Here is a 69,256-nt window from a genome sequence, read left to right as displayed (position 1 = left end):
ATACAAATACGAATTCAGATTCTTACTATCCTTTTACATCCTAGTTTTGAATTTAAAAGATATGAAGCTATCCCTTTTTTTTTTTTTTTTTTTTTTTTTTTGGGTCTTACAGGCTACTGCAGCCATGTCCTCTTTGTTAAGCATGGCCCCCCAGAAAGCTGTCCTAGCTGATAGTGGACTTGTTTTTGATGCCAAAGATGTGAAGGTGAATACAATTCTTGCAGTCAAGCCTGGGGAAGTAATTCCAATTGATGGTATTGTTGCTGAAGGAATGTGTGAAGTGGACGAGAAGACTTTGACAGGAGAATCTTTTCCTGTTACCAAGCAAAAACAATCTAGTGTTTTGGCTGGTAGCATAAACCTAAATGGTAACCTCTTTTATATACTTTTCTTAGCTTATTTCATATGTTTTTTGAGTTTTTTTGCAAGTTTATACTAAGCGATGAAGTGTGAGATTAACTTACAAAATTTCTGAACCTTCTTAGGTTATATAACTGTGAGAACCACTGCATTAGCTGAAGATTGTGTTGTATCTAAAATGGCAAAGCTAGTAGAAGAGGCCCAAACTAACAAATCTAAAACAGAGAGGCTTGTAGATGACATTGCCAAGTACTACACACCAGGTTAGTCAGTTCTGACAGTAATTTACTGTATCATTCTTCAGCTAATTGCATCCTATTGAGTATTACATGAATTCACACCATTAGGATCCATAGGTCCTTGTTAAGTCTGTTTCCTTGGTTCATGTTACAGCCGTTGTGTTGATAGCGATCATTATCCCAGTGGTTGCTGCTATATTAAGATTACATAACCTAGACCACTGGTTCCATTTAGCACTGGTTGTTCTAGTAAGTGCTTGCCCATGTGCACTTATCCTCTCAACACCAGTCGCAACTTTCAGCGCATTGACGGAGGCCACAACAAATGGACTTCTATTCAAGGGAGGTGATTATCTTGAAATTCTTGCTAAAGTAAAGATTGTGGCTTTTGACAAGACAGGAACAATAACAAGAGGAGAGTTTGTGGTGACTGATTTCCATTCTATTTGTCATGATGTTAGCCTGAACAAATTGATCTACTGGTAAATTCCTAGTCCTACATGAGAGTTTTTCCTATGAAAAAATTCCAAATGCTGATCAAATATATCGAAACTGTGAAAAAATCATTAATTTGCAGATATTGTGGGGTTTGCTGGGCCATGGTTTACTAAATACTGCATCATCTCCAGTGCTTTTGAATTACATTTAAATCTCTCACTCATTGGTTAGCCTCTTTATATTCCTGGCCAAAATGTCGAAAAACTGTTTTTAGCTAGACCATAAATGTGTAGCCTGTGTGAATCAATTTGAAATAATTTTTGTTCAACTCATGATCCTAAGCTGATTTAATACAGTTTGCCAAGACAACTTTACGATTTGGAAAAACCAGGGAAAAACTCGAGCAATCTGGCCAAGTCATTACATTAACTTCTGAGAGATTATTTTTTGGGATTATTGATAACTTGATTCTGTATGATTTTGAGTCCAATTGAGTTCTATGATTTTAAGAACGCTGTCTAAACCAATGTCTGAGAGCTGATCCTCTCAAGGAGTAGTGTAGTCTTGTCCACCCGACTTGCAGGCTCACCTTGCTAATCTAGTAATGACTACCATCCTCAAATTCAAGGACTTAATTCTTGACTCAGTTCAGTGTCTGGACAGGGTACTTTCACTATTTGGATTGATTGAACCAGCTAATGCAATGGTTCAACCAGTTTTGGGGTATACCCAGGTCAGGATCAGCCCAGTCTTTTGTAATCCTGATAATTAGGTGATGCATTTAGGTTTCAAAACAATGGATTTATCATTTTGGGTGAAGAAGGTAGGATGATACATTGAGCTAAGCAAGGATATGTTGTAGTTCTTTCAAAGAGAATTTTTTATTCCATAAAGAAAATACTTTGGGGAAAATTAAATGACAGTTTCTTGGAACTGAAGCGCCTGATTACTTTCCATGTATTTCATAAAAATAAAATTATGACACCACTATCAGTCGCCTCCAAACCCCTCCCGAGGGGTGTAAAGGAGATCAACCAGACAATCAGCTTTTGATCATTTTTTTTCTCTTAGGGAAATATATATATATATATATATATAATTGTTGTTGTTGTTGGAGCATTTCCTATGTAACTAATTGTTGTATAGAGTGATCATAGCCTATTGAATCAGATGTTTGATTTTTTCTTATCAAGAACAGGCAAACTGCAGGTCTTAATCCCTTTTAGAGACCTAAGGCCTAAGGCACTCCCACTTTGTGTATCTTATATCTCAAGACCTAAGGCACTCCCAATTAAAATAGTTCCTGCTGAATATGCACATTAACTGCAATCTCAAAAGAAAAAGGATTTCGAAGAAGAAGAAAAGGAAATGAACTCCAGTGTGCATTACTTAAATATTTTCTTGTACTTTTGAAGGGTTTCAAGCATTGAGAGTAAGTCGAGCCACCCAATTGCATCTGCTCTTGTTAACTATGCACAGGCTAATTTTGTTGAACCAAAGCCGGAGAATGTTACAGAATTCCAAAATTTTCCAGGGGAAGGGATATTTGGACAAATTGATGGGGTAAACATATTTGTTGGAAATAGAAGAATTTCAACGAGAGCAGGTTGCAGAACAGGTAAAATGTTTACAATCCTTAAGTTTTAAACTTTCCTACTGAACTTCCGAATGCATTTCATGTGATTCAAATAGCAATTTTTTTTTTTTTTTAGGATAATTTTACCAACATTTTCAAAATTTATCCATAATAATTTTATCTCTCTTTATAGCTATTTTTCCTTTTTAGTCCACTTTAAAATTGGAATTTTGGCCTATTTGTATTTTAGAATAAGAAAAAATGTGAAGCATCAATGATAAAATGGCTTTCTTGAGGTTTTAATCCTCTTCTGTCATGTATAATTCTAACAAAGCTTAGTCCTTGAGATTTTTCAATTCCAGCAGAAGAAACTGATGATAAGGGAGGAGCAACAATTGGATACATATATTCAGGAATGAATTTGGTAGGAACCTTCAGCCTGGCTGATGCCTGTAGATCAGGTGTTGCAGATGCAATCTCAGAGTTGAAATCACTGGGGATGAGAACTGTGATGCTTACTGGAGATAGTCATGCAGCAGCCATTCATGCACAAGCGCAGGTGCACATCCTTTACATATGTAAAAGTTGGACTTTAATTGGGTGCATTGACCTGATGACTAATTGAATGCAACCATGTCTGGTTAGATCTTGTTTTCAAATCTGGGTACTGTGGATGTGATCTAGATCTAGGTTGGTTCATTGGGATCCAATTATTAGTCAGGTTAATGGTTACAAAATTAAACATGTGCAATCTTCTGAAATCATGCTTTTCATGGACTGTCTTGTAATGTCAACAGCCAGTTTTTGATGATTGTACGACAGCTCTTAAGAGGTGTTACACATAAGACTCTCTGTCTCTTATTTATTCAAAACCAATATTTGTGCTCAATAAGTTAGGGGAGATCAACTCATACTTTTTCACTTGTGCAGCTATGCAATGCTATAGAGGTAGTTCATGCCCAACTCCTACCTGAAGACAAGGCAAGGATTGTTGAAAGCCTGAAGGAGGAACAACCAACTGCAATGATTGGAGATGGCATAAATGATGCCCCAGCATTAGCCACTGCTGACATTGGTATCTCAATGGGAATCTCTGGCTCAGCACTTGCAACAGAGACAGGGCATGTGACACTTATGTCCAATGATATTCAAAAAATACCCCAAGCTATTCGGCTAGCAAGAAAGACTCGTCGGACAATAATTGAGAACGTTTCACTGTCAATCATCAGTAAGGTTGCTGTTCTTTCACTGGCAATGACTGGTCATCCAATTCTGTGGGCAGCCGTGGTGGCAGATGTTGGTACATGCTTAATCGTTGTACTAAATAGCATGCTCCTTTTAAAAGGAACCACTAGTATGATATCATCCTGCGCATCTGATAACTGTAAACAAAGTCCAAGTGATAGTTGTGGGTATGTCACACATGGAGGGGAGGGATCAAATAATTTACATGCTTCATGTTGCAATCCAGCTTCTGTTTGCTGTTCATCACCATTTGCATCTGAGGGTTCCAAACAAAGCTCATATGGTGGTTGTGAAAGTCTCACACAGAGGTTGGAGAGATCAAAGAATTCATCTGGGCCCTGTTTAAATTCATCTCCTGTTCTTGACAAATGTTGCTCAACTGCAGAACCATCATCTGTGAATCATCTGGATAGTAATGGAAATATGAAATCCGTGAGTTCTTCCACGTGTTCATCTGTACTTTGCTGTGGATTGAACAACCCAACAAGTTGTTCAGAATCATGCAAGAAAACAGGGGATGTTAGGATAACCATTTGATTTCCATTGCCTCATGAATTACCAGTTTATGATTCTTTGGGAGCTTGTTGCCAAATTATGGAACATGGGAATGCTGATCACTCACATAGGCGGGAGTCAACCACAACTTCTGAAACTTGCAGTGCTTGTATTATCAAGGGTAAGAAGAATCTCAGTGACTTGGATACAAAATGCAATGCAGCAACTGAAGGTTCACTGACTGTTGCAGTTGTTTGAATAAATTCGGAAAAGAAAGAGGTTGTTGGTTGTTGCAAGGTTTGTAAGGAGTGTGGTAGTAAACAAGGGTCTTGGTAGTTAGTTCAGGAGTCCTAACAGAGATTGTAACTGAGTAAAGGTGCCTTAAGTGCTTAATCAAATGATTGCTGGCAGATGGATCTACTTGGGAGTTGAGAATAATCAGGTATGGTTGTGGGGTTTCTAGGTTTTTTGGCTTAAAACTTTCTGAGTTGTGGGCAACAATTAAACTGTTTTCTGTCATCTCTTTCTATTTTTTGGAGCCAGTTTGAACTTTGAAGTTTCTGTAGTTGATATTTTTGTTTAAGCTATGTTAAGGATGGAAGTGAAAGAGAGATCAGACTATGTAGTTTTGGCTAGTTACTCGGTGTTTTGATTGTTATACTCAGGGTTTTAGGTATCGTATTGTATCATACTGTATCGGCTGATACGTATCCATTATCTGTATCGGCCCTTACCAATATGATACATGGAATTTTTAAAACCCCTTCATATCGATATGTATCATATGATACATACCGATACACATCGATACACAACTGATACGATACGATACACACTGACATGTACCGATACTCTATGGGAAAAATAAAATTGAGTGAAATGAACGTTTTGGTATGTATCGGTACGTATCTGTGTGTATCGGTCGATACATATTGATATGGTATGATACGTATCAATACAGTGCGCTATGACCATATAATCTCCAAGTTGGGTCATTTTTCAGAAAACACTATTTTTGGTGGGGTTTTTGTTCTAAAGTTGCTGCAAGCCATATTTCTCTCTAACTAAAGTGGAAATCAAGGTTTGGAACATTGATTTTACATTTATGGGACAATTACAAACCTTGAATTCTTAGTGCGATACCGTCAATTTAGTGTTTATGCATAATACATGTTATCAATAGTTTTTTTTTAACAAAATTTTTATGCAAAAGTGTTTTCTATCTATTTATATGTGTATCTTTAGCGTATTTTCGATATGATACTCTTCGATATGTATCTTAATTTTGACTGATCGATACGATGACCGATATCAATACTTTAATCCTTAATTATACTTGATTTTGTTTCATTTTTTTTGGGGGGGTTGTAAATTGCTAGGAACACATTTTTTTTTTTCTGTAAAGTTAGAATGAACCGAAAAATAACTTGTATGTGGAAAAAATAGACAAAAGAAAATGTAGGTTTTATATGTTCAATATATGGCAAAGTTAAATTTAAACATATGAGTTTTTTCAATATCTCTGGACCCACAGAGGGAATAAATGCTTATTTACGAGTTTGCAAGAAAATGGAAAACCTTGACCTTTATCATGTCATATATTGGAGTAACAATATTTTTTTCATTCCCTTTTAAATTCCTAATCAGAAATTTTTAAGAAGGATAAAAAATGAGCAAAAGATAGGCCCAAAGATATAAAGCCTAATATGACCTAAATCAATGAGGATAAGGTGGACCTAAATCAATGAGGATAAGGTCACTGACTTCTGTAATAATATCTTTGTTCTACAAACTAATATTTTAAGAAAGGTGAATGGTTGGTTGGAGATCGAGCTGATCTACGACCACCTTACTTTAACTTTAAGAATTATTTTTTCCATAGATGCGTTAATGCGCCATTCAAATGAGTGAATATAAAAAACAAATAACCTTGAAAAATTCCCCGTCAACACAGAACACAAAGGACAGATTGATCAAGAAATAGATCAATTAGCTCCATTATATTACCAAAAAGGAAAAACCGACCTTACTACTTATTGCTTTTGTGAAAATGTATTGCAAGTCAAAGCTTACTTAAAAAGCAACTTTCAATATGTATAAAAAAAGTTTGAAAGATCAAACAAGGCAAGAAGGGAAAAGAAATAAGAGAAAGTACTAGGAGTTGGCACCTACATAACTAGTTGGTAGGAAGCTATCCTGGCAAGCTCCTCCGGATATCCGTTGTATATTCTCCTAATGACATTATTACCTTTATTGAAAAAAAATATGTAATTTTTTTTTTTTTTTTGTGAAAATATTACAAATTATTTGATACCTTGAGAGGTTTTAATAATAAAATCCTCTTACATGGTAGTTGGCAAAAAAAAAAATTAGACTCAAATGTTTTACATGGAAAAATGATGTAGCAATTTAACTATTGGTATGTGGGAAATAGTTTGATTTGATCGTATGTCAAATTTCATTTTCTAATTCATTCATTTCTCCCTCCATCAAAAGGCATATTCTGAAATTTAAACTAATGAGTAAGGAATATACTAATTTTTAGCATTTGTTTGAACAGAAGATACTGTGTCAAATTTATTGTTCTTCAATTTTGCACAGAAATCCAGAATAAGTGGGAAAGCAAGGTGCAAGCTTTATTTCTCCCACCATTTCATCTATTGTCTATTGTTTCTTATGTTTTCTTTGTTAGAAAAGACATCCGAACAACATATTGTTTCCTTGGAACTATATGCTTTTTTTTTTTTTTTTTTGGATTCAAACAAAATAGATTACTTAAAGCTAGGCATATTACATAGCATATCCGATTTATATAAATATTATCTTTTTGCTAATGCCTCTCTGGCTAGCGATTTGAGCTCCCCTATGTACCTAGTATTAGTTATCTTACAAAATTTGGGATAGATAGCTTGATTATCAAGTTCCACATCTGATTATATCGTAGTTCTTGGCCATAAATTCAAAAATTGGGCCATAGAGAAAAACTACGAACTATATGCTTTTGTAAACCCTGCTCACCACATTTTTTGAAAGGATATTATCAATCTTTGCTATGACAACTTAATTTTTTTGGAAAGCCAGAAAAGATTTGATTTTCAGATCCCAGAATCCAAACCCAAATATAATTATGTATAACGTTTCCAGAAGATTTTTTTTTGGAGGGGGGGGGTTTGGGGGGCGGGTGCAAAACACAAAATTCATTAAGCAAACTCAGCCATGGAATAATTTCTGCCGAAAGAGAGACAAGTTTACAAGAAATAAAGGGGGATTAGGCCACCATGTTTCCAGGTGGATTTCTGATCTTAACATCATGATTTTACCTCAATCTCAATGTGATAATATGATCTCCTCATCCCTCCATTGTCCTATGCATCAGGTCGTAAATACTTGTGATCATCCACTCATAATCTCTGATGGTATTTTTGAGTTATTTACTTTAAAAATAATGTAGTACCTGCATTTGCATACTTCTGGTTCACATGTTGTCCATAAGAAGCTGAGGCAAGAGGAGTACTTTAAGGACTCAAGGGTGCAGTGCTGCTAGGAAACCAAAACATAAAGGTTTGGACTGATTCTAATGTGGCTGACAGTGGAAAGGAAGGATGTGGTTATAAAGAAGCACGCATGGCCATGGGAATGTTTTCCGACCTTGCTGGACATTATTCGTTCTATTAAACAGTTTCAGGTTGCGTCTATTATAAAACATGATCAGTTCTGGTAGAAAAACACGAAAAAGATCCTCTCCAACACCAACCATTTACCTCTCAGCCATCCAACAGCTTAGACGACTTGGATGAACTAGAACACGCATATACCAGGTTGTATGTTTGAGTCTATGCTTAACCAATTCCTTTTAACCTCAAACCCAAGTAAACATCCTATACCAAATTGCATTTTAAAACAGTGAGTGGGCACCTATAGATCACCTAGATCTACTCTGCCAAATTAAGTAGGGTTGAAATAATGGAAAGTAGATCGTAAGGTCTCATGTTCACATGTCAAATTTCACGTCCAAATAGAATTAGTCATGCGACAAAATAAAACATGAAAAAAAAATCCAAAACTTCTAAAAGGGTGCAAAAGTCCGAATTTGCCTTGAAATCTTATACCAATAGATGGGGGAACAAACTGTTAGATCAAACACCAAGAAATACGAAAATAAATAGACAAAAGATCTGCATTACACAGAGATTTAACGAGGTTCACACATCAGTGTGGTGTACTATGTCCTCAGGCGAAGAAGAAGATGTTTCACTATGCAGAAGAGAGATTACACCCAAGCAGCGGTGAGAAAACTCATCCTGAAACCCTAGTTCGAAAAACCCCCAAAATACAATAACTTTCTCAACAAGACAACAGTACATTATATACTCCAAGTTGAGGGTCGACCCATCGGGTCGTGGTCGACCTGGTAGAACCATACCTCAGCCCCCGCACCCCCCATATTGGCCCAACCCCTCTGCTTCCATCACTAATCACAGAAAACTTTTCATTCGGATCACCACCAAAATATGTCGAAGTAGATTAATCTTCAAAACGGGTCAAGAATTCGAGACAAACTTAACATAAACAACTGAATTTGTGTTAAAATTTGACACATGACCAATAAGCCATGAAATTCTTAGCAAATTATGAATCCTGTAAAATTGAACAATATCAGAGATCTGGTTTTCTAGAAAGTATTCAAAGCTCCAATAACATCAGATATGACACCAATCCTGGATATTGCTCCCTTACTACATAGTGATCCTAAATAAGGAAAACTTAAAAGATCACCATATAAGTTCTAAATGTTATCCGTTATGTATGGATGCATTTTCTGTAATCTAATGATAAACTAACATATGTGAATTGATAGTATTTTATTCTTGTTGAAAAAACGAATGTGTTATCATAAGAGGAAAAAAATTGCAATTTAATTTCCCTTTGCGTGTAGAGGTATATAGCTGTCTTTTTTATATGGTTTGGTAAACTGGATAAGTTTATTAAATTCCAGGTATCTGTTATGATATCTTACAATATTCTCAAATCTTATTAGGGCTGTCTTCACATCTTTACACTCAATTATCCATTATTTAAGTTCGCCTTTACTATCACATTCAGATCTAGCAGAGCTTCCTATCATCATCCCTCCTCTAAGCCCCTCTGGCTTCCCACTCTCCAAATCTGTTACTGCTCACTCCTCCCTATTGTTTGTTCTCTGAGTCTCAATCAAAAGGAAAAGAGATGATAAATGCTCCACCAAAGAAAGCAGCCACTTCTGGGTGGACCCAAATACCAGATGAGTTGTTAATTATGATTATGCAAAAATTGACATTACCAGATATGATTCGGTTTGGCTGTGTCTGTTCATCTTGGAGATCTGCTTCAGCTCCAGCTCGTCATGGAAAGCTTCCCTGGTTAATGCTTCCCTATGACACTCTAGCCAACGATGGTGCCTACGGTTTCTTCAGCCTCTATGATCAGCAATTTTACAAGCTTCAACTACCAGAAGCAGCAGGAGCAAGAATCCATGGATCTTCCCATGGTTGGCTTGTGACAGTGCACCCTGAGTCTGGTATTCATCTCTTACATCCCTTCAGTAGAGTGAGAATACAGCTTCCAAGTCTTAGCACATTTCCAGATGTTCTGGGCACTTTCTACTCAAATGAAGGTGGCATCACTTATGTATTAAGCTCATCAAAGGGTTGCAGAGCTGAATATGGTTTCAAATGGATGCGTGATGCCTATATAGGTAAGTTCACCCTTTCCTCTAGCCCTTCTCCTTCTTCCTCTTCAGACTGTATAGTTGTGGCCACCTATGGAGAGAGAAGAAAATTGGCTTTCTGCAGACCCTGGGACAATAGATGGACTGCTGTGAAAACACCATGGGACTCTTATGAAGACATTATCTTTCACATGGGAAGGCTCTGTGCCTTGGACTTGCAAAGGCGACTTGTAGTTTGCCATATTGGTTATTCTTCAAGAGTGTTTGAAATTATGCCACCCTCAACTATTACCTGTGGTTCGCAATGGGAGTATCTGATGAGTAGGGCTGGTGAACTGATGATGATTTTAAGAGATGTGAAATGGATTTCTGATGCTGATGGCCCTGGTAGGGACTGCTCTTGTGGGCTTTCAGGTAATGATGCCATGGACATTGCCAACAACAATGAAGTTGATGAGTCTGATGATCACTATGACAGAGATTCCAGTGATAATGACATTTTTCTTTGTAAGACAGTAGGATTCAAGGTTTACAAGCTCGACTTCAATTCGCGTAGGTGGATCAGAGTGAAGAGCTTGGGAAATACAATGGTTTTCTTGTGTGAGAGTAATTTGTTATCTCTACCTGCTTGCCATTTTGACAGGAACAGAGGGGACCACATCTATTTCATTGATGATAGCTGTGATACTTATACCAGAGAACATAGAGAAGGAGTTTATGAGCTCTGTGCATTTAAAATGGTTGATCAGACCATTGAAACATATTTCAGAACTGATAACCAGATGAATATGCCCACACCCATCTGGGCCGCACCCTAAGCAAAGGTTTAAGCAGTGGAGCACCCTTTACTTGCCTGTACTTTCTTCTTGGTGAGTGTCTTGTTCATAAAGATTGTCAAAAATCCCATCTGTTGCCGTGATGAATTTTGTACATGTTTTTCCCCCACAAATATCTCATTTGTACATATTAAACAAAAATTCTGATGTTGTGGTTGTTGAACAAGTAAGCTCCACACAATCACTGTAACCCTCTAAAAGGCTAGAGGAAATGAAGTCTTTGAAACAGCTAACCTCTATAAGCTTTGATGGATCATCTACTCTTCCAATCTGCAACTGAATTGAATCCATAAACCATTGGAGAGGACCTTTTGAAGACAGCCATTTCTTATTATGATGAAAGAGTCCCCAACTACCTTCCTACTCAAGCTTTCCTCATCCATCGCCACATCTTCGTCCCCCGCCTATTGTCTTTGTTGGAATGGTTCAGAAGATACTAATCACCTATTCTTTGACTGCCATTTTTCCTCCACCATCCTGAAGCAAGCCCTTGCCAAGTGCTGGCTTACTAGGAGAATTCCCCCTTTCCTTTATAAGGGAATGGATTTGGATTAACATGACCTTTTTTGGTAGATCCATATGCAATATTGCCAGAAAGCTCACCTTTGGGACCACTATTGATCATATTTTGATGGAACGCAATCTCCGTAGATGGACTTCCAACTCTAGATCATTTGATCGGATTTGGAAGACCGTTTACTTCAATGTCTCCTCCAAATTTGCTCTGATTGCTTCAAGTATGGTTATTGACTCCCTAAGGAGCATACTTAATGTTATCTCTTAGGGCCTTCTTTTGACTATCTTGTCCCCTTCCCTTCCCTTCCCTTGGGAATATATCCCCCTTTTCTTGTTTGGCCTTTGGGTCTTGTATGTTCCCCATCTCCCCTTTCTATGTTATTTAAATTATTAATTCACCCAGAAAAAAAATATATGGTGGTGAAACACAGTATTACACAAAAAGGTGTAATTTTCACCTTTCATTAGGGTGGAAAGGTCATTCACACCTTCCTGGGATTGGCATAAGCATGGGAGGATAGACATTTTCATTCTTCCAAACGGGTGGATAACATAAAAATGAGAGCGGATCATCAGCTCGTACGAGCAGTTTAAATCATCTGCTCGTACGGTAAATAAGTGTCATGTCTCCAACCTCCTTATGGAGGTAACCTTCTGTTATTTTTGTTATTCAAATTAATTTTTTCCCCTATTTTGGGGAATTTGAAATTATTCAATTTTATTAATTTTTTGTATCCCCTCTATTTGTGGGGAGTTCAAATCTTGAATACTCATGTCTGTCTGTCTGATCTCTCATTAAGATTCTCAACCATCACTTTGTTGATCATGTGTGAGTACATTTATGGTGGAAAACCATTACTAGCATGGGTATAGTAATCGAACTCATCAATCCATCTGGTTCTAATTCAGATAAGGATCATTTTTTTTTTTAATGTAAAAATTTGGATCAGCTGGATCGGCTTGAAGTGCTCAAAGTTAAGAGTATGGGACTTTGAGTAAATATAGGCTGAGTATAAGAGAGTGATAGTAAATTCCCCTAATAAATCCCTTCTAATATTTTTTTCATTCTTGATTTTATTGGATTTGTTCTGCAACTTCAATTTTAAGTTTCTAGATTGAGTGATCTAATTCCTCTTCAAGAAGATTCTTTAGCTAATTCTTCCCTCAAATTTCTTATGCTTCATTATAGATGATTTTCACCCACAAAGACAGTGATCAACACTCAAACACACACATGATCCGCTACTCCATTTGAAATTTCTGGTTACTAATAGGATTGAAATTGAAGAAAACGAAGAAAAACAATACTTCAGTTACTAAAACAGGTTTAAAATTAGAGAAAAACAAAGAGAGAGAGAGACGTGGAGGATACTACTCCATTTGAAATTTATGGAGATATATATATATATATATATACTAGTAAAAATCTACACGTGCATTTTGCACGTGGGACAGGAATGTGTTTGTCTGTGTGACTTACCCAAAAAAAAGTGTGTATGAGAGAGAGAGAGAGAGAGATTGTGGGATAAACTTTATAAGACATGTAAGGAAAGATAAAATGTGAAGTAAATTTTATGATCAACAGAACACCTTTTAATCAAAGATCAAATTATGAAAATACAATCCAAACTGTTCAATAGGAACCTATTTGAATTCCTTTGGTAAACGCTTAATCCATGATCAAAGTGTAAGTTCTCCTCAACAATAATCTCTTTCCTCAAATTTTTATATTGAAACTTTATGGGTTTTTCATTTCATATAATCCAAACTATATAACATAAAGGATCATAGAATAGAGTAGTTGTCATTTTTCATTCTTATTTGAAGTCCATCCCATCTCTTCCACTTTTCTCGTAATAAGATAATAAGAACTGCGATCGATTAATTGAACAATTCAGAAAAGGCGAAGGCATTTTCTCAAATGGGATTCAATAATAAACTTCATTCAAGATAGAAAATCATAAAAGTCCAAGATATTTAATGCACTGTTGTTTAAGCTTAGATCTTGGGCAGTTTTTAGGATCAACCTTTGTCCCTTCTCCAATGTCCAACGAGCTCAAAGTGAATACAAGCCATTTTAGTCTTAGAAGCTTTATCTCATATGGGCAGAAATAATTTTTAGACCAAAATTAACGGGCCGATAACCATAATAGGTTGGACAAAATCATGACTCTTCAACTCCTTCATGCTATAAGTATTCTTACCTTTTCCTGAAACATTTCACTTTTAAAAGCACATTCTCATAAAGCAGGCATCAGGTTCTTAGCTTCCAAGATTTTTCTCCATGGAACTGAACCAGCTACAAGCTGATGAAGATGATGACAAAGAGGTGCAAAACTCCTTCCATGAAAGTACAATATGCTACCAGAACCACTCGACCAAATTGGAAGATGATGTCTATCCAAATCAATATGAATCAGCCAACATAGTCGATCTATATCGATTCCTAAATTAGCATCAATTTGGGTAGAATATTCTCACACAAACATATGGATCACATAACCATTAGCACGAGATATGAAAAATTAGAATAAAAAACATAATGAATGATTAATAAATCAAATAACAAAGGAAAGAGGAGAGACTAACCTGAATCAACCATTTATGCTACAAAACAAAGTTAGTAACAATATATAGATATATAAGCAAATGTATGTGGGGGGCCAAACTTATTTATAATAAATCAAAGCTACATGTTTCGTTTTTACACACACACACACACACACACACACACACACACAGTATGTAAGTCTCCTACATCAGTAATGCAACTTTGAAATTTAAAATTATTCAAAAACGTCATAGTTGAACAACCATAGTTGTAACAGAAAGAGAGCGTACAAAAAACCATTAAAAAGATGAATAACCATAATTGTGGAACTAAGCTCTTTCAAACCTTGGAAATGTGCCAGTCTAGCTAAACCTGGATTGTTCCTATATAATCCAGCCATATTGATGATCTACAAGAAAAAAAACTAGGAGAAGAAAGAACCTAATTTAGAACACCTTTACAATTCATAAACCCATATCCAATACAATCCATAAACCCTAGATAAACAAAACCTAGGTAGTGATAAGCACAGTCAAGAAGAAAGCTCAACAAACAAAACCCAGATAAGAAAATTCAAAAAGATTATCATAAGAACAACGATCCAAAAACCTATAGGACCCTTCTACTAATTTATAAGATTTTGCTCCAACAAATTGAACATCCAATGTCGAAATTGATCATCCATCGGATTCCCAACTCCCAACACGACAAAGATGGACTATGATGAAGAAGACTCCATTGAAATAACCAATGGAGGAGTCTCTACCTTATTCAAAATTTCATCTCTTCTGTCTTTGATCTATTGGGTCTTGGTTTGCTTAAGAAAAATAAAAAAGAAAAATGAAAATCAAAAAGGAAAAGAATATCGATTGGGGATACGGATATAGTGGATATATGCTAAATAGAGAAAAAGAGAGGAAGGTGAGAGAGAGAAAGGTGAGGAATTTTTTTTAAAAAGAGAAAGGGGAGAAAACAAACCAAATTTCAACTTAGACCAACCAGTGAGATAAAACCTACAGCATTGCTCACTCTAATAGAAAGAAATATCAAATAGAGGGTTATAAGGCTTACTTCCAACATCCTGGACCTGTTAGGACGCATATCATTCCGTGGTATAACAATGAGAGCCCAAATAAGACCCAACACAAGAAATCCAATTGTGTAAAATAAGGTAACATCCTCGTGGCACCATGTAAGAAGCAAGCCTCTTTGACCAGGCCCCAAGCAGCATTGAGATTCCCAAACCAGCAAGTGTATTGAACATGGATCCTGCATAGCATCCTGACACAGCTATCTGTACACCATCCCCCACCATTTATTGCCAGTGCAATGTTTGACATTTAATCATCCCAATACACTGAATCCAAGGATTGATGGGTTGATTCCTAAAATTACTCCCAATGCAACCAAGAGAGCTACAAGCTCATTGCCAATAATGTAGAACCAAACGATACTCATCATGAAACCACCAAATACCCATGGAAATAAGAATTTGCGAGGTGGCTGATCAGATAGATCTCAGGAACATAAATGCAAGAATACTGAGTCCAGCAACGAATAGAACACCAATAACATATACAGTATATATTCCACAGAAAGATCCCAAAAACGCACTGCCTACAACATATCCTTTAGATCACCGTTTCTCTTCAATTATTGGAATAGTCAATTGTTTTGGGATTATCAAGGACATCTTCATCATCGTAAGTGCTTTAAGAAAAGGAGAACATGGGACTGTCAATCTCGGTGCCTTCATCACTCCAACCCCATAAAGGCCTTGGGCTATCTGCCAAACCAGACTTTAGCGATTGATTTGAATAATCAAATTCCCCTCCTACGATATATTATTTGCAAAAACACGACGCCCATAATTATAAACATCTGTTTTAAGGCAAGTTCCGATGCCACTCCGGTGCAACATACCCTCTTGTCCCTTTGACTCAGTTTGAGTCATAGTTTGATCTGCCTTTAACATGCCGTAGGAGGGGAATTGAGAGAAGGAGAGAAAGAAAGGATAGGAAGGGAGAGAGTAGGAGACGTGGAGATTAGAGAAAGAAAATCATAAAATATATTTTAAATATACAATAAAATAGTAGAGTGAGAGAGAGGACGGTGAGGGATTTTGATTGATAAGCTAATTAATAAGGTTTTAGTAAAAAAAATTCCTAAAATATAGATTTAAAAAAAAAATAAATCCTAGAAGATATTTTAAAAGAGGAAAAGAGAGAAACATGAGAGAAGGGAAAGGCTTATTGCAAAAGAAAATGGAAAGTGACAAAGAGAGAGATATGGAAAAGGATTTGAGTGATTTTTAAAGAATATTTAAGAATATAAAGGTACCAACTATATCGAAAAAATAAAAAGATTGACAAAAATGATAACAAAAAAATTGAGGTATTTAAATAAGTTAGAAGAGTAAAATAGTCAAGTGAAATATTAACCACAGAGAATAAGTACATGCACTTATATAATAATAGTAGTATGATATATATAACTAATGAAACTTGATAATAATTTATCTTAAGATATCGTTCAATTCCAATTAAAGTGGGACAAATGAGGGGATATGATTGATGAGGTCGATTATTATAACATTGCTTGTAATGATTTTCAGTCACACATGATTAACAATGGGATGATTGAAATATATATAGAGAGGCGTGGAAAATATCCAAGATTTGAAACTCCCCACAAATAGAGGAGATAAAAAAGTTTAATAAAATCTGAATAATTTAAAATTTCTCAAAAATAGGAAAAATAAAAAAAATTTAAAAATTTGAATAAAAAAATTAACGAAATATTACCTCCGTAAGGTTGGACACATGGCACCTATTTACCGTAAACTGTAGCAATTGGAAATACAGTTGTCATTATATAAGCCTAGGAGGACGGACATTTTCATCCTTCCCTGCGGGTGAGAAACGTCAATTGATACTTGTTCCACTTTTACAATAACAGCCAAAGGCGGTGATGCCAGGAGTAGAGGTAGAGACGCTGTCCAGGTGGATGGTGGGAAAGGCATAGATGGGGATGGAGCTCACAATCTCATTGGCCCGTAATCTATCTTCGAAGATTTCTGTGGCCTACCCGAACCCAAAGCTTCTCCTCCCTCGTATCATTCTCGGGTACCCATAAAACCCTTACTGGCCATTAGCGTAGGATAGAAATCCACTCTCCACACTCCATTCTCCACTCTCCTAACGCTTGAAGAGTTGAAGTAGCAGTAGAAATTGAAGAAAGAAACGTAATTTGGTAATGGCTGCAACATCTGCTGCGGTGCTCAACGGGTTGGGCTCACCATTCTTGTCGGGTGGAAAGAAGAGCCAGAGCTTGCTGCTATCGTCAACCATCGGAGCCAGAGACCGTGCTGTCGTTGCTCCTCGGAGTCTGAACGTCACGGCAGCGGCTGCTCCCAAAAAGTCTTGGATCCCTGCCATCAAAGGAGGCCCCGCCTTTCTTGACCCCGAGTGGCTCGATGGCTCGTAAGCTCCTCCTTCCTCTTCTCTACCACCTCTTCCTAGTTATCTCTCTCATTAATTTACCCTAATGGTCCTTACTTGGATGAGCTTTCTTTGTCTGAAAATTTTAGATCTTTCCCTTCTATCTCCTTATGCTTTGGATTCGATGTCCATTATCCATAACGGGGGTGTCAATTTTCAGTCCGAACCGGTTTGATCGCCTGGGAAAACCCTAACCAAATCAAACTCCCAACGGTTTGGCTTTGGTTTGGGTTTTTAGAAATTGAAACCGTTCTGTCAACCGAATGGACCGACTGGCACTGATCTAGAAAACCGATAAAAAAAAAAAAAAGGGAAAAAATGGGAACTTTGATTAAAAAATGACCGACCGAACCAAAATAATAGTGGATCGATAAGAACCCACTTAGAAAAATGGATAGAAAACTGGGCTGAACCAAACTAATATTAAATGATACTTACAATAATAGTTGATTAAAGTCAGACCAAACCAATTGACTGACACCTCCGCCCATGTGATGTGCTGACTTTTGTATAAGTTCCTAGGTTCGTTGAGTAACTAAGGTTTTAGGAGGATTGTGCTCATTGGGCACATTTAACGATTAAAAAAATTTTAGACACAAAGCCGAAGGTATTCACGTGAATTAAAAGTATTTCTAGTCGTTGGATGTGTATTATTGGACATAATACCGCTACAAACAATCTCAATCCGATTTAAAAAGCCAAAGTTAGACACGGTTAGACATCTACCCATTAGAATCACCTCAAAGAAGTAAAGATTTCAATAGGGATTTTTATTATTCAAAAATAATTTTTGATTCTGCCACAAAAATTCATTGATAGTATGGAGGGAGCAACATTAGTGGGACTGGGACAATCTCAATCCAATCTATTCCTGGTTACATAAGGTATATTTACAATCCAATTCCAAATGATTCCAATCTAATGGTTTACGGACAAGGTATATTTATATTCCAATCCATTTCCCACACGAACTATAAAACCGTCCGATATGATGTTTGATGATGTGATATTAATTGCAGGCTCCCAGGAGACTACGGGTTCGACCCATTGGGTCTAGGCAAAGACCCAGCCTTCCTCAAGTGGTACAGAGAGGCGGAACTAATCCACGGGCGATGGGCCATGACTGCCGTGGTGGGGATCTTCGTAGGCCAGGCCTGGAGTGGAATCCCATGGTTCGAAGCCGGTGCAGCCCCAGGGGCACTCGCACCCTTCTCCTTCGGGTCTCTATTGGGAACTCAGCTTATACTGATGGGTTGGGTTGAGAGCAAGAGATGGGTTGACTTCTTCAACCCGGAGTCTCAGTCGGTGGAATGGGCGACTCCATGGTCGAAGACGGCCGAGAACTTTGCGAATGCCACCGGCGAGCAGGGCTACCCAGGTGGGAAGTTCTTCGATCCATTGCAGGTTGCAGGAACCATCAAGAACGGTGTGTACATCCCTGATGAGGAAAAGCTGGAGAGACTAAAGCTTGCAGAGATCAAGCACGCTCGGCTTGCCATGGTAGCCATGCTCATCTTTTACTTCGAAGCTGGCCAAGGGAAGACACCCCTTGGTGCCCTTGGCTTGTAAGAGCTAAGAGCTAAGAACTAAAACATGTCTGTAAAGATTGAAAGTTTGTCATTGAATTAGAGACACCAAACCCACACTTCAATGTGCTCTGCCTCTTATAAAGCACCTCTTAAATTGTCTATGTTTACCTTTGATATCCATTCTTTCGAGTTCTGGGATTCTTCTTTCTTAGGCACAACCGAAAGGATTATCACCTTCTTTTGTAATGGGAAAAGGAAGTATGCACTGTCCTTGTGCTGATTCCAATATATTCCTTACATAATAAACAATGGGCCTGCATTGAAACTTTCTCCTATTGATCATGTGGACCCATGTCTGTGGATGATATTATTTTTCAGACTCTGATCGGTGTAGTGAATAAATTCTTTCTTACACTGCATCATGGAAAACCCACTGATCGTATAAAACATCCCTTCTCTAAATAGGAGAGTCTTGTAGAGTGGGGGGGATCCATTAGAGTTTTTTCCATATTTTGACTCTACCACATCCACTAGGGACGAACTATCAGATTGGGCGTTGGACAGGGCAGCCTAAACAGGAAGTTGGGGGGTGGGGGAGGGGGATTGGGCGATTCATTATAATTTGGAATATGAATGACCATATTATGACTGATTTGGGAATTGCCTTGATTCATCGTAAGCTCCTAGAAAACTGTTTGAGATGGTATAATCATGTTTAACAGAGGTCCAGGGATGCGCTAGTAAGGAGGAGTGATATAATATAAACTGAAGGAGCTAAAAGAACTAGGAACATGCCTAAAAATGACCATAAGAGAAGTAGTGAGGAAAGGCACACAATTTAAGTCAAGTCTTGTCCCAAATATAATGTTGCATAGTCATGTTTGGAGGGCTAGATTCCTTATACATGATCCCATTTGAGTGAGTTTTATCAATATTTAACTAGGATACGACTGAATTGTGTTCTTATTTTTAGCGGTACAAGCACATTTGTTTCCCATATCTGGTATATTTATATCGGTACCAATGTCAATTGTCCAAACAACTTTGTGTTTTTTTTTTAATAGCAATAATAATAATAATTAAAAAAAAAAAAAAAAAGAAAAAAAAAAAAGAGACCCCATGGTAGTGATCATCACCCTTGCATGCCAATTATTGCAACTGCATGGGACAACTTGAGCGATAGTGGGGCATTATGTCGAATCAAACTCTCAACCTTAGAATTGCAAGGTGAAGAGTGCAATGGCTTCCTACCACTAGGCTACCACCTTAAGTAGTAAATGATCAAATTTTCAATTTTGGACTTGAATTTTAAACTTCATTTGTTCATTTGATTGGCTCTTTTTGTTTAGGGATAATCTGTTTGTAACCAAGTGGGGGTTGCAATTGACATTTGTAACCACTTTTTATTTTCCATTTTCTTCCCTTGATAACATATTCAATGAAGTGGATGTCATTGAACTTGAACCCTTTGAATCGTAACAATAAGTTTTCTTCAGGAAATGTTGGGATATTGTGGGAGAGGATTTTTTTTTGTGTTACTGTTGAAAGTTTTTTTAGATTTGGAAAAATTCATAAGGGGGTTAATAATAGTTTTACTACTCTCATTTGTAAGGTGGAGGGAGCTCAATCTCTTGATAAATTTTGGCTGATCTGCATGGCCAATCGTCTTTCTTCCTCTATGAACAGATTATTCTCGGAAGAACAAGGGGCTTTCCAGAATGGTAAAATCATATCTAGTAATATTGGTCTTGCATTAGAGTTGCATGCATCGGTGTGAGGAAGGGATCGTCTTAAGCTAGATGTTCAGAAGGTTTATGACATCTCTTGTAAACTTTTCTGTTTGCAATGTTAAAAGAATTTTAGTTTCTCGGTGAAGTGGATAGAGTGCATCCATCAAATATTGATCTCATAAAAAATTTCATTTTTACTTAATGGTGGTGTTTGATGTGGCTTTGGACCACCATTCCTCTCTGCTTTCAAGTGGTGGATTTATTGTTCAAACCTAAATTTTATGTAAAAAATTATGACAATAATCTCTCTGATTAAAAAATCCTTATCAAGGATGCCAATCTGTGAACCCTGCGCTTTCGTTGGGTCTCACTTCTCTGTCTCACGGGAAGGATGAGGAGCTGTCCCATGGTTGCAAAAATTACATAGTCAGTCATTCTGTTATGTTGCCACGTCATTACATGGAAGGTTAAAAAACGGTCCGGATGGAAAAAAATAAGGCAAAAGTTTTTCTAATCGGCGATGCTGGTTAGGGTATTCATGGTCGGGGGGTAATTTGATCCGTGGAATTGGTATCAATAGATCCTATTCTTAAACGTCATACGACATACTTTAATATATTTGATACATTATCTTCTCTCTCTCATGTCCAATGCTTCGTTCTCGGCCATGGCTGTACCTCCGACCAGATTTTATCTTCTGTGAATTTTAATTGCTTATTGAGGTTTTCGTGTTGGGATTTTTCAGGCTTATGATGAAGGAGGTCATTGACCTATCATTTGTTGGAATTGGAAGTGAAATATGATTTCTTTTTCGTTCTAAGTTTGGATGGCATTTGGGTTTCTGGTGGTCTGATGGAGCTAGGAATCCAATTACAGAACCTCGATTTCAATGGATTTTTTATGCTTTGACATGTTGTAGAGAGAAGTTTGCGGTTTTAATGGCGGTGGGAGCTGGTTTGACAAGTTCTTGCCTGTTGATTGGTTTTCTGTTTGATGGGTTTCAAGGAATTCTGGACAGGGTTTTTTTATGTTAGTTCTGTGTAGGAAGGGGTAGGAAGGTATGGACGAGGAGGCAAGCTCATGGTTGAGGAGGGCCAAATTCTCTCGGTCGGTTTATCACATATTGGATTCTTCGGGATTGAGTTCCATCCCATTATACCTTCAACTGGATCTAGATTTGAGATTGAGGTCGAGGGCTACCGTTCAACAAGAAGATCGTGATTCCTTATTGAATTTGACGTCGACCACTAAGGGATAGCAGTTCCCAGGTAACTGTGGGGTTAACCGTGATTCTATGGTTACAAGGGGTGCAAGTTTGGCCCCGACAGCTAAATCCACCCTGGTCCCTAACATTTATTTATTCAAAATTTTCGCCCTGAAATTTTTTACCCTGATTCAGGGTCAGGGTGGGTAAGAGTTGATGTCTTTGGCCCGCTCAACCCACCTTGAACCTGACTCTAATTTTTTATCTTGAGTTTAAGCTTTGGTTTTTGCCCTTGATGTTGACTTTGGATTTTTTGTTTTCTTAAGATGTTCTCCTCTTTGTTTAACATGACAACGATTTTGAGATTTTCGAATTGTTTGCCTCATTAAGATAATCTCTTTATTTATCATACAAATGATTGAAATTTTTTAGATTATTTGTTTTCTTATGATGATCTCCTCTTTGTTTAACATAATAATTGGAGTTATTTATATTATTTGAATGTTTGCTTGAGGATGTTTTCCTCATGACAAGTAATTTGTGACTTTGTGTTTTTATCTCCTCTTTATTATGAATATATTTTTTTTATATTTTAGTTATTTTATATTTTGTAGGGTCAAGGTTAGGGCATTCCCGACCCTTGATGGCAAACCAAGGTCAGGGCCAAGGCCAATTAGGGTCATCCTGACCCGACCTTGAAAAATCAGGGCCAATCAGGGTAGGTAAGAGTTCGGCTGAACCCTGAAGGATTGGGCCTGGGCTGAAGTCTTGCGGCCCTGAGTCAGGGTCAGGGTGGGTTTGGGCCCAATTAAGGGGACTCAGGGTTGGGCTAGGGTTTTAAAAAACCCGGGCTAGCCCAACCCAGCCTTGTTGCACCCCTAGTGGCTATCTGACTTCAATGGGTTCCGATTTCCAACATTTACCATCATACGTATTCAATACTTTGTGTATAATTTCGATGTCATATGTATTCAATAAAATAAGTATTATTCTAAATCAACGTATTAGAATCATGTCCTTATATCATATGGTTCAAAAAACAACCCTTATAAGATTCTTATATGAGGTGACCAGCCAGAAAATCCAACCCTATAAAATAAAATAAAATAACGAAGCAAAAGCCCAAAACCCACAGTTCACTCGCCCCTTGTTCTTCGTCTCACTTTTCAAGCCCTAACCCTTTCTCAGATTCGCTATTTGCCGACCCATTCCTCTTCTACGTCTCCGACTGTGATTGCAGAGGCCCAAAGTTGAAGAGGAATCAATTGCAGCCTTGAAGTGACTCCAGTCGAGGAGGAATCGACTCCGACAGCCTTGCAGTGAGCCCCTTCATCTTCTCCACTTCGCCCGTAGTAGGTGAGTCACTTCCCAATCCTTGATTTCTTAGTCTATTTGGCAACCCAATATTTCATTGATCACTGCTATCGCATCATCTTCCTCCCCTCGTTTTAATCCAAAACCATTGCTCAGAGAATCCTCCAAGTATTTCGAGAACCATCCACGAGATTACAAGAGCAGCTATCTGGCTAGAGTTGCTGTCTCCTTCAAGCAACTTCCTTGCAAAAAATCAGTGTTTTGATTTCCCACTTACTGACGCCTTCTCCCATCATGTTAAATTTTTTTTAACAGGCCAAGCACAACTTTTTGCCTCTCTCTCTCTCTCTCTCCCTCTCCCCTAGAATACTAGTCGAGAAGAAGCATTCATGGTCTGTTAAACCTTTTTTTTTCTTTTTTCTTGCCTTTTCTTCTCAGGGCATCTGGGGTAGTTGCAGTTTACAGAGGGATATCCTCTCGCACGCGGCTTCGTGATTTGGCTCAGGTTAGGGTCTCTCTTTCTTGTTCTCCGAAATTTATATATGTTTTGCCATTTTGTATTTTTTTGTTCTTTTTTTTTTCCCTCTCAAAACAAATTCCTCCTTTTTTTCTGTTCTGGTGTTTGGAATTCTCGTTGTACTCTGAAATATTTCTACGGTTCTATTCAATTGTGAGGCTTCCTTTTCGATAAAATCATTGATTACATGCTATTATTTTGTTTATTAGGTGGTGTACATGTTTGTTATACAGTGAATATATGCCCAAAACGGGTGTATTAAACATGTACTGTATCTTTGTTGTACACGTTTTATTACGCCTGATTTTTGAAGAGTATTATTGCTGTACGTATTTGTACCCGTTTTATTGTCGTTCCCGGACTTACTAACTATGGCCTACAATGGCTAAAGTTGTAGTGACTGTTCAGAGTTTAGGGAATGGAGGGTTTTGATAGAGTGGACAATCATGTCGAAGGTGTCGAGGAGAAGCCAAAAACAAAGCACAAGGGGAAACATGACAAACCGAAGCCATGGGACGACGATCCAAACATTGATCACTGGAGGATTGAGAAGTTTGATCCGACATGGAATGATGGTGGAATGCTCGAAGTTAGTTCCTTCTCAACATTGTTTCCTCAATACAGAGGTAACCATGTATTCACAATTCCTCCCTTTTTTGTTCTCAAATTCTAAGATTTTATTCCTTTTTCCAGGGCTATCTATATTTACACAGTTGCTTCTATGTTGTTGAGTTAAGATTGCATTAGTAAGTTGCATAACTTTAGGGCATTTGGATTCAGGAAAGCCTATCCTTGAAACGGCATCAATTCTGCTGATAGAAGAGTAGGAATTGCTCTTGTTTGAATATGCTAATGTCCTCAATTGAATCCCATGTTCATGATTAAAGAAGACATTACAGATATTTATTTTATTTTATTTTTTGAGTGGGGGGTGTCTTTGAAACCCAACCATTCTGTCTTTTGAAAGGAAAACAACCTTAATTGTTCACTCTCGACATTGTCCCCGATTCCCTTTTCCATTCCCAAATTCTAGATCATTATTGTGTTGGATTGAGATGGCCATTGAGAGGGGGTGAATCAGTGGTGACCAAAAACTCTATCCCAACTTGCTCTTTCTTCAATTCTCTTGTTGGTGTCACTGGTGCTCAAGCACATTCACATACATACACCTCGCAACCATGTGGCCAGGTCTACCATGTGTAGACATCCATATATATATATATATACACGGCTATTCACTAACCAGACATCACATAACCCATCCTACACATATAATATAGCAATGCAAATACATAGGGGCACACCACAAGTGATGCAGTTGCACGATGGACTTAGGAAAGAAATATCTTTTGATTTGATTTTCTATTGTTTTAGAAATAATTTCTTTTTAAATTAGCTAGCTTCTAATTTTAGAATAGTTTCCATTTTCAAGTAGTTTCCATTAATTGTTTGATTTTTCCTTTATATTAGTCATGTAATAGAGAAGAACTCAGTTTTAGATTTGAATGAATTTGAGACTATGTTTTGGTTGAAGTCGATGGCGGCCATGGATGCTTTCTTTCTCCCCCTTCTCTAATATTCTCTACCCATCTCTCTCTTCTGGTTTCTCTTTTCCCTTCTCTGATATTCTTCTCTTCTTCCAATCTACCGTTCTATATTACTGTTCCTTTCTCTCTTAGTGCGATACCTGCAGCCCTCCACAGTTAAATTGAGCTCCCTCAATCCTCAACTTTTGTGGCTGAAATTTGGTATGTACAATCCTTACCTAAAGGCGACTTAACCTGGGAAGTTGGGCATCTACGTCTCACCTGTGTGGTGACATCCAACCCTTTGAAGGAACCTGCAACTGTGCTGTCCGTTTGATCTGGTTTCAGAAATTCCTTTCCGCTTATTGGAAGGCTATTGAATCTATTTGAAGGAGGGATTCAAGAGGGCTGAGAGAGGGAAAGTTATCCCTTAAATCTGGGTTCACTTGATGCCCCTCCACTTGCAACTACCGCTGATTCCAATTTTCAGAACTTGTTATTCCAAGTATTGCTTGAACCCTTGAGCTGTACTAGTTTGGAATGGTCCAGCAGGCTAAGGCGACAGTAGATCTGAAATTTTAGAGCTGTTGAGAGAGATTTCAAAGGCTGAAGCTTGATTTCCTCTTGGGTGTTCCACCGCCCCCTGTTTTGGCTGTCTAGAGGTTGAAGACAACCCCAACAGAATCGTGAGTTACTAATTCATTCTCTTTTATTCTGATTTCCTGTAATACCCTTCTGTCTACCTTTAATTCTCCCATCTCCCATATTTCTATTTGTTTCCTATTTTATCCCCACCAGATAACTATTAATCCCCTTTATGTCCATCTCCCAAGTAGCACATTATAATTTCTGTTTATTTACAACTTTGCCATTCCCTTAAACTTCAGTTTATTTACAAAACTGCCATTACTCTTTATATTTTGAATTTACTACTTTGTTGTGGGCCCTAAGCTATCCGATTCCTGTTCTTGGAACCCGGATCCGCATCAACAAGATAAGGCTTATGCGGTTTGGGAGTGTGCCTACATCCATGGTGCAAATATCCGCTTGGGCTACAACCCAAATTCAACCTTGGTACAAGGCATAATACAATAATTCGACCACGCCCACAGTCAAGAGCACCAACCCCCAGTTTATATGGAACCAACCACAGAGGATCTACAACCCCTAGTTTATGCAGCTACAACTGCAAGGGAGCACTTGCCCCCAATTTAGGTAGGCACCTATTACCAAGGAGCACCAACCCTTGCTATTGAACACCCACTTGATAGCCTAGATGATTACAAGCAAATGGACTTGTAACAATGTCCCAATTTAAAGCTCAAACTATGCTAGGCATTTCATCAAGCGCATTGCCTAAGCTCTAGTACATATGAACGAGAGACTTGTGCTGAAAAACCTCTCTCGATCTACATCAATTTCCCTTGATTCGCATATGCGAGCTTACTCAAACTGCTAAGACTATCAAGGTTCTTACCCCCTACTTCTCTTTTTGATTACTAAGCTACTGAGAGATATACCAAAAGACATAATGGCTGATAGGAATTAGATAAAACCATCTCAAAACTAATCTTAGTTCTGAAGCCAAACAACAGAAAACAATGGTGTGGCTAAACAACACTCCTACTGCCAATAACACTATTTATATTGAATGCTATAGTTCTTCTATAAGCACAAATTGTTCTGTATGCCTCTCTTATGTGATTCTTCTATGCTCATTTACATTTAATTTAGCCAAGGTTTGTAATCTCGTTTTGTTTCGGTGTTTTTAAAATCATTGAAATACCAATATTTTCTGCTGAAATCGTGGCAAGTTGATGTAATTTTCCCCCCTTTCTCCCGAATGACTGTTTCGGGGGTCAAATAGCCATCTTATTATTTGAAACTTGGTGGGAATATTGTTTTAAGGTAAATAGAACATATTTAGAACTTGATTTTGCTAAAAAAAATGACACAATGGTGTCTTAGAGTTGCACCCTTATTTGTGTAGAAACGCAACCCTAAAACAATGTAGAAGATGATGGAAAAATAGGAATAAACAATGCACACAGATTTACGAGGTTCGGCAAGATTGCCTACGTCCTCGGTGAGATGAGATCCTGCTTCACTATCAATGGAGAATAGGATTATAATGCTTGGCCTCACGCCTCTTAATATTACTTGCATTATAGAGAAAGAAACCCTCACTATGAATATATAGTGAAAAAACCCTAATCCGGAAGTCGAGGCGCCTGCACCAGTACTCTGTGCATTAAAATGTGACGGAATACAAGACATTGTACACCAACAATTTGGAAGTAACCATCGAATTGTTCTATATATGTTATGTAATATTGCCTATTCTACACATTGTTTTACTAATATAGGACAGAGTATGGTAGTAAAATTACTAAACAATGCATCCATCCCTTGAATGTGTGTAGAACTTCAACAATGGCAGTCCTTTGACTTGAATGTGGTGTGGTCCTTGTCCTTGAGGTGATGATGTGGCGAAAATTTGTAGTTGGAGGTTGATTTGAGTTTTGCAAGTAAAAGGAGGTGAAACTAGCAAAATGAGGTTGAAATTTCAACCCCATTTCCCGAGACATTGGCTTAAATAGTACTTGGAATGTATCATTTTGCCGAAACAACACAAGTAGCATCGAAATATCAGCAAAATGCTGAAATTCCAATTGAAATATTGCTTGTTGCTCATTTCGCCCCTCATTGCGTTTTGGTAAAAAAAAAAAAAAAAAAAAAAACAGTGAAATTAGGTAGATTTCAGCGAGATATCGCCGAGTTCTTGAACCATGAATTTAGCTGCTCTTTATGTTTCCCCTGCTGTATTGATTTCCAGTGACTTGAAAATTCACAAGATAAGAATTATGATCCAATCCCATGGATATGAGGTGGAATGACGCCTCATATCCAGGTCTGATCAAATATTCAAAAGTAAAGACAAGGATTTGTCTCTGAGTATTAAGACCCAGATTCCACAGATTTACCCTGTTTTCCCCCCTTGTTAACCTCGTAATTTGTCAACATGACTCTCTGGCCATTAGAAAATAGGAATTCCTAGATGCTATTGCATCACTTTGCATTAGGCCTATGCCTTGCTCATTTTGGAAGCATTGTTCATGGTCTATCTGTTGGACATTTTATGTCTACAGAAGACATTAACAACAAGGGAAAGGAAGGGAAGAGGAGATGTTTAAAAATGGAGATTGAGAAACCATGCATCTGGAGTTGGAATGAGGGAGATTCTGAAATTTCTGAAAGGGAACTTCGTTAACTGGTCTTACAGAGCAAGATTGGTCTATTAAATTTTATAACAAGCCTTGGTAGTGCTTATATAAGGTTCTTTCTTTGCATTCCTTTTAAATTGTATATCTACTTCTTTTCTCCCAAATGCTGTTTAGTCTCCGCTTCTACTTCATTCAATCTATAAATGGCAAAGATTATTTTCTGTGTCTATTTTAAAACAGTCGCATTGTTTATTTTTCAATGTTAGTCTTATGAGTTATTGTTAACCTTCACCTTTTTTTTTGGTGTCCTTCAGAAAAATACTTGCAAGAAGTATGGCCCATTGTGAAAGGTGCTCTGAAAGGACATGGTGTTTCGTGTGAACTCAATTTGGTAAGTTCTATATATATATATTTTGAGTAAAAATCCTTTAGAAGTGAGCTGTTGTAGTCAACAATTGTAGAGAAAATATTTCATCTGAGCTATTTAGGTTTTGTGAATTTCATTTTAACATGAAAATTTGGTTGAAAAAGTAAGGCATTTATCCTGGAGAGAAAAGTTTGGTTTTTTAAGGGTTTCCTAGGGTCATACAATTATGCAAGATGAGATTTTGGGAAGTTAGAATTAAAGATTTGGATGACGAGTGGATGTGTAATGATCTTTAACACCCCCTCCCGGGATCCCAAGGGGAAATTGATTTCTTCTCATTTCTAGATTCAAAGAATTAAAGATGATGGAAGACATTCAATATTTTGGGGGCATATTGATGGAAAAGTATAATTCCTGGGTGCCTGGACCATTCAACAGGTCTTGCTTCCTTGTAAATTATGACTTGTCATGTGTTATATGCTAATAGTATCAGGACCCACTATTAAATGTGTTCTAAACATCTCTCGTATAGACCAGATGTGGAAATAACGAGTATAAATAGATGATTTCAGAGTGCACTTCTTGTGCATCTAGACTGATGTTTTATGTGTATAATATTTAAGGTATGTTTATAGGTTCTGATCCTTTGGTTTTGTCGGCACATGGCATGTTAGAGCTACAGACTTGTGCGTGGATCTTGTTGCCCCATACTCGGGGGGTGGTCAGAAACTAGGGCGACACCGACAAGGCGCCCATCCCAAGAAAGGCACCTAGACTGCTGGTAAACACTGAATGCCAATAATGCAGATCTGAGAATAAAAAACTGACCTACCTTGCTGTGACTGAGAATCAATGGCAAAACACTAAATGCCAATAATGCAGATCTGAGAGATGGATCTGCTGGTAGTGGGAAGAGGAAGTGCTTGCGGAGAGAAGAAAGCCTGCAGGATAGGAAATAGAGAAGGGGAGAGAGGACAGGGAAGGAAAAGGCAACAACCTCACTTTAAAATTTAACTAATTCTTAATCCATTCATTCAAATTGTAGGGAGGCTGATAATCGCTTTTCAATATGTGAAAAGAAACAGCTTTTCAATATGTGAAAAGAAAGTAGAAAAAACTTCTTCCAGCCTAAGGCTAAGAGGGAGTTTCCTGATCTAATCAAAAAAGCTGGAAACAAGGAAACAAAGACTCTACGCAGGAAAAGGACATTATAAGATTTGAGTTCAATCCTTACTACATTACTTAGAAGTAGAATAATTTAAAAACCCAAATAAGATCCCCCTGGTTGGTTGGGAATATATAACAACTTTGCCTTTTTATCAACTAAATGGGGTTGGCTACATGGATCTTTCCCAACTAAATGGAGGAAATTCTCTTGAAGCAGGCACAAGAGGTCTCTTACTTGGGGCACAGCAAGCAAAGCGAAACTGGCTATTTTGGTTCTTTCAATATGAATCAAATCACTCCTCCATACGGGAGCATCCAAAGGCCTTTGTTGACTATGGCCACGCTGTCTCAAACAACTTTCTCGTAGCTTATCATGTATCGTAGTTACTCCCAAATCACGGGAAAGGGGAAGGGGGGATCTTCTGGAACGCCAGCAGAGGGCGAGGACTTTTTTCCATACAGAAGAGGAGAAGGGGGCATTCAAAGAAGAGGTGGTTGGTATTTTTAGAGCCAGTCCAACAAAGGCAGCATGAGGGGGACACATGGATGTGGCGGTGAATAAGGAAAGTTTGGGTTGGGAGATAGTTGGAGAGGGCTCTCCAAATGGCGAAGCTGTAACTTGCTGCTCTAAATATCACATTTATTTTTATGAATCGGAACTACAATGCTTCTCCATTCATCTGGCATTTCCCTTATGGTCGATTGCTCATTATCTTATGAAACAACTTGGTTAGCTAAGATAGATCACAAATTCCTAAGCTCTTCCACACTTCTATCGGGACCTCATCTAGGCCTTTCCTGCGCCTACTTTCATCATCCTTAAAGTTTCTTTTACTTTAGAGTTTAGACAACCTCTATGGTTGGCTCAAGATATAGTTCCTGAAATTCAAGAATCTTGTTGCTGCAAGCCTTGCAAAGTCTTCAACTGGGCCAACTAGAATTCTCCATACGCTAGATCTGGTTTTGCGATAAGGTTCCTGATTTGTAAGAACTCTAGTAACTGCAAACTACAAATTTCCTTCACCTGGATCCCACAGGTGCTGTTTTTTAGGAATGCAGAACACACAAGGGGTGGAGTGGCCCACCTAATCTTCACATGTTACTGTTCACATTCGTTACTGTTCATGTGAACAGTAACTGGTTCAATAATAAACCAGATTAAGCCATAAAGGTTCAGATCTGGTCAAACCAGCCTAAACTGCAAGAACTGATTCCCCCCCCCCTCCCTTCTTTTTTCTAAGAGAATAGTGCCTCAGCCAACTGCAAATTGTCACCAAATGCCTGGCAATTACATTGATCTCACACTGTTATAGCCTTTTCTAATATGGGCTTGGGGTTTACCCTTTTCTTCTTTTCCTTGTCATGTGTGCGTATTTTCTGTGTTCTCATCATCCGTCTTCCTATTCTTACTTTTCTAATACATGTTTTTTATGTGATCTTTAAAGAATCAGTTCTGTCTTTTTTGACTTAAGTCATGAGTTGCCAAGCACTTTTATTATAGATGGTTGGTAATAACCTCTGAAAAGCATTCAGAAGATATTTTTATTTATTTACTGAGCTGTTTAGATTCAGATATCAAGAACCTTCTTTAAGTAGCTTTGATTTGATAGTGGTACTCCACTTGTTTTGTATTGCATTTTGTGTTTGTTTTGTTTTATCAATTGTAATCTCTTTACTGATCAGGTTGAAGGATCCATGACTGTTTCAACAACCCGGAAGACAAAGGATCCATATATCATCATAAAAGCTAGGGATCTGATGAAGCTTTTATCAAGAAGTGTTCCTGCACCGCAGGTATACTTGTTATTTATGACTTCTCTGTTTCTCTCATAGTTCATGGAATATTTTGAACACTTGAAACCCAGATTAAACACCTTTATCTTTTGTTTGATGGGTTTATTGGGCTTAAATTTTCAGTTGTGAAATTTTCTTATGTGAATATATATGTAGTCATGACTCATGAGTACCTATCTTCTGTTTGTTAGACATAATTATTTGTGAGCATCCTTTCAATATAAATAGCCAGTTCTAATGCCATTCCTTGACTTAGTAGGCAATCAAGATACTAAATGATGAGATGCAATCTGACATTATAAAAATTGGCGGCCTCGTTCACAACAAGGTAACTCTGACATTCTCTTAATTGGTCAGGTGTAATATTTGCATCTTTTTCAACCTTGTGATGACCATATTTGATGTTATCATTGATATATATATTCACTATTTGTTGATAATATTTCTGTAGTTCATTGGATTGCTTTGGATTCTTTTTGAGTGTGGTACTCAACCTTAGCTAGAGCTGTTCATTGGCCGGGTAGAAATGTTAGCCTGGAACCTGTGTAATATTCATGCTGGGCTGATAGTGTGGGCCAGGAATTGCCTCCACTCACCATTACTTCTATCTTATCTCTTCCATCAGCGTTCAGCTCTATTTTTGAGTAATGATCTATGGGTATTAATGTGGTAATGCCTGTCCAGTTCAATAATTTGTCCTATTTTAATATCTATGTGGTATGAGCTTGTAAATTCTTTGGGTTTTATTTGTAATGGACTGGATTTTAATTTTAAGGCCCAATTGTGGGGTCTAATTAGGTGTACGGAAAGAAATGCTTAAGGTCCATTAGGTAATGTAGTTGCCTTTAGTTTAGTCATTAAAGAGCCATATTTTGGTTGGTTGTGTTGGACCCAAGTTGGACCCAAGTTGCTTAGAAGTTATCTAGAAGAGTTAGGCTTCAACTATACTAATTAGTTAAGTATTTTAGAGTCCTTGTTAGTTAAGCTAGTCTAGCTACCTAAGAGTTTTAATTTGGGAGACTTTCTTTTGTTTTCTTATAGATATGTATCCCACTCTCCACCCCACCCCACCCCACCCCACCCCACCCCTCATGACGATACCTGATGGTTAATGTAATTAAATATAGAGTTTGGATTTGAATTGTGTAGCCAAGAAGGCTTTGTCTTTCACTCCTCTCATATCGCTATCATCTTTCTGTTCCCTTTCTTTCCCCAGTGTAGGCTACTGAAATCACGAAATCCGCAAACCTTTTGCAGCACTGTTTTTTAAGAAAATAGTTTAGATCTAGGCCTGTGGAGTTGCTGATCTGATTTCTGAGTCCTTGACTAAAATCTAGGAATGGCTGGCTGCAATTTGTGGCTTCCAAAGTAGTTTGCTGTAAAAATTAGATTTGTTATTCGTTACTTGTTTTCATTGTCTTCTTTCCTCATGTTGCAAATATCTTTGAGCTCAATTTTTTCAGGGGATAGAAGTAGGATATGCAAATGATGTTGGACTTCTGAATAATCTCTTTGGTCAGTAGTAGTATAGTTATTAAAACTGACCTAGTTGTTAATCTGGAAATGCCCATTTGTGTCATTCTGGTTGCTGCTCGGATGCATACTTTGTAAGTCCTTGCACTGGTAGATGATGTTGTATACAATTACAACAATCTCTGCCGTAACCCTTTCAATTTATTTTTTCCTTAAGGTCTTCTGACTTGTGACACTTCTTTACTCCTTTTTTGAAATCTCCTTACTGATAATCCTGCCAATCACAAAATAAAAAATTTCTCACATAATCTCCTCACTTGGTGAAGCTTCCCCATATTCCACATTGACCACTGCTAAGGAAGATTCATTGAAATCACACAAGAAAAATATACAGATGATTAAATGGAGAACAATTTGTGCTAGCAAATCCGTAAACATAAAAGATGTACTCTTATATTATTATTCTTCAGATGGAAACACAAAAATAAAGAATTTATCATAACACTCATACTTCAGATAAGCCCATCTAGACATGGAATAATTCTCAAGAATCACATCACAGGAAGAAAGCAACTGATGTAGATAAGTCACTTGGGCTTATTTTATTGCAAATAAGCCTTGGATTGTGTTATATATGTGTTGGGCCTTTGATCCCATGGGTTTTCTTTGAAATGAGCCACTTTAATAGGCCTAAAATATGGGTAGAGGGTAGGAAAACGAGATTTTATTTATTAGTTTAATTAGTTGCTATTTAATTCAATAAAGGCCCATTAGGCCATTAGTTGGTTGTAAAGTCTTATATGGACTATTAGTTAGTCCTACTCCATGTTGAAGTCATAAAGTCAGGTCCTAGTCCTATTTTGAATTCTTAATTGTAGTAGGAGTGTTTAGTCCTATTGGGAAACTAGCTCCTAGTTGTAGTAGGAGTGTCTAGTCCTGTTGGGAAACTAGCTCCTAGTATTAGTATGATTGTAAATTGTCCTTCTATAAATAAAGAGGCATATGTACCATTATTGGACAGATTTGAATGAAAGAAAGTTTGCATTTATGAAAGAAAGTTTGCAACTAAATGCTTGTAGCAGCTGAGATAGCTGTGGGTGAGAAGCCCAGGCTGAGATAGCCATTTCCTTTATTCTCTTTTACCCTTCTCAATCCCCCATCTGTTTTATTATTTTATTTTATTTTATTTGCTGTGACATTCAAGACGTATAGTTTAGATTTTGATAAAAGTCTCCGGAAATCAGGAACCGATCAGCAATCCTAGTGGGTATAGGATAGAGATCGATCTCTGCTCTCTCTCTTATGTACGCTGTTCAGCCAGGTCTTCAATCAGGGTATTCCAGGCCTTATAAGGGTCCCACGATCCTTACCTAGTCACTGTTGGAAGCATTCGGCTGCTGTTCTTAAATGTTCTTTTCAGTTTTCTCTTCTAGGTCAGAAAATCAAGAAAGCTTGTAACTTCACAACTAGCCGTCAGAGTCCTCTTAACTTTGGGGGTTTTTGTACCCTCCCTAGGGACTATTTACGCCCAAGAGTGCAACTCAATCGGACTCCTACAGCCCTGGCCGCACCTCTCTCTCTCCAGCTCTATAACAGGTCTTTCTCTCTCCTATCGGGTTACGTTTTGGGCTGGTTTTGCTCCTATATGGGTATTGTATCCTTGAGGATTTATTTGATGGTATTATTTCTTTGTTTCTTACTTCTATTTGTATTGTTTGGGGTTATAAAATGTGGAGTTAGTTACTTGTAATCTACTCCTGCATTAACAACCTTTCAAGGAATAAATGGCACTCCTTTTGTAAAATAGAGAAGACTCTTATGTGATAATTCTTCAGATAAAAGCACAAAATAAAAGTGCTCATAAAACTCATACTTCGGATATGCCCATCTAAACTTGTGGCTCCTTCTATGAAATCTCACTTGTTCCTTCAATGGTTGCTTTCTTCCTCTGGTATTTGATTTTTAAGAATTGTGTTATCGGTTAAGGAGAGAAATAGTTGAATTTTATTTTAATCAGAGGGTTGCGTTTGAGTTTTCCATTGAAAAGGATTAATGTTCTTTCCTTTTTTGTATATCAATTCATTAAAAAGCTTAAGCTATAGGGAGATGGAACTTTTTTTAAGCTTTAGGAAGATGTAGCTTTTTTCCATGTTGAAACAGCACCTAGTTTCTTTTTCATTTTAGGTATTTAGCATAAGTAGAAGGCTAGTGGCTTCTATTCAGGGAATTTCTTGTATGGTAAAGTAAAATTTCCTTTTCTTTGACTTGATACCAGTAATGGATGTGAAAAATTATGCACTAATTCATTGACCCTTAATTGCTTTGAATGTGCATGGCAGTAACGTTTTACGAGAGTGATTGGAAAATGAACTGTGAGATTGCAATGATAGCTCTTTTTAGTAGACACATTATGAACCACAGTTGTTAAAATGGAAATGGACGGAAAAACAGAAACTAGAAATGCCCCAAAATCAGATAGTTAAGCTTTTTTAACAACTCATACCCCTAAGGCTAAATTTTTCTGGTGGGGCCACCCGTCTAAGGCTAAAATGTTGGCCCACATAATTGTGCCATGTGGAAGGATGATGTGGCAATTCTGAACCTTGGATGTCCAGGAAAGTATCTGGATTGATCGTGTATCAAATTTTAGTGGAATATTCAATCATTAGCCCTCCCATTCTATGGATAGTTGGTGCACCATTTGGGTAGTGCAGAACGTTTCAGTGCTTTATTTTGTCGTGTAGCAAATGCCAAATGGATAACTCCTGGCATGTGAGTTGGGGGGGGGGGACCTTGGGGTATAGTTGCCTGCCAAATTTCAGCCCACTTGACTGGCCATGTGGCAGAAATAGGTGTGCCACCTAGATATTCCTCTCTGGCCCAACAGAACCCATTCCTAACCCCAACACCCCCCCCACACCCAAAAAAAAAAAAAAAAAAAAAAAGAAAAGAAAAAAGGAATGGAAAAACAAAACAACCCTTCTTTAATGACAGGGAATGCCCTGCATTTACTTTGTGATATCATCTTTTCGTGTGGGAAATGTGTCTTTGTAGCTATTATATCACAGTATATATTGTGGCCCTGCCCAAATGCTTGATATTCTGCTAAGAAAAAGAGATACAGAACACCACAGTCAACCTCTAGTGCTACAGCATATTTAACAGTGAAACCAAACTGATAGTGTGGGCACTGACCAAATGTGCTGATGGACTTTATGACATGCCTAATTTATTAGATCCTGTAGCTGTAAGAGTTTATAGTTTTGTGGGGACATAATCACATAACTACCTTTTCTTCTCATAGGGTGGGTAATTTTGTGGCTTGGCTTTCCTCTCCATTCTTTTCCTTAATACATTTGTTTTTTCAATGGGCAGTTAGGCAGTTTGTTTATTGTGATGGAATGGATATAATAAATGTTGTCTTCCACAGGAAAGATTTGTTAAACGTAGGCAGAATCTTATTGGCCGCGATTCAACCACACTGAAGGTATTTATTACTACTGAATATAATGACTGACGTGCTATATAAAGTTTCTCCATATTTCTTCTGACAGTTGTTGCTCAACTTTCTTCTTGATGCAGGCTATTGAGATTTTGACTGGATGCTATGTTCTAGTTCAGGTATATCATCTAGGCTTCCTCCTTCGACTGTTATGCTACTACTTGTCAACAGTTAAAAGGCCGACAGACTTTCCCATGTTGCTTGTAAATGGTAGGGGAATACAGTTGCTGCTATGGGTTCAATCAAGGGTCTGAAACAACTTCGGAGGATTGTTGAAGATTGTATGCAGAATAAAAAGCATCCCATTTACCACATCAAGGTGATTGGGCTATGATAGGGATAACAATTGTTTGTTCTGTCCACTCAGTAATCATCTTCCAACGGTTATTTCATTTCCATAATGTTCTCCAAGTGAGAGAATAAGAAAGCACTAACTCCCACATTGAGGTGACTGGGTTGCTTTGCTGGTTCTGCTAGTGTTTCCCAGTCTCCAAAGATTCATGTTGGTTCCCTTTGTTTTTTCTGACAAATAGGAGCTCATGATCAAACGGGAGCTTGAAAAAAATCCAGAACTTGCAAATGAGAGCTGGGATAGATACCTTCCCAAGTACAAGAAGTAAGGCATCAACCCACAATTGTGCTTTTGTTTGTCTGTTTTCCATTCATTTTCTGCATATTTTATGCATTCAGAATTCATTTTGATATTTCATGTTTTATGTCCAGGAAAAATGTTAAGAGAAAGAAAGTTAAGGGTAAAGAGAAGAAACCTTATACGCCCTTCCCCCCTCCTCAACAGCCCAGCAAGGTAATGTAAATGCATAGCTTTTCTTTAGTTTTCCCCCTGCCTTCTATTTTTTCTTTGACTTTTAATCAAGAGATAGTTATTGGCAAGTGAATAGGAAATTTCTGTCACTATGCTTTTAGTTTCTGTTGTTTGCTATTTAAGTTTATTATTCTTCTTTTAGATATAGTACATTGGTAGAAGTATTTTGTATCTTTTACTAAATGTGAGATATTCGTGGTATCTTGAAACTGGCTTATTTTTCAGATTGATCTTCAACTGGAAAGCGGTGAATATTTCTTAAGTGACAAAAAGAAGTCAGCTAAGAAGTGGCAGGAAAAGCAGGAGAAGCAGGCAGAAAAAACAGCTGAAAACAAGAGAAAAAGAGAGGCTGCCTTTGTTCCTCCCAAGGTTTGATGAGAATCTTTTATCTGATGCAGTTCCAGTTGTTAGTACATAGCATCTTGTTTCTAACTTCTCTCTGATGTGGTTGTTGCAGGAGCCCACAAAGATGGACTCCAATAAATCTCAGGACGATAAGAATGATTTAGCCACCATAACAAAGTCATTAAAGGTAATTGATATGTGATCCGCACCTGATTCCATTGGTTTTAAATTACTGTTGAAATGCTGATGCTATACTATTGCATGTGAAAGAGGCTTCCATATCAAATATTCAGAACTCTGTTATGTTCAGAGAGCATAAAAAGCTAATCATACAAATTGGAAATTGTTATGCATTCTTAAAAAAGTTCTCCCATTGCAGGAAAAGTCGGATAAATTTGGGAAGCAGAATGTTATTGAGAATGTCAAGGCTGAAACATTCATTGCTAGTACAGAACCACTAAGCAAGAAGTCCAAGCGATCCAAATCTTAGGTAATCGCTCAAGCCGCAGCATGGATTCTGGAGGAATTCTTAATTGTTGATTGCTAATTTCTCACTGGAAAATGGGAATATCTTTTTGACATCGTCTTTGAGCAGAACATCTGAGAAATTTTCTGCTAACTATTTATCAAAGTGGGTATCGCAGTTTTTGAAGTTCGTCTTTTGTGGAAAAAATTTCATCATTAGATGTCAGTGATCTAAGGAGTGATGTTAATGTAGAATGCATCAAAAATTTATAAGGTGCAGTCAAATTAACATTGTTGTGCACCGTACAACTTTTTCTTTTTTTGATGAGCATATTGTACAGGAACTTTTGCTAGCCTTAATTTTTGGACAATTGGAGGAACCTCATCAGATGATTATTGGTACAGCATTGGCTGGTTAGCCGATTCTATTGTTATTCCATTGTTTGTAGCCATTGAAATGATTATTATTTTCATGTCGTACCTTTTTTTTTTTTTTGGGTGGGGGGGGGGTGGGTGGGGTGATGAAATAACATACCAAACCTATTGATTTAACTAAATATGGAGCATCTTGAATGTAGGGTCACAGGTCCACAACCGCTCCTATGAGCTTAGTTCTTTTACCATCACCGAGCCTGCCTTAACCGATCAATTAAACTTCTATAACCCCAAGCCGGGCCATGCTCAGGCTGGCAGATATTCGTTATCAAATGGGTTTCTCATTTCCATATTTGTGAGAAACTGTTATTGGCCAAGGTGGAAACCATTTGATAACGTAAATTAAAGCCTTAATTTTGATGAGGAATACAAGATGTGCTCTTTTGATTTGATTATTGGTAATATGCCATGCAACAAAAATAAGGTGGGAAACAGTTTTCTCCACCGCATTTCACCGCTCGCTGCAGAAGATGTGGACTCGAGGGTGTATAGGACTAAAATGGAAGGGGAAATGAACATATAGAGGGGATATGACATTTTTTTCCACGTGGCAAAACTTGTACTCATTGAGATTCTTTCCTGCAAGACCATGTGGGAAAAAATGTACCCAAAAATCCTTTTGTGCACCCTTCAATATTGGATCCATCTGTGTATATGGGTCCCATACAACATAATCGATCTACGGTGCAGAGATTGGATCATATATATTATGCATTGATGAATAAAAATCTATTTCTCATGAGAGGGAGAGAGATGAACTGTCATAAAATGTGTATAGTGTGCAACTCATGGAGGAATAACAAACTTATTTGGGATGGGAGAAGGGCATGAACTGCCAGAAAACGAGTAAAGTGTGCAACTCAGGGCTTATAAAATAAGCCTACATTGTCCTTCTCATATCAACCAAAGATCCAATAATATAGTTCTGTAAGAACATCCTTGTCTGTTAACCTCTCTAGCTAGCTTCAAGGTGATATACATGTTTCACTTCAAGAGTAATATACTCTCTTACATATCTGCATCAGTTAGCTAGAACTTCAAAATATATACTATTCCATCAATTAATAATTATAGTATATTTACTCATTTACTCTCCTTATGCATTTTTGATATATATCATCTCAGGGACATTTATCATATTAAGCTTTCAGGAAACAATGAATGTAATCGTCGGCGTCGTAGAAGGACAATTGTTCCTCATGGAAGTAAGGCCAAACATGACTGTTCGTCAATTGAAACGATTGATGAAAACCTCTAAGGGTGCTGAAGTGAGTAGGCAAGCTTTCTGGTACCATGGAATATTACTACAAGAACATCAATCTCTGGAATATTATGGAATACATGATGGAGCTTATTTGGATCTTGTCTATGAGCGCGATTTTACCGACTCAACCTTCACCATTGTTGCTAGGGTTGGGGTTTGGGAGTTTCCTAATTTGGTGGTGAGAGAAACAATGACTGTGACACAATTGAAGGAGATGCTTGTAGGGATAACACACATTGAATTATCAGCTATGAGGCTCTTCCATAAAACAGAAAAGATGGTGAATAACACTTTTCTCTACCATTATTTTGTCTCTCAGGGTTCATTGATTAGGGTTCATTTTAAACTTTCCAATGAACCACCTTCGGATGTCGATGAGGAATTATAATTTTCTTATTTTTCATATGTGATCAACCAAATCACACTCTAAGTCATCTTGTGATAGCAGTCCATAATTATAATTTCATTACTTTTTTTTATTGCAAATTAATATGTTAATTACCACTTTAATATAAAAATATCATAAATATACTATATGGTGAATATATGTGTGAGTGATGGATGGTAGAATTTCTAAGAAAACATTAGGTATTGATGATACATGGTCCATTAACAAGGGGAAGCAGCTTGTTCTCCCAGGCATGCCAAGTGGGCAAATCCTGATCATGGAATGGAAAGAAGGTACCATCACCATGCATCCATCATCATCAAATTAAAGGGCTCTAATTCAATTGAATATTGTCTATGGGCTTCCCTATAAAATCCACATTTTTTGTTTGAGGTTTTTCTCAACAGTCCAATGTCATCCAACAATGGGTAGCTTAAATAATGACTCTCCCTCAAGATCCTATAGTGGGGGGAATCTCGTGCATTAGATACGTTTTTTTTTTTTATATTTAATATGTGGTAGGGGAGCAAAAGCCCTACTTTTAGTGAAATTTGAGCCTAACTTGTCAATCCATGGACAAGTGTAATGGCAAACAAGTAAGTCAGAGGTGCAATTGTGGCCGAATTTGGGCTCAATTTTGAGACAAATTGTATATAATTGGGCTTGGTTTTGGTTCAAAATGCATCTTTTTCAAATCCAGCCCCACCTGAGTTGCATGGCTGTTTGGTTGTAAGGAAAGTTAAAGAGAAAGAAAATGAAAATTTAATATTTAAAACAAAAATTTTTGTAATTATTTATTATTATTTCACATGATTGTATCATCAACTCTAAATTATTTTATACAACTTATTAAATCTGGATTAATCCCTTGCGAGGAACTGGGAGTTCTATACCCAAGTTCAGATTTCAGACATAGTGGTAGACTTCCACTTGAGTTGATTTGAATAATTTTTATAGGGAAAAGGTTGGGTATGCCACCGATATCAAGTATGCTAGCACCCATTGTGTCTATCTCTCTCTTCCCTTTTTTTGAAATGACCCTCATATCCTTCCTGAATGATACTCTATCATATGATCTTATTGGTGCTATCCGCTAGCATACTTGATATCGACAGCACACCTATCCCTCTCCCATTTTTATATTACTGTATTTTATTGATTTCTGTGGTTTCTGTTTGTGGGATCTTAATATTTTCACTCTTTTGATTATTATATTCTCATTGATACCACTTCCCACTTCCCACTTCCCACTTCCCAACCACTTGTTTGATGTTTGCAGGGAAATGCCTCCCAAAGTATTACATAGATCTTTGACTCTCTCTCCCTTTCATATTAAAAAAAGAAATGGATTTCATGTAAATTATTCCAACATTTGTGGTAATAGATAGGACTATCAAAGTTGGCCGGTATGGTATGTCTGATTTGACTCGATCGGTTGAAGCCTGAGATTAGTTCCATCAATTATTAACAGTGTTGGGTTTAAGTGCCCAATGATTAATAATCTGATGGTTCCGGTGCAAGGTAATGACCGACAATCATTCTATTGGGACCAATCATTCATAGCTTAATTATGACCCAATTAAAAGGGGGTTTAACTTAAATCTAATTAAGAACTTGACCAAAAGAATAGAAACAAGTACACTTTTTTTTTTTTTTTGCTAACGATGGGTAGGCCTTTGGCCTAACTAGTCCCGCGGGTCCATACTGACCCCACAATCGCATGGATCAGGTCATTCCGGGGTTGAATGAGAACCATTCAATTTTCATTGAAAGCAGTGAAGAGCACTAAACACCCCCGTGTGAGTGACCCAAGGTATGTCAAATATATGTCATATGAGAACCGATTATTTAATTGAGTAAAAACAACGTGATATCTTAAATTGGTGGAAATCGATTATACCAGACCAAAACCAATTGAGCCGGACTAATTGACACCCCAAGAGGATAGATACCCAGATTTCATGAAATTTGAATAAAGGGAGAAGGAATGCAGCCAAGTAGGGTGGGGCCAATGACGACAAAAAAGATTTGGACTTTGGACTTTGGATGCATATCAAGGGTCCCACACCAGCCAGGTGGACACTAATCAACTATTCGTCGTCAAAGCTTCTCCACTCAACAAAGGTTCCACTTCACTTTAAGCGACTCCGGCCAAAAATCCAATTATTGGTAATAGGTCATGGATTGCCCGTTACTCTAGAGACGCTTTCAACCTACCCTCCCTATCGTCAGGGCGCCGTTCTACTTATACATTAATTTCACCTCTCCCTTCCTCCCAACTCTTCCGTCATCTCTCAACACTTGCTGTCATTTCTATTTAGGAGAGTAGAGAGTAGAGAGTAGAGAAAGAGAATGGTATCATGTGCTCAATGTCGATGTGATATCAGAGAAGCCTACTTGCGGTACCCATTGGTTTAGGGAGACCAAAATATTGTAGTCGCTTGGAAAGGAGAAAACGTGGATTCACACATTTCCCTTCCAAAATGAAGAAGACGATATCTCATTTGCAAACACTGCATCTTTATATGAATATTGTAAAGTGTGTGCGTATTTTCACCTTACTACAGAAATAGTGCAGTATTATGCAGAGTTCTGCAGGGTATTTTGGCAGACTAATTTAACTTTTCTCTATAAAGTCATATTTTCATCCATCAATTCACATTGAATTACTTGAATCTGACGGCTTTCACCTCCCTAGCTTTCCTGATGCCATTGTATCCTGCTGGCGTTCTTATAACTCTCCCATTTTTATATTACTGTATTTTATTGATTTCTGTGGTTTCTGTTTGTTGGATCTTAGTATTTCCACTCTTTTGATTATTATATTCTCATTGATACCACTTCCCACTTCCCACTTCCCACTTCCCAACCACTTGTTTGACATTTGTAGGGAAATGCCTCCCAAAGTAATACATAGATCTTTGATTCTCTCTCCCTCTCTAGAAATGGATTTCATGTAAATTATCCTAACATTTGTGGTAACAGATAGGGCTGTCAAAAGTTGGCCCGTATGGTATGTCTAAGTTGAATCGATTGGTTCGATGGATTATTAACAGTGCTGGGTTTAAGCGCCAAATAATAAATAATCTGTTGGTTTCGGTGCAAGATAACTCGACAGTCATTCTTTTGGGACTAATCATTCATAGTCTAATTATCATCCAAATAAAGGAGTTTACCTTGACTCCAATTAAGAACTGGACCAAACGAATAAAAACGAATACGTGTCATATGAGACTTGATTACTTAATCAAGTGAAAATAACATGATCTCTTAAATTGATGAGAATCGATTATATCATAATAAAACCAATTGAGCCCGACTAATTAACACCCCTAGAGGATAGATACCTAGATTTCATGAAATTTAAATAAAGGGAGAAGGAATGCAGCCAAGTGGGGTGGGGCCAATGAAGACAAAAAAGATTTGGACTTTGGAATTGATGCATATAAAGGGTCTACACAGCACCCACGTGGACACTAATCAATTACAGAAACTACAAATTGAATCTCTCTCTGTCTGGCGCCGCCCTCTTTCATGTTGAGGATGCCACGTGGAGATTTCCCCTACTATTCCCTTCACTGGCTAAACAAATCAAGGCATATTTGCTCGGTACCTAATTCCACTCTGGGGAAATTCAATCTATTAAATCATAGGGTTGAGGATCGTTGCCTGAGCGCATGGTCTCGAGGCCATTACGTCATTAGAAGACTAATATGAAGAGGTATATAAGCATCAAACTAAGGGTAGGACGATCTTTTTATCACGGGTTGAAATCGTCTGTAATTCTGATCTAGTATAATTTCGTGCAATACTACCTTCAGGCGGTGACACGTGTATTAATACCAATACAATGGTTCAGATCTGGTACAACTAATAAAACATTAAATCAGTGAAAAGGCATTTAAATTAGATCTGGATCATTGCATTGGTATCAATACACGTGTCACCCCCTGAAGATGGTATTTCATGGAATTGTACGAGATCGGAATTGCAGACGATTTTTTTCCTTTTATCACCATGTGTTTGTGTTTGGATGTAGAAACGTGTCATCAAGTAAGGTCTATAAGGATCTTTTTCTCCTAATTATATCAAAACTCTTCTTTGACTCTTTTTTACAATTATTTCACTTCACAATCATATCAAAAAAAAAAAAGGTAAGAGATCCTTCTTGATCAATCACATAACTCCGCATTAGTGTGGGGGCCAATAAGATTGCGTGTAGGGAAATATGCATGAATGTGATTTGATTTTCTAGGGGATGATAATTTTGTGTGTTCATGTCTAGGCTTTGGGCTTACACAACCAGGTAATCTTCTATTTTCTTTTAAAAAAAGGGATAAGGTTAGGTATGCCATTAGCTTTTCTAGTCTAGCAGTTCAACCCATGGAAAGGCTTGGATGGGTGAGGTATATGGAACTTTTTAAAGGAGAGAAAGAGATAAATAGACATAGATCTAAGAATACTGATAACATACCAAACATTTTCTCATAAAAAATAAAAAGTAGAGAAGAAGAAGAAAGATAGAAAATTAAGATTCCACATCATGCATATAGGCACTAACCCCACATGGCCACATTAGTTTTCTATAAGATTTTTTTTTTTTCTTTTTTTAAATGAAAGTTTCGTATGAGACTTGGTGGGTGTTGATATGATATTGGGTTCTCCCACTTTATAAGCCAATTTTTTGGGGTGATTGCTCTAACATTCATATCAATGGTATTAGAGTAATCGATTCTCAATCTCTACCTTCGTACGATGGGGATGACTTGGTGTTAAAGTAAAGCCATTAGGAAAAGGTTACCTTCCACTAAGTAGAGACCCTAAAGCAGGGTCAAGTCACTTAGAAAGGACTACCTTATCTAAAATAGACCGTCATTTACTTTGGCTCGAAAGTATGATGATCTATTAAAATCCCATATCAGTCATATGAGAGATTAATCTTACATCGATTCCATAAGAGATTGTAGCAATTGATATAGTATTGGGTTCCCTCACTTTACAATGACCGTGGCACAATAGAAATGTAGAAAGATATGAAGATTGGAAAATATTTTTTGGCTACGTGCAAGAAGGAAGAAGGAAAGAAGGAGAAGAAGGGTGTAGGATATGGACATGTACAAGTAGGTGTCACTAGCAGGAATTGTACCATGTGAATGGAACATGTTTAGTATATAGAATTACAGATGACTAAAAAATAATGTAATTATAATATCAGCTAAGAATCAATAAACTTATGCTTACAAGTTACAATCATGTCTAAGTGGGAATATAAAATTGTTGGGTTTTTAAAAATTATTTTTTATGGCAATTTTTCATGTTCAGAAATAAATAAGTATATAGACAAAAGAATACATAGAGATAGAATAAGACAAGTTGGAGAATGATGTGTTGGAATGAACCAAGTTGCATTTTTTTGGCAAGAAATGAAAAAGAAAAAAATTATCTTATAAAATCTAATAAGTTTGATAAGAAACTTTATAAAACAAAAGAAAACAAATTTCACCATTTCCAAGGAATTTTCAAGTTGGAATAGGATTCACTTGCCATTAGTGACTAGTGTGGGATGAATCTCCTACGTCACATTGAGCATGGGAAGTGAAATGGCTTTGTCAACAAATGATTTGAGAAGATTTGGAAAAGGACCCCGACCATAGATTTAGTTCATGGTATTGGTGATGGTATTGATCGTCGTCGATAAAGATATCGATATGTATCAATCATATCGGATTGTATCAATATCGATTCTTGATAAAAAAACATTTTTCATTAAAAAAAAAAATCTATCAGCCAATCTGTATTGATCAAGAATTAGTGTCAATCATAGCTGATTTGATAACGATTCTTAAAACTGTGATCTCCACACTTGGGCATGAGAATTAATTTCCCTTTTAAAATTTTAAAGATTTTTTTTTTCCATTAACAAACAAACAATTTAATTAATATAATATTAGAAAATGCTTCTCTATTCAAGAATACGGTCTACACCATCACTCCTTGTGTCTATCACTTTCCTTACTCTAAACAAGTGGTAAATATATATTTTCACAAAAAAAACAGAGAGATGTCTTTTACATATATATATATATATATATATATTTTATATATAAATATATGCGTTGCAAAAATAGCCTCATGGATGGAAGAGGAGGGAAGGAAAGGAGGGGCAGGAAATTTTGTCCAACGACTTGAATGAGTCCAATGGGCCAGGGCCCATATAACTCAAATGGCCACAAAAATAGGAACAGCAAACAGCATCAGTCCAACTACTTTTGTCGCTCCTGCAAGCTGATTGACGGTATAGGACAAGCTTTGCAAACTGGGAGCTTAGGTGTAAAGTCAGAGATGGTTGGGACTTGGGGGCCCATGTGAGATTGTGAGAGCCCATCACACCGCATACCCTGTCCTTTTCAGCCTTTGCTTCTTTGTTTCACAACCCTAAAAATGATTTGGCCCTTCCCATTCATTGGTTCCTTTTCTTCTTCCTCTTAAGTAATGGCAAACCCACTATTTGTCTCTTCTCATCTCTAGGTTATGTTTATTTCCAGCTAAAATTCATATAAAACCAAAGGGGAAGAGTTCTCTTTCCGGAGCGTGGCTCTTGTATCAGTGCGATGGTCAATGGGAGTACACCTAGAAGTATCAATAGGTTGGATATTTTCATCTTTCATGGGGGCAGGTAAATCATTTCGCCTACCTATGTGTTTAGGCATAACCCTTATACTTCTGGACAAAACCATTTTTTCCAAAAGCAAAATAATAAAAAGGAAAAGGCCGGGCACGCATCATCTCTCATTTTCCTTTGGAAAATACCCTCTTGCCCTCCTTTATCTGGCCCTATGATTGGTGCATGCCACTAGTTTTCCGGAAACTGATGGTATGCCCAACCCTCTATTATCGATATCCTGTAGAAAAAAGAAAATAGAAAAAAATACTGATGTCTTGAGGGGCAAAAATGATCAATCTAGTTCAATATGACTAATCCATATAAATATCAACGACATCCCATATAGCCACTGATATCAATCTTGATACCGTGCAGTAAAAGGCCAGAGCTTAATGAATACTCAATTTTTTTTTTGTACGTATAATTCGAACAATTACTAATTCAACTCAAATAAATAAATAAATAAAATGGAGGTGACCCATGACTCAAGAAGGGAAGTCTCCTTTTATTTTTCTTTATAAGAATGTACACATTTTAGTATATATGAGAAAGAATAAGCCATCAAATTAAACTGTTTGTTTAGTAGTAGTGTTTGTAGCAACACTAATTCACTATGTGAACAACTTCCCAATGGTTTATGGGATGCGGTAATTTACTTTACACCATATTCAATTTAACAAAAAAAAAAAAAAAAGCAGGTGAAGGGTTGGGGGGGGAGGGGAAGGGAGTGAAGCACCCCTAATCTAAAGTTTATCATTAAGTCAAAATATCTGTTATTTAATTAATTTAAAGTTTATAAACTTAAAATAAATTTAAATTTAAATTTAAATTTTAGGTGTTAGATTCATTTTGCGTAATACTTTATGGACTTTCTCAAATTCATGTATAATGCATCATTCACTTACTCCAGCTTCAAAGTGAAGTGAAATAAAATAAAATTTCTTTTGTAAAGTGAAGTGAATTAAAAATTTAAAAGAAGAAAAATGAAGGAAGAAGATGAAACTTTTCTATGAGACGCATTGGACTGACACAAAAGTGAAATAAAGAAATTGTCCCTTTTGGCTATTTTTGGTCATCACACTTTAGCCAAACGGTTTCTTAGTGGGGGACTTTTTATTTATTTAATCATATTATTTTTAATTCCAATGCTAGGTGATTGTTCTTTCTTGTTTGTCCTCTTTTTTTTTTCACTATGCTATAAGTTATAAGGTAATATATTTAAAAATTCTATTGGTATTTTATAAGAAAAAAATTAAATTTTGTCTCAAAAAAATTCATAACTAGAACCTCATTCCTTATAAAGTTGAAAGTGAGGATGAACTAATAGCTCAATAGGCAGCTAAGGTATTGGGTTCTAGCATAAGTCTATAAAATTTTTTTGGTTTGATCATTCTACCCTCTACCTTCTTGAAATGTAATAATATTATGTTAATAGTTAATAATAAATATGGCCCAATGAGTCCTTAACTGGTCCCTAGTATGGGTCTTGCAAAAAAGAAGTTGAAGTCACTTCTTTTTTTTTTTTTTTTTATTCAGGGTGAACCGTGATATTTTCTTTCATACGTGTGAGCACATGCCTCACATACAAAATAAAAACAGAAAACTTTGGAACAATGGAATATAAGTGATAGAAATATCACAATTATAATATTAAGGTTATAAATGGCTCATAGATGTGATGCTATCTTCTCTAACCTTAATGTCACAAGATGGCAGAAAACAGAAATGTGAAGAAAGAATTAGTTGCTTAATAAATTAATAGAATCTTCTCTAGAGATAAGAGATCCATGGGGACTGGGGAGTCCACACTCCAGTCCTATGCTTTCCTCTTTATTCTTCTAAGTATACCTCCTCCACAATGGAAAATTTTCCATGCTAGTATTTCTTAGTATATAAATTTGTCTTTTTGATTAAAATATATAAGTGGTTGCAAAGAGACAAATATGATGTCTCCCTTTGCCATCTCCTGCCAGCCTCTTCCCTATCCTTGGACTGCTCTAACTGAAGTGCCAAAGGCTCCAAGTTGTGCAATTAATAGTTGTACAACTATAATATGATCAAACATGCAACATAAGCATGTGCTTTTACAATCTTTTTCATTTTTGTGAAGCTTTTATAATTTTCTTATTAGTCTTCAAATTTTGTATTAATCAATGGATAGAGTTTTCCTATACTCCCGGTGAACGAAAATTTAACCACTTGATGGAGAGGGAAAGATGAAGCTTTCGACCCTTAGATCCGTATGGCAAAAGAAACGAATTATAAAGGAGACAAGACTTGTTAGGAGGTATACAAAATTTAATATTTCTTTTTTATAATCAGAGTAATATGGCACACAAGGAGAAGTGTATAAAGCACCATACTCATCATTCATAATATTAATTTTGCCATTGTTGACAGTGCATGATTTGCTGCCAGTCCATAGGGGGAACGTGCACTCATATAAAAAAAAATGGCGATGGATCTTTCTTTGCTGTTAAATGCAAAGCTTGACTCAGTTTTTCAACTTCTTCTATAGAGCCTAAAGTCATTCGTGAAGTTGTTTTATGGTTTGGGTGTTTCTTTTATAGTTATTGCTTGACAGATTTGATCACAACGAGGGGGAGGTGAGGTCGTTTGAGGAAATGGAATCAGCAATGAGATTGACCTCACTTGAGTTTTTAATTTGATCATAATCAATTGAGAATCGATCTCATCCCTAAAAATCACCCAACATTTTTTGAAGCGAAAAACGAACAAAATCAAAATCAGATCCAGACAATTCCAATTGGAATCAGATTCTTAGAAAAGTGGGTGGGGTACAAACTAGATTTTGCTTTCAAGCTACTATCAAATTAATTGGAGATAAAATACTTATTTAACTACAAAGGATGTGTATAAGAGGGGAGAGAGCTTCCCACCCCATAGGAAATGGTTTCATAAATAAGAAGTGATCGAAAAGAAGAGAGAGTGTCAGTGAAGATCTCCATGATCTAAATATAAGAGAATAAGGAAGCATTCCTGTTAGAATCTTTTATATATATATATATATATCGGCCCAAGAGAGTCTCTTCGCCTTTGATGTTCTTTTTCTATCTCTATGCATTTCACTGAGTCACCAAAAATTTCCATTAATCTACAACAAACAAGCGATAATAATTTTTTTTTTTTTTTTTATATTAAGAATTACCAGATGCCCACGGTTCCATCATCTATGGAGAATGAGTAATAGTTTAAGTAAAAGTGAGGCTCTTTGTTGTTTCATGATTTATGAAGTCCTCTTGTTAATTATTGAGTGGCAATGACTTCGGGACACAGGACAGAGTAGGCGGAGAAGAAATGGGGTGACAACCCCAAAACCCAAACACCGGCATTTGGAACCATTGGAAAATCCAAATTCCATCGCCAAAGTAAACATATAATATTTCCACTCCTCGTTTATTATTATATTCTCATGATACTTTCCCAAATCCCAACCACTTGTTTGACGTTTACTGGAAAAGAGAGGAATCTAAGAGAGAGAGAGAGTATTCCATGGATCTCTGATTCGGCCCCTTCCCCCATTAATTTTTTTTTTTGTAAAACCTTCCCCCATTAATTAGATCAGCCTATTGACGCCAGTGATAATTTTACTCTCTCTCTCTCTCTATAGAGAAAGGAATCGACTCGAATTTTCCCAACATTTGTGGTGGTAGATTTCATGGAATTTGTGACAAGTGGCGAGGAATACGAAGCCAAGTGGGGGTGGGACCCAATGGAGACAAAAAGGCAAGGTACTTTGGAATTTGGGATGCATGCCAAGGGTCCCACACAGCACCCACATGGACCCTATGCTTCAATTCCACACACTACAAATGAATCAATCTCTTTCTACTTTTCTATCTGTCTGGGCCCCACCCGTATTTGAGCTGAGGATGCCACGTGGGGATTCCCTTCTATTCTTCTTCATTGGCCTCAACAAATCAAAGCATATTTGCTAATTACCTAATTCCTCCACTTGGAGGAAATAGAATCGACTTAATTATATGAAAACTCAGTCTTTAACTTTTACGGGAAAGGTTCTGTGCATGGTCGTGTACGATGAATGATCATGTGTAAAGTCGTTGAATGAGAGATGAAGGTTTACGATGCATTAATTTCATCAATTTTATCCAATAAGTGTGTGCATGAGATTACACTATGCATGATCATGTAGACAATCTTTTACCTGAATTTAATTATATCAAACTTTTTTCTTAATTTTCTCTTTCAATAATTTCACTTTAGAATCACATACTAATAAAAACAAAAGAAGGGAATGAACGTGTAGCTCTATCGTAAGCTCATGAAAGGTAATTTGTTTGACACTTGTATCCCTGACTTTCTTGAAAAAATATTAGTAATTGTAGTATTACAAAAAGTATAGCCTGTGGATCTTGAAAAAATAAATAAATTATAATGATCTAATGCGAGGCATATAGGAGATTTCTTTGAGGTTCATATCAATAGTTACAGAGTAACAGATCCTTGATCTTTACCCTCGAAAGAGACAACCTAGCAACAAAATGAAGTCTTTTAAAAATAACTATATTTATTCAAGTAGAAACCTTAGAGCAAAGTCGAATCAAATAAGCACATTGCGAGAGTTGATATAACCTTTAACTCCCTCATCTTACAAGTCAACCCTTAAGGATAAGTTCTTCGAAGGTTCATTGAGAAACAAGGGGAAGAAGTAGAGAGAGAGAGAGAGAGAGAGAGAGAGAGAGAGAGAGAGAGAGAGAGAGAGAGAGAGTATGCACCTCATTATATTTGTCCTAGTTAAAATTGAAATATGGAAATAGAGGTCTTGGAAATTATTTTGTGTTTTCCTCCTTATGTGTCATTATATGAAAAAACTAACCCAAGAAATAAAGACAAGAAGCCCCATGTACAAATATGAACAATATACTGAATTCACATTCTCACAATCATAGAGGTGTCTTAAGTTTATGATAGAGACCATGCATAACCTAATATATACGCACATCAATGTACATGTGGCCAACCTGGTGTCTTAATGCTGACCATTCAAATGAGTGGGCCACACTTGGGATGGGACTCCATGAGCCAAAGAATTAGAGTGTAGGGCAGACTAAAAAAATAAAAATATATAAATACATGATGTGAATGCTAAACTTTAAAAGGACACACAAGTCTTATTAATTTGATTGGGCCAACCCATCAAACAACCTAGTTAGTGGTCCTTTTCATCCTTAACTGAGAACCATTAGGAAGAATTTAAACCTTAAACATCACTAACCCCAAGGGTTAGTCAAGTTAGAAAAGGACCTTTATCTCAGGAAGTGTATGGTTCTAAGTTTGATTCCTCTTGTTTTTTTGGGATTATTCACATGAGGGTGTTAGTGCTCATCATTACTTTTGGTGAAAGTTGAACAATTCTCATTTAACCCCATTTTGATTCGATCTATGCTATTATGGGGTCAGTATGGATCCACAAGATTAATCAGATCAAATGTTTGAATATCCATCGTTGGTAAATAAATAAAGCCTTAAACATCACTTTAAGGTTATTTTTAATTGTCTCAAATAATAGTTGTTTTCATCATCTTAAAATGTTAAATTGATCTTAGAATGCATTTCAAGAATGCATAACAAACACTACCAATGTCATTCTCGTGAAAAGTTTAAAACATAATTTACTCAGATTTTATAAAAGATGAGCAAGGGAGATAATAGAGTTATTTCTTGTCTTTTTGTAAATTGTAACTAAACAGGTTCCAAAAGAAATTGTAACCCTCCATGTGTTGAAAGGTGTTGAGAGTTCAAATACTTAACAAGGTTCACCTCAAGGTGATATCTGATCAGGGTAAATTGGACCTTTCACATTTGGGCCTCATTATGTCTTTTTCATAAAGGATAGTAGGACTCAAGAATAAGATAGGATCATCTTCAACCGCACTAAGGTTGTGTTTGATAGTCATTTAGTTTCAAAAGCGGCGTTTTGTGTTAAAAACAGAATTTTTAGTTTCTGTGCCAAAAAATCGTTTAAATTAAAAAAAAAAAGTGTGTTTGGTTAACCTTTATCAGGAATAATTACCATACTTTTCATTATTTATTTATTTATTTTTTTTGTATTTGGAACGAAACGAAATGACAAAACAAGATTTTGTCGCTCTATTATTTTGCATTGCTAACATTTTTTTTCCTTTTCGTTTAAAAAAAAAAAGGAAAAACATCATTTTGACACCAAATGCTTTATTCTATGTTTTTGTTCCCATAGAATGAAAAAATGTCAGAAACATTTTTCTGCATAACTACCAAACACAGCCTAAGCATTTGCTGTGAATTTATTACCCTCGGACCCGTTGTTCTACAAATTTTAATATAAATGTTGTTATTTCAAATTTCTGATTTCAGCATCGAAGAGGAGTTCCCCATAGGAGTCAACTCCGGACCCTCTCTCTTACTTTGTTCTCAACTTCCTTTGTGCAAACCTCTGCACAAATCTCTACAGTGCAAAGCTACATATTTCCCCGAGAACACCATTGCTGGGGGAGAGGGAGGTGGTGGCTGCCAATGATGCAGTGGAGAGAGGGAGTTTCAATCGTTGTGGGCCTATGAATGAAGCTTGAGTGGCCTTCAAGGGTCTTGACCAACTCATAAAGAGATCCATTCTCTCTCCCCACAACCCTTTGTGCACCTCATCATTTTGGGTTTTTTTTTCAAATTCATAAATTATTAACATACCCATTTTATATTATATAAATAAGGAAAAATAATAATAATAATAATAAAATTGGTGGACTCTCATATGTGATGTGAAACTTCAAAAAAAATTGTCCCCCACCTTAAACTGCAATCAAAGCCAATGCTTTTAAAAGAGTTTACAACTTTTGTTGTAAACATCTCTAGTTACAGTCCTCAGAGATAGCTTTTCTCTTCTATTCATAATTGATAGAACATGAACAAAGAAACAAACAGAAAGAAAGTACAGACTTTCAAACACCATCTACTAGCATCAAGGATTCTTTCTTTTGTATTGGAAAAAGCTTGAAACTGACCCACATGAGATGATGAGAATCCTAGTATCAAAACTATCAAAACTTTGCCCAGAGTTGCATCTTCAAAAAAAAATTGTACCCTATCTTCTCATATATATATAACTCTCTTTCACATTTCCATTGCATCTTAATTCCTTCCTTCATATAGAGAGAGTAATTCATGAATTCAGAATTGAGGATTGAGGATTGAGACAAGACTTTCTCTCTCTACCCTTGTCTATGCAGCGGCGACCGTCTCTCCTTTATTGGGCGAAGACTCCGATCCGCCGGTATTTGGTGCATCCTTCTTCGATGCCACTGCACACTTCTCTTCCTTCGTCTCGTCTTTGTTCATTTGCTTCTGCCGACACTCTAGGCTGCAGAAAGCCGTGTCACCTCTGCAAATTTTACATCACCCACCCATGATTAAACAAAAATAAAAATAAAACAAAATAAAAACCCACATGAAGCTCCGTCAATAAAGATAGAAACTTTCAGATCTCTAGAAGGATATTGTTCTAACTCAATCTGATTCATCAACTACAGAGAGAAAACAAGAAAAATACGTAGATTGGAAGATGGGGAAGAAGAGGGGTTTTGGATACAGACCTGTACATGTAGATATCACGGCCAGGGACGAGACGACGCTTGCAGAGGCTACAAGTTTTTAAGAAGTGAGAGGTTTCGAGTAAATCGCCCAAATTCCTGCGAGTGGTTGTTCTAGGCGACATAGTAGCCATGAGCCGGTAATCGAACCCATCTGTTGGCTCAAAACCACCACCAAAACCCGGTTGGTTCTTTCTGGCCGCCGACCCTTCTTGAACGACAGCTTTCTGTCTCTCTTTCATGACGTTCTGACCTGCTCCGGCGTCAGAGGTAGCCGGATTTTCTTCTAAACCGCTTAGATCCAGCGTGAATTCCGTCAGGCTTGTCGTTCTTCTCAACGAAGGACGACGAGGTCTCTTCCCCAACAACATATTTACCCTTTTTTATGATAAAAACTCAGAAAACACACTAAGATCTTCAAACCCTTAACACCCAAAACCAAGAAAAAGTTGCAGAGAGTGGAGGAAGGAAGAGAGAGAGAGAGAGAGTGAGGGAGGGAGTGAGGGGAGGAGACTGAAGAAGTAGAGAGGGAGAGGGGAAGATAAACAGAGGCCCAGAAGATGGAGGAGCGAATCTGGACCGTTCCTTTCAAGTCCTCCATAAAGGATTACACGTCAGCTTTCCTCCTTTGTTTTTATTCCCATTTTTGTATTCCCTACTATTTGTACAAAAAAATCGTGCTTACATGAAAACGAGTTTTTAACCACTCAGATCGGAATCCTAAGTGACACTAGAACACGTGTCACTGTAAATATCAGTTTTAGTTCTAATCCAACGGTAGAAAATTCGTTCTCAAATGAGAACTTCTTATAATGATTTTGTCTATATTATTATCAAAAGTTGCAATGAAAGCTCTGCCTCACGTAAGGGCGTGACGTTTATATCGTTTCTTCAACTTTTTTTTTTTTTGGTATTTAATGTTTCTTTCTCCATGTATTGCTTTGTTTTTGGGTTTTTGGGTAAGGTTCTCCATGTATTGCTCGCGCGGCCCCGTTTTGGCATGTACGGCCGAATGATTTTCGGGACCAGTGACATGTAGGTAGGGTCCACAACTAAGCCTATTGGTGTTGATTAAAACCATTGAATTGGAATCTTTTGGGTTTTATTCAATTGTATGGAAGTAGATCATCCATGATGAGACAAATATGTTTCCATAATCTTTTTTTCTGGTAGGAAATTATCTTTCCATAATCTATGTTACAAATGTTTCTAATATGTTTAATAATATAGCTGTAAAGATTTAAATTTTAATTTGTAGAAATAATTTTTCTACACATATTTTTATTTATTTATTGGTGATTATATACCTACAATATTCCATTGGTAGGTATAAATGGTGCAATAATTTCTTGTTGCAGGAATTTGTATTTTCTACCTTCTTTAGTTTAATTAGATTACATCGTATTAGATATTTGTTAGTACCTATAATTTTTTTAATTAAATTAGATATTGAATAAAAAAGAGGACAATTTTTTGTTCGATGGCCCCAAGCCACAGAGATAGAGGCGTAAAATGACCCTCCTAGGGGCACATGCCCTTGTGTCTAGCACAATGGGAGTTTTCAAACAGAAAAATCCTATCTAAAAAATATATATAGAGGAAAGATACTTTGCTTGTCTGTGGCCCCTACATCCAAACATAGTTGACTGTGAAAATACCTATCACACGTAGGGCAATTGGGTCTAGATTTTAATGACATGTCATATATCAAAATTTAATTCAATCAAATATAATCTCATATACTATGTATGTCTATGCTCGTTTATAGTATTCATATCATTACTATGTATTCCCAATATGATTGAAACTTGACATGTGAATAGAGAATTTGTGGATCTATTTTATCCATAAAATTTGGATTCCATCTAATCTTCCGCGTGGTAATTATTGTTATTTTAGTTGATGTGTAAGAAATATTCCTATTTATTAGGAATTCCCTTCTATCAGCGGTTGTGAAATGATCCAAATCTAGTAAATCCTCATACTCAATTATCACCAATGGTACAGTAAAATCTTTTTCCTTTTTGATAGATCTATAGTAAAATAATTAAGAAGGAAACATTGTAATTTCACTTTAAAATCTCAAGAGCCAAAGATGAAAGCAGATAGATTTGAACTCAGACACCATCTCACACAAAAGAAGAGTAAAATAAAAATAAGGAGAAAATGAGAACACACCCAAAGTCCTAGGTTTGCAGACCTCTCTTTGACTTCTCTAATTATTGCCTGTTGATTGGTTAGTATATCTCCTATTAGGATATTTATATTTTTCTACTAATATTCTATTGCTTTAGACAACTAATTATCCATCAATCATAATACGTGCCAATTATCATCAATGGGTCCCTATATGGCTCATCCAATTGGATTAATTACTTAATCAGATTTGGGTGGCCGGACATCCATATATATATATATATATATATAAAATAAAAATCAATCCATATTTTAATAATAAATCATTAATATATTTAATATAATATTCTTTATTGAAATTCAGGATTCTATTTTCACATGTTAAATTTCGATCAAATTAGATGTAACCAAATGGAAAAATAAAGGGTTGAAAATATAAAACTCTAGAGATAGTGCATAGGAAAATATGGATGACTAACAAATATCGTAATGAATGGACATTCATATGGAGGGTATGTTATCAAATATCAGTATGGAACTTGACCTATGTAGCAGCGAAAGGTTGGTCACCAGGATAACCTCTCCAAAAAAAAAAAAAAAAAAAAAAAAAAAAAAAAGTCATCTTTCTTTAGAAGAAAGCCTAAAATATGTTGCAAGTGATAAAGTATTATCATCCAAAAATCTCCTTCGATGGGACAAAAAAATCCCCAATAAAAACGTCATTGATTTTTCTCTTAATGTGTGGTTAAAGATTAGATCAGCTCAAAGATGGTCTATCATACATGTTGTATTCATTATAGTCTTACATGATTTTTTTTTTTTTTTGGTTAATGATGGGTATTTAGGCCTTCGGCCTGACTAGTCTCGCGAGCCCATATTGATCCCACAACCGCATGGACCAAGTCATACTGGGGTTGAATGAGAACCATTCAATTTTCATTGAAAACAGTGAAGAGCACTAGATAGCCCCATGTGAGTGGCCCAAGGTATACCTAGTGGGAGTCAAACTTAGGACGTCCGAGTTTACGACTCGTACTAAGTTTGTTACTAATCAATTGCGCTACCCCGTTGAGTTTCCTACATGATTATTTTGATCCAAAAAGAAGTAGAAAAATCCAACTAACCATATCTTTGCTCATTTTGATTTCAAAGTTAGGGTGAGTGTTTCCAAACAACCCAAGTATTTGCCACTTGGCAATTATTTATATTTTAAAAATTTTATGAATATATTATCTAAATCATCAAATTTCATTTTAGAAAATTCCCAATTCTCCACTTATGGGGATATAAAGGTTTAAAGCTGTCCAATGATTTAATTTTGGTGGTTGTATAACCATTTCGGTTCAAACCAAAAAATAGTCTGAAACTCAACTTGTAATCAATTTCAACGAGACCTTCACATTCTAATTTCAATTAACTGAATGACCCATGCTCACAGCTCGAAAAGGTTGACCACATGGAAAAGCATATCTAGTTGGATGATTAAAAAATATATATATCTCATATACTTGGGGACTTCTATTGTGTTCGAAACTCGTGTTTGACCATATTTTCCCCTCTTTTTGAGAGGGATGGTGGAAGAAAATCTATTTATAAAAAGTTGCTATAAATTATAATTGCACATTATATATTATTTATGTAAAAAAAATAATAATAATAAGTCAACATGATCAAGCATATAGCTTATGTAAGTTGATTTATTGTACAACTTAAAGTAAGAGCTCAAGGTATAATTTTATTTTCGGGAGGAGAGGTGCATTGTCCTTAGGTCCATGGAATAGAATACCTAAATGGTTGGTGGTTGTTATATATCTACATTTTAATACTGTGAGAGTTTCAAAAATAATGATTATATAGTAAGATAGTAATGTAATATAAATATATTTTTCAATAAACAATTTGGATTCATATTTTATAAATAAAATTAGATATTCTTATGCATTATTGGTTGTTGGAAAGTTAAATACATAAATAGTCCATTATTAGTTACTCAAATACTATTTCTCCATTATAATTTTGTATTAAACATATTATTAAAATGTCTTATCACTGTGTAATATTAATATATATTTATATCTATTACAATACCTATATACTATATAATTTGTTCTAGTAATTGAACAATTTGAACTAGGTAAAGGTTTATAAATGAAGCAAATAATGAACTATTTGTATTTCATTTTGTTTTTATTGATGAAAGAAATAAATTTATACTTAGGAAGTCACCTTCCACAATGGAAGGGTGTTTTGTACGGCCTTGAAAGCCGCCACATGCAAGTAAGGACAAAGTGACAAACCCTAATTTTATGAACATGTGGGGCCCTTGCTTGCTTAACAATTTTTTTTTGGTAAACGCTTGCTTAATATGTTTTAGCCTTAATAGAGTTGACCACAAGCAAAATAAAACTTTAAATAATTTAAAATAAATTTTACGATTGAGAAAAAAAAATTCTGAAATTTGATTACTAGTTCCTACCCAAAAGAAAAAGACTACTAACAAAATCTAGACCATGTGTATCTAACTAGGGAAAAAGAACATTACCAGTTAATGTATTAGTAATCAAAAGTTATTATACAGAAAGAGAATGCTACACAGCCATGTGGTTCTTGCACCAAACATATGAGTCTGCAAGATAATTATCTTGCCCCCCATAAACCAAGATTTCCATCCATGCACTCTTATTGGCTCTGCACTGGTCCAGGGGCCATGCGACTAGATACCGATCTCTTGCTCATAATTATATTATCTTTTCCACTGTATAAATTAGTGAACCAAATTAAAGCCAATTTATCTTCACAAAATATTATTAACTATAAGAGATTACACTGCGAAGGCAAAATGCATGACAACAAAAGCATTTTCCATTTACAGTGAAAAAAATAATAATAATGTACTAACTAAACAAGGTACAGATGTCGACTAAAAGTAGAAGGTAATCGAAACTCTGACAATATGGGTATCTATGGATCATCCCAAAAATTAGTCGCAGCCTCATCTTCTGTCCGAATACACATCATCTACTTAAGTTTCGTCAATACATCGCAATGCTATTCCATGCCCAAGAACCTTTTCTTGACTAAATGGAAAAATCCAACAGAAATTTATTATGGTTATATCTAGCATGCAAGACAAATGTCCACAGACACTTAGTGTCATTAAGAAGCCTCCACACCAGCTTAATTAACAAAGCCTTATTATGTGTTACATCATCTCTTAAACCTAGACCTCCTAATTTTCTAGAAGAAAAAGACCTAATTTCATGTTTATTACAATTTTATTTTAAGGAAAAACATGCCATCCAATATTTTGAAATATCAACCAAAACCAATGGAATCATGGATACACCAACATATGTAAGAAGACTCAATTTCCAAGTGGCAAGACCTAGGATAAAAAGAGTAGCACTTATAAATCTAGCATCTAAGGTATGACGCGAACCTATGTCAAGTGATGAAAATTTAAGTGGAAAATGGATGTTCCTTGATTAATAATAATGAGTAATGATCTCTCTAGCAATGTGTTATGATTTGGGTAGAACTCATCTTCAAAAGCTAACTATTAAGGAAAGAATACTCAAATACCTATAATTCTCTCCATCTGACTATTCACATTTAATGTGAGATTATAGATTTCATATTCCGTGTGAAACCCCAACATGATGATCTCGAGTAGTTCTTTAATGTTTTCTATAATCTCTTTATATATTATCTGGATTCACCACAATCAAGTTATATTTCAAAGAGAATCTTTTAACAACAAAGAAAAAAAAAAGTTCAGAGAATCTGAATATAACAACCACAAAGTCCCCAATTATTGTGTTTCATTAATTTTTGTTTTTAAATAAAAAAAAAAAAGATCAAAGAGAATTCATGGGCGATTCCATAATAGGATAGATATAGGAATTTAGAATCAATACTTTGATCAAATACCCATAATCATTTATCAGTATTGTATCATTGTCAACATGGGTTCCGCCAAAAATGTCATAATACAGACAGTAGTCTGGAGTCTCTGGACTCTCAAGTCTCTTCCTTTTCAGTGTGATGGGATCATTGGGAGAAGCCAGAAGGGTGTGGACCTTCTGTTAATTATTGGGTTTGGGTCCACTTATTCTTTGCTTAAAGAGTAAAGATTGAATGAAAATAATTTAGTTATGGGATTAGTCTTTTTCTCTTCTGCTCTGTCTTTGGCAAACAGTGATAGAGTAGGCCCTTCTTATCAAATTCACAATACCCAATACCCAATACCTAACCCTCCAAAGAGCTACAAATCAATTATTAGATGAGGTGAATTGAACCTGCAACTACCTCCATAGAAGATTAAAGAGATAGGTCCCTTTGCTCGGGTTTTAAGGAAATAGTGGAAACTGGTCTGTTTGCTTCCTTCAATAATTTGTGATGTTATATATGGTAATCTTTGTTGGGTTAAGTGAAACATTGAAAAGATTTAATTTAAGATTTGGTGGAAGACAATCTATGGATTGATGGGTTCATATTTATATTTATATGAGGGGACCATTTAAGGTAAAAATGTTTTGTGGAGAAGTGTCCAAGAAGGCATTAATCTATGGATGGGTACATACATATTATGGGACAACTGTCCCCTCAGTAGGTAAACCTATGCAATACCTTCCCTCCCCTCCCCTTCTAGCCCTTGTATCTCCATCATCTCTGCAGTAATGCTAATCTAAGCAACTAAATAATAGTCTACAGTCTACACATGGAGTCAAGGATTCAAAATGGAATGATAAATAATTAAAATTAAATGAAAAGAGGGGAAATTAACTAAATATTGGATGGGAAAGGTTTCCCTAGCCTCTCACATTGAGGATTTATCATGGGTCACATTGATCAGCCGTTTCGTCAATAGGGGACTTACATGGTAAGAGATGATAGAAAGTTGGTACATATTAAGGGTGTCAAATAGATCGTTTAGATCGACTTCGATTTTTCTAGTTTCTTCATGTATCAGTTCAGGGGGTAAAACAGTGTACATTTACCCCTCCTAAACCTGCACTAATGGGAGGCTCGTGTTCTAGGTTGCTCTTTCTTTCATCTATCAGTTCAGTTTATTACCTATCCATCAAGTAAGATAGCTAGTGGGTACGGAACCACAGGCACACCACCATCAGAATCTCCATACTTATTCCACACCATCAAAGACATACATTAGGGGAGGGAAACTAGCAAAGGATCAGATAAAAGAAGCAATAGTTAATGGTTAATTGATATTTTCAGTAATAACTTGGAACTTCTTGCTAGAAAGATGACCATATATGTACAAGAGAAAATACAGAAATAGGAGAAGACAAGAAGTAGCTGGAGAAGATAGATGTCATAGATGTAACAGAGCCCTTTCTAGTCGGTACTTTGTACAGCCCATGATGCATTATGGACAATATGGACAAATTCCCAAGATATAAAAGAAAAAGGGCAATTAGGAATTAAGAGTAGTCTTACAAAAAAAAAAAAAAAATGGAATTAAGATTAGTGTGATCCAACAACTGTAGTGCGCAGTTGATTTGAAATTTCTTGTTGAAGCAGCCTCCCGTCTGGCATTACTTGGGTTCGAGACCTTCCTCCATTTGTTGGCCTTTTGTGCCCTCCTAGTTGTAGCTATAGACAAAAAAGAGAGAGAAAAAAAAATATATTCGATAAGAATCGATAGAGAAATTGGTCAAAGTCAGCTAAAACATGTCTTCACCCTAGTTTTCATACACGGATCAAATGAACTAAATCATTCATAGTCGATTTCTATCTGAATTGGCCACAATCCCATCAAGAAGCCCTGATTAAGATCTAGGAGCCTGAAAGAGAACATTTCTTCTTTTATTTTTCTCGGAAAAAGAACTTTATTCGAGAACGTGGCCTACGCTAGTGTTCCTATATGTATGTCTCTCTCTCCTCCCTTATGAAAAAACATATATGCCCCTAATTTTGTGAAGGAGAAAGATTGACATAGGAAATACAACTTAGGTTAGCATTGTTGGAAAGAGAACCACTTCCCTGATTATGTTTTGGGAAAGAGTTTTCTGTTTGGAAATGTGTCACTTATTCTAATGTAAAGATCAATGAGAATACACCTGGAAGCATCAACATGGAAATTTTTTTGCTATTGCCTGCATTGCAGTCAAGGGAATAGAATCTCAAAGGTAAGTTTGAAAATATCCACTTTGGATGAATTTTTCCACCCCTATCTCGGAGATTCCATTAACCTGAGTGCAACCCGGCAGCAGCCAACATAGTAGGTTTTTCCACAAATCTTTCTCTTTTTTTCCTATTTTCTTTTCTGGTTTTGGGGATTTAAACTGACCCCCTCTTATTTTTTTCTTTTTTATTGATCTAACTCTCCAATTTTGGGGATGACTTTGTAGATTCGCTAGTTGAAATGACATTGGGAAGGGTTACATCAATCCACTTTTCTTTTGATGGGGAGAGGGAAATGGGGGTTGACAAAAAGGGAAAAGAGCACTTCCAACAGTAAAACGTAAGATGAGATTTCAGTTTAAGATTCTCTTTATAATGAACTGCTATTGTGAGCGTGAGGAGAAATATGTCTACTCAGATTCTCAGAAAGCCCATGGTAGTCCCACTAAATGAAAGGAAGGAAAGCCACCACAGAATGAAAACAGAGGGAGACAATGAAGGTGGGAGAAGACTTGGTTTCCGAAGACACCATAATTGATCAAATCTTGAAGTGGGACTCCCTCTGAGGGAGTGGCCCAAACACAGTTGGATGAACAATGAACACATTTGGTTGCGTTTGCTATGCATTTTAGATCTAGAATGCATTCTAAGGTGATAAAAACACCGTTTGGTAGCTATTTTCGTTCTCAAACCTTAGAATGCGTAAGAGAATGCCGTCCATTCTGAAACGGGCTCAGTAGCCATTCCACGCTGAGGCAGAAATAAAATGCATGTTCTAAAAGCCTTGAACCCTCCCTTGAACTCAGTAGTAGTCTAATTACAAAATTATAACAGAAAAAAAAAAAAAAGGGAAACTTAACAGATTGGTTCAAGTTTGGCCTATAAACAGACAGAAATCCTTGGACATCACAGATCATGTCAAGCAATCTAGCAACTTGATCAAAACTGGACCGAACCAACCAATTGATACCCTTTCCCACAATAAAGATTATTGCTTTACACAAGAGACACCAAAAAATTCCAATTTGAAGGGAGGTTTGTAATTTCATCCACAGTTGTTCGTCTACTGTCAGTCGTCACCCTCTTCCGTCAAGGCAAATTTCTCTTGCCATATGTCTGCTCCAACTAGATTCTTTTACCAAAGCTCACCCATCTGTGCATCCTTAGTTTCTACTATCCAAACTTCAAATGGTTTTCACCATCTTGAGTTTTTGGGTACACCTAACTATAACTGTAAACACTTCCCTTTCCTTTAATTTTCTTTGCAACCAAACAGAGCGAATGAGAATTTCCTTTTTCCTGCACTTTTCCTCCTAGTCCCACCATCTTCACTGGAATGAATCCCAACTTGGTGGAGAAAGTTGGTTTTGTGGGTGATGTAAATTTTTGTAGGGACTATCAACCATGGAGGAGATTCCCACTCCATTATTCCTCATAATTGATGTTTCCCACCCACCCAAGATACCAATAAAACCTATGGTACCTAAGTAAAGGCAACATATTCCTTCTTCATAATTGATGTTTCCCACATATGATATCTTGAAAAAAATCTATGAAATATGAAGAAGATACCTACCAGCTACCCGTATAAAGACTTCATTCATTTGTGCGCTTCTGGCCTTCTGCCATGGGTTCCACCTGTGACAGAAAAAAGGTCAGAAAACGCCACAAATGCATCACTGGATTCAACAACGTTTGTAACTGAAACTATCAGTAGCTTTAAACTCCTTTTCCCACCAATAAATACCACAGATTCAGGACATGAGCGCTTTTTTTATTTTTAGTGAGATTCCCTTCTTTTCTTTTCTTTTTCTTGTGGGAATCAAGAGATGAATGAAAGAAACCATACGCCACTAAATCCACAACAGATATCAATCTTGAATCCACAGAAGTATGACCTGAAATCTACAGAATAAGATCTGAAACAGAGCTTCTTATTTCTTAAAATAAGTAGAGGGGCTGTAGCACTTACGCTTCTAGAATAGTGTAAAATCCCATTCAGACTCAGACAGAAAGGACTAAAGTCAATCCAGGATAGAATTGGATGGAAAAATCAAAACAAAGAATGAGCCAAACTCCCTCCAATCCATCAGCTATTTGGAGGTCCAAAAAACTCTGAAATAGTTACAGCACAAACTCAAAACAGGATTCGACTTATCAATTTCTAATCCAGCCCGAACTAGGACAAACAATAACTATCAAACTAGGAAAAGAAACCCAAACCAGAACTCCATAAGAGAATAGGACTAGGATTCCCAGAGAGACTAATATTTACATTCTGGACGTTTCTTCTTCTTCCTTTGGTGCTGCTGCATTATTATAACCCAAGACCAAACAGTTGGTCTACTAAAAAATAATGCAATCATAAATCAGGTCTTCAACAAAGAGAACGGGCCCATACAATGGGGTGTCTTTGTTTAGAAATCTCATGGATCATGAACTAAGAGCATTCGGATGACCTTCTTCAAATGTTACAAAATAGCCATACTGATGCCTTTTTTTTTTGTATATAAAAGGAGAATGAAAATTGATGCAAAATGTGAGTCTTTTGTCAATAACTATTTTAATTTTCTCTACGGGAAGAGACTCTGAAATAAAGACATGGCAGCCATATGGAACTCCAATGTTCCTCCAAGAAAAGGTGTGTTTGCTTGGGTGCTGTCACTTGGGAAACTTCTAAATCTAGAGCAATTTTAGAGTAGAAAGTTTCAGCTCGGGTGGTAGATGCAGTGTATGCTATAAAGAAGAGGAAACATCAGAGCATCTTTTTCTAAAGTTTGACCTGACTTCTTTCTATGGTCATATGTTCTTGCCTTCTTGGATTATTTGATTATGGAATGCCCTTCCCCCACATGGCCAAATGCTATATTCAAAGGCCAAAGTAATTTGGAATATGATCCCTTACACCACAAGCTTACTTGCCTTTTTTTTTTTCCAGATATGTATTTCTATCTGCAACTGGTATACATAAGTATATTTTCTGTAAATCCTGATGCTTTTCCCAGTTAATGAGACTTTTCTGGTGTTGTTTGTTATAACTTTCCAAATTAATGTGTATCTTTTTCCTTTTGACATTTGTAATTTTGTATCTCCCTATATACCCAATTTACCTTTTGAATTCACCTACAGTATCATAAGATTCTTTTATACGATCTATAAAATTTAACTTTTCTCACACCATTGTAAAAGGAAAGAAGTTTACCATGACTGATTATTGACCTGGCACACTGAGGTATATAGGCATGTAGGAATACCCCCTTACATTTCATTTCTAAATTCCATCCCCCAATAAGCAGAGGAAGCAGCTCAAAGAAACTGCCAACTATAATTTCCCTCGTGGCATTTTCATAATTTTTTTAGAAAAGGGACTAAACTTAGATTCGATGACGAAGAGGATTATTAGCAATGTGAGGAGAGAGGATTCTACCGCCTTGAGCCTCAATTATCTTTTTTAATTACACCATAATACTATGCACGTGGACGTACTGATAGTAGTTATGTCGACTCTGTGATGCTTTGGCATCAACAATTGAGACATCCCTTTTTTATTGTTATGAAGAAACAATTACCTCATTTATTTACATCTTTCCTTCTTCTCATGTATTTCATTATGAGTCATGTACTTTTACTAAACACTATCGTTCATCTTATCTCTATCATGATAATAGATTTGCAGTTCCCTTTCATATTGTACTGATGTTGGGCTGCAAACCTACAAATTCTCCTATTTAGCAGAATCATAGGCTAGGAGAAGATTGTAGTCCTTCCCTTGTTGATGTAGGGAAATCCCATATAATAGTGGGGATGTTTATCTATATTGTTGACTCTCCGGGACATTACCTATCTAGTATGAGTGGTGAGCCAGTTTATGCATGCTCCTAAGAGTGGGCACTTCTTAGATGTTGTATACGGCATCCTCAGATACTTTAATTTCTCTCTAAGGAAAGGATTATTGTATGCTAGGAATAACCACTTGAGGATAGAAGGCTACACAAATGCCAATTAGGCTGGATCCATCTCTTAGACGGTCTACATCGGACTATTGCATATTTGTGGGTGGCAATTTGGTCACATGGAGGATCAAAAAACAACCTATTGTGGCTACGTCAAGTGTAGAAGCAGAATTTAGGGCAATGGCTCTGGAGTTTGTGCACTTATATGGTTGAGACTAAGGGTGTTAATCGGTTCGATTTCGGTTTAAACGGTGCGGATCGATTCGGTTAACATTTATTTGACTAAAACCATAACTGCACCATTTACTAAACGGTTCCACTTTTTGAAACTGTGACTGTTTAGTAAACGGTTTCGATTTTCACGGTTTCTAAATGGTGTCAATTTTACGGTTTTAAATGATTTCGGTTTCGATTTTTTCCATACGGTTTGTAAACGGTTCACAGTCAGTTTGTTATAACTTGCAACCATCTCTAAATTGAAGATCATAAGCTTATCCAAAAATAATTGGCAACCACAAATAAAAGATTCTATATTAACGATGGTATGTCTTAATTTGATAATCTAGTGCTATTTCTTTTTATGGCCATTCTCAAACATTTAGAACTAATATTATACAACATCCAAATCCAGTCTTCTACAGCATAAAATATTAAAATGACAGGTGGTTTAGCCAAAACACCCCATCTATGATAATAGAATAACAAATAGTAACATATATGGAATACAAGTTCATGATCTAAAGCCTAAACTTGAACTGAATTGCAATAAATCATACCAAAGCAAAATGGACACTTAATTTAATTGTTAATTGTTATACGGATTACTGCCCCTGCTTTATTTAATTGTTGTACGGATTAATCGGATCGGTTTAAACGGTTTCAATTCGGTTTGAAACCAAAGGGTTTTACGGTTAAAACCGACCCGACCCGTTTAGCTAATCGGCCTGAAACTTGAAACCATAACCGCACCATTTACTAGACGGTTCTACAGTTTCGGTGTAAACGGATCGGTTCGGTTTCGGTAAACGGTTTCGGTTACAAATTCACATCTTTAGTTGAGACGGTTGGTTCAAGAGTTGGATTTTGACACTGAAGGGCCTATGTGGCTCTACTGTGATAAAAAGGTAGTTATAAACATTGCTTACAATACGGTGTAGCAGAAGTGGACCAACACTTCATCAATAAGAAGATAGATTCTGGTTATATTTCCACTCCTTTTGTGAAGACAAATGATCAGTTGGCAGACATCTTCACCAAAGGATCTGTCACCAGTTTAGTACCCTTTCATAAAACTAGGAATGCATGATATTTATTCTCTAGCTTGAGGGGAGTGTTAGAGTTTATGTAAAAAGGGTAATTTAGGAACAAGTTTATTATCTTCTTGTCTTGTATTGTATTCTCTATTTTTTACCCTTTACATCCTAGGGAGGTGCATGTAATTCCTTTCATCTTAATCATTGAATAGTTGTAAAATGAATTATAGTCCCCAAATATGTGCTTAGTTGCATCCATGTCAAATGTCCACTCTTTTGGTCTTTTGACAAATTGGGTCGGTCACAATCACTGCAAAAAGTTTTCAACTCAGTAAGATTCACTTTGGCTTTGTTGTTGTCTTTCTTCTTGAGTTATCGGAACTCTTGCTTAAAGTGACCAGGCTTGCCACAAATAAAGCAGTTCTCTTTCTTCTTCCTGAATTTGTTTTCCTTCTTAACATGAAGGTTCTTGGACTGATGGTTCTAGCTTAACAAAATTAGCCCCGGAACTTTTATCGGTTCTTCTCCTCAATATTTACTCTGACAATTATCTAGTCAATTGTCTAGTCCTTTCTTTTATGCTTCATGTTGAGTTCGAAGTCAGTCCAGGATACAAACAATTTCTCTAATAGGGAACCTGCACAAAATCATTCAGCAAAACTATCCCTTCTTTTGCAACTTGGCAACTAGGAGTTGAACATGCTAACTTGAGTAGATACATTATATCGTCCTTCATGGTAAAATAAAAAAAGTTTCCCGCTACATATTTCTTGCTTATGGCGACTTCCAATGCATACTTCACTTCTAATACAGCCCATATAGTATGCAATTATGCATATTCATAAGGAGCATACACTTTATACAATTAATTAGACTACACATTTAATATACTATTCTTGTGTTGGTAGTCTGCTTGAAACAGAGTTTCTCTCTTGATGATAGTAGGATCATTACTCTCCACAGTAAAGT

At 36.6% G+C, this 69,256-nt stretch overlaps 5 protein-coding genes and 1 long non-coding RNA gene across 12 annotated transcripts in view; 4 read left to right on the top strand and 2 right to left on the bottom strand.

Annotated features, from left to right (window-relative positions):
• LOC122073352 (putative inactive cadmium/zinc-transporting ATPase HMA3) overlaps window positions 1–4,988 on the top strand; it is an 8,258-nt gene extending 3,270 nt beyond the window's left edge. The window contains exons 5-10 of one of the 2 annotated variants that reach the window (XM_042637928.1): window positions 113–368; window positions 486–623; window positions 754–1,081; window positions 2,453–2,655; window positions 2,979–3,172; window positions 3,544–4,988. In XM_042637928.1, coding sequence (XP_042493862.1) covers window positions 113–368; window positions 486–623; window positions 754–1,081; window positions 2,453–2,655; window positions 2,979–3,172; window positions 3,544–4,395 — 1,971 coding nt within the window. In that variant the 3' untranslated portion in view covers window positions 4,396–4,988. Of the gene's footprint in view, window positions 1–112; window positions 369–485; window positions 624–753; window positions 1,082–2,452; window positions 2,656–2,975; window positions 3,173–3,543 lie in introns of both variants that reach the window. The other variant, XM_042637927.1, reaches the window with a different exon arrangement.
• A 4,591-nt stretch (window positions 4,989–9,579) lies between these two features.
• LOC122074330 lies at window positions 9,580–10,878 on the top strand. The gene has a single exon (XM_042639157.1). The coding sequence runs from the start codon at window positions 9,580–9,582 to the stop codon at window positions 10,876–10,878; it is 1,299 nt and encodes a 432-aa protein (XP_042495091.1).
• Window positions 10,879–17,087: 6,209 nt separating this feature from the next.
• LOC122074829 (chlorophyll a-b binding protein CP24 10A, chloroplastic-like) lies at window positions 17,088–19,327 on the top strand. Its single transcript, XM_042639798.1, has 2 exons — window positions 17,088–17,445; window positions 18,483–19,327. The coding sequence occupies exons 1-2, from the start codon at window positions 17,219–17,221 to the stop codon at window positions 19,030–19,032; spliced, it is 777 nt and encodes a 258-aa protein (XP_042495732.1). The 5' UTR covers window positions 17,088–17,218; the 3' UTR covers window positions 19,033–19,327.
• A 3,692-nt stretch (window positions 19,328–23,019) lies between these two features.
• On the top strand, window positions 23,020–40,628 carry LOC122074109 (KRR1 small subunit processome component). 5 transcript variants are annotated; one of them, XM_042638947.1, is made up of 15 exons: window positions 23,020–23,282; window positions 23,679–23,745; window positions 24,149–24,383; window positions 28,822–28,898; window positions 31,725–31,835; window positions 32,095–32,163; window positions 36,739–36,795; window positions 36,891–36,929; window positions 37,025–37,129; window positions 37,344–37,426; window positions 37,534–37,615; window positions 37,859–38,002; window positions 38,091–38,165; window positions 38,358–38,468; window positions 40,030–40,628. In XM_042638947.1, the coding sequence occupies exons 3-14, from the start codon at window positions 24,176–24,178 to the stop codon at window positions 38,466–38,468; spliced, it is 1,161 nt and encodes a 386-aa protein (XP_042494881.1). In that variant the 5' UTR covers window positions 23,020–23,282; window positions 23,679–23,745; window positions 24,149–24,175; the 3' UTR covers window positions 40,030–40,628. The 5 variants fall into 5 exon arrangements, with proteins under 5 accessions (XP_042494881.1, XP_042494882.1, XP_042494883.1 ...); XM_042638948.1 differs by having other exon boundaries at window positions 40,023–40,628; XM_042638949.1 differs by having other exon boundaries at window positions 40,004–40,628.
• A 13,338-nt stretch (window positions 40,629–53,966) lies between these two features.
• Window positions 53,967–55,327, bottom strand: LOC122073123 (FCS-Like Zinc finger 6). The gene is made up of 2 exons (XM_042637652.1): window positions 54,802–55,327; window positions 53,967–54,590 (listed from the first exon to the last, which is right to left on the bottom strand). The coding sequence occupies exons 1-2, from the start codon at window positions 55,167–55,169 to the stop codon at window positions 54,431–54,433; spliced, it is 528 nt and encodes a 175-aa protein (XP_042493586.1). The 5' UTR covers window positions 55,170–55,327; the 3' UTR covers window positions 53,967–54,430.
• An 8,525-nt stretch (window positions 55,328–63,852) lies between these two features.
• The window catches only part of LOC122073192, a 7,211-nt gene continuing 1,807 nt past the window's right edge, over window positions 63,853–69,256 (bottom strand). For both annotated transcript variants that reach the window (XR_006138680.1, XR_006138681.1), the window contains exon 2: window positions 63,853–64,719. This is a non-coding gene — a long non-coding RNA (uncharacterized LOC122073192). The remainder of the gene's footprint in view (window positions 64,720–69,256) is intronic.

The sequence above is a fragment of the Macadamia integrifolia genome, chromosome 3 (genome assembly GCF_013358625.1).
Source record: "Macadamia integrifolia cultivar HAES 741 chromosome 3, SCU_Mint_v3, whole genome shotgun sequence".
NCBI classification, from domain to species: Eukaryota; Viridiplantae; Streptophyta; class Magnoliopsida; order Proteales; family Proteaceae; genus Macadamia; species Macadamia integrifolia.
The sequence above is the reverse complement of the archived record's forward strand: the minus strand, read 5'-3'. Positions and strand labels throughout refer to the sequence as shown.

Bases quoted from the DNA above. Each gene is read 5' to 3' on its own strand.
- LOC122073123 (XM_042637652.1), bottom strand. From the start codon at position 55,169: ATGTTGTTGGGGAAGAGACCTCGTCGTCCTTCGTTGAGAAGAACGACA. The intron at 54,591-54,801 runs GTCTGTATCCAA...TAAAATTTGCAG, and splicing joins CGTGATATCTACATGTACAG to AGGTGACACGGCTTTCTGCA.
- LOC122074330 (XM_042639157.1), top strand. From the start codon at position 9,580: ATGATAAATGCTCCACCAAAGAAAGCAGCCACTTCTGGGTGGACCCAA.
- LOC122074829 (XM_042639798.1), top strand. From the start codon at position 17,219: ATGGCTGCAACATCTGCTGCGGTGCTCAACGGGTTGGGCTCACCATTC. The intron at 17,446-18,482 runs GTAAGCTCCTCC...TATTAATTGCAG, and splicing joins CCCGAGTGGCTCGATGGCTC to GCTCCCAGGAGACTACGGGT.
- LOC122074109 (XM_042638947.1), top strand. From the start codon at position 24,176: ATGGAGGGTTTTGATAGAGTGGACAATCATGTCGAAGGTGTCGAGGAG. The intron at 36,930-37,024 runs GTATATCATCTA...TGTAAATGGTAG, and splicing joins GATGCTATGTTCTAGTTCAG to GGGAATACAGTTGCTGCTAT. The intron at 37,427-37,533 runs GTAAGGCATCAA...TTTTATGTCCAG, and splicing joins TACCTTCCCAAGTACAAGAA to GAAAAATGTTAAGAGAAAGA.